At 44.4% G+C, this 69,548-nt stretch overlaps 2 protein-coding genes and 3 long non-coding RNA genes across 6 annotated transcripts; 4 read left to right on the top strand and 1 right to left on the bottom strand.

Annotated features, from left to right (window-relative positions):
• Positions 1-1,880: 1,880 nt before the first annotated feature.
• Positions 1,881-17,135, top strand: RPP30 (ribonuclease P/MRP subunit p30). The gene is made up of 11 exons (XM_026051600.1): positions 1,881-1,962; positions 2,219-2,274; positions 2,602-2,658; positions 3,346-3,420; positions 3,936-4,007; positions 7,449-7,538; positions 9,547-9,663; positions 12,871-12,900; positions 13,227-13,264; positions 14,441-14,520; positions 15,608-17,135. The coding sequence occupies exons 1-11, from the start codon at positions 1,881-1,883 to the stop codon at positions 15,715-15,717; spliced, it is 807 nt and encodes a 268-aa protein (XP_025907385.1). The 3' UTR covers positions 15,718-17,135.
• Positions 17,136-18,574: 1,439 nt separating this feature from the next.
• ANKRD1 (ankyrin repeat domain 1) lies at positions 18,575-24,963 on the bottom strand. The gene is made up of 9 exons (XM_026051361.1): positions 24,937-24,963; positions 23,439-23,612; positions 22,544-22,681; positions 22,331-22,438; positions 21,559-21,657; positions 20,394-20,492; positions 20,181-20,279; positions 19,982-20,080; positions 18,575-18,738 (listed from the first exon to the last, which is right to left on the bottom strand). The coding sequence occupies exons 1-9, from the start codon at positions 24,961-24,963 to the stop codon at positions 18,628-18,630; spliced, it is 954 nt and encodes a 317-aa protein (XP_025907146.1). The 3' UTR covers positions 18,575-18,627.
• LOC112957651 lies at positions 20,258-25,068 on the top strand. Its single transcript, XR_003251248.1, has 3 exons — positions 20,258-20,517; positions 22,304-22,415; positions 24,894-25,068. It is a non-coding gene; the product is annotated as an uncharacterized LOC112957651 (long non-coding RNA).
• Positions 25,069-28,719: 3,651 nt separating this feature from the next.
• LOC112957956 lies at positions 28,720-29,444 on the top strand. Its single transcript, XR_003251304.1, has 2 exons — positions 28,720-29,150; positions 29,258-29,444. It is a non-coding gene; the product is annotated as an uncharacterized LOC112957956 (long non-coding RNA).
• Positions 29,445-40,429: 10,985 nt separating this feature from the next.
• Positions 40,430-59,215, top strand: LOC112957743. 2 transcript variants are annotated; one of them, XR_003251268.1, is made up of 2 exons: positions 40,430-40,469; positions 59,000-59,215. It is a non-coding gene; the product is annotated as an uncharacterized LOC112957743 (long non-coding RNA). The 2 variants fall into 2 exon arrangements; XR_003251267.1 differs by lacking the exon at positions 40,430-40,469 and adding an exon at positions 53,133-53,225.
• Positions 59,216-69,548: the final 10,333 nt, after the last annotated feature.

The raw sequence follows: 69,548 nt of genomic DNA on the forward strand, positions 1-69,548 counted from the left end.
GTTTAGCAAATAACACCCTTTTTCAACTTCTAGCAAAGCTGTTGCAGCTGCAGTTTTTCTTTACTGCCTTTTCTTATCTTTGTGGAAATAAATCATCACCACTCCACGGCAGTAAAAGAGAGAGGTAACCATTCACATCTTTTGTGTTTATTTTCATTGTCAAAATAAATACTCACATCTGTGCAACTTAAATAAATGTGAAATGATGTCTTCCCTTTTTGGAATCAGCAAATACTGACTGCAACAAGCTGTCATCTGAAAATTAAGCAAACCAACAGGGTGAAGTGTATGCAAAAAAAAAAAAAAAAAATCTGTTATCATTCAAGGAAAGTGTTCCCATCCCTGAAAATTCAGCGTGCACCTTTACGAAGGAACAGCTGAGATCGTGATTAGAGTGTCTGTCACATTCATGGCACTGAGCTGCTGGGACAGGTAGTATCTTAGCCCCCTAAAAGAGCTGAATGCAGAACTAAAGCAAAACAATCTGCTAGTTGCCACTGCAGGGTCCCTTTGGAAAGCATTTTGGAAGAATTTGGAAGAATCAGATGGATTCAGGAGCCTTTTTGTCTGCACAAAAGTCACAGAAAACACTCCCCTGGGATCCAAATGCACCAAGAAAGAACATCTAGATGAGGGAAATTTTGGTCGGCTAGGAGGGCCCCAAACACAAACGAATGAACCATATTAGAGGCTTCTCACTTGACGGAAGAAGGACCACAAGCTGTTTTAAATAGATCGCTGCAGCTGGTGTAAACCGAAGTAGTAAGACCTGAGTAATACAGAAAATAAGGCTGGCTGAGAAACAGTGCTGGCTGGTTTAGTAGGCGAGCACCTCGTGGACGTAGATGAACCAAAGCAGAGCTCCTTCACCGCAGTGTCTTGCCACCAAGCAGAGCTCCTTCACTGCAATATCTTGCTACCAAAGCAGAGCTCCTTCGCCGCACTGTCTTGCCACCAAAGCAGAGCTCCTTCACCGCAGTGTCCTGCCGGCTAAGGTGTCCCCAGGGCGCTGCAGGAGCAGCCTGTCCCTCAGGTGGCCTCTCTCCTGCCTTTCTCAGGGAGGTGTCGGGCGCTGCTCCCACCCCAGCCATGCTCCTGCTCAAGGGGCAGCCTGTCCGTAGCTTTTCCCTTGCCGTCACTCCAGACTGATCACCGATCCGGCTGCAAGGCTGGAACCGCGTGGCTGGGCACGGCTGGTGTTGCTGGTCCCCTGCAAACTGTGGGCCTCTTTGGGAGAGATGAACACGGATCTTAGAGCTTGTGTGGCGGAGGCTGCACCGGCGGGGAGGTGAAGCAGGCAGGGACCTACTGCGGTCCTAGGGGCATCACCCTTGTGCCCTTGGTGGCAGCACCGTTTCCCAGCTCTCCGTGGAGTCCGACACCCTGCGGCTTTTAGCCTGAAGCGCGAGACCTGAAGGCTGCCCCAGCCCTCGCAGAGGCTGGAAAACTCCCTGTACCTCCTAAGAGACCCAGATTTGCTGTCTGTGGCTGCGCTAAGTCCCCAAAAGAACAGAAGTGGTGAGAATTGCTGCCCGTGTGTGAACTATGCCCTGCTGTATCCGTAGGCGATGGCGTTGGTGGGCATCAGCGTGTGGCTTGCGGGGTTTGCAGTGGTGCCGTGCACTTAACGTGGACAGGATGCACAGATTCACAGTCCCCCGGCTCCTGCTCCCTAGGGAGCGCCCTCCCCGCGCCCGCTTTGCTTCCCACCCTGCGGCCCCTCCCGGGAAAGCCGGGCGCGGGAGGCGGCGCGCGGGGAGCAGCGCGCTCCCTCCGCCGCGCCGCGCCGCGGCCGGGCGCCCCCTGGCGGCGCCGGGCGGCCCGCGCGCCGGCCGCACTACAAGGCCCAGGCTGCCGCGCTCCGCCCCGCCCCGCCCAGCATGGCCGCCTTCGCCGACCTCAACCTGCCGCCTGCCGCCGACAAGAGGAGCCTGCAGGGCCTGCTGGAGGCCGCGGCGCAGCGTGAGTGCGGCGGGACGGGACCGGGACCGGTTCCCCCGGTCGCCGTTGGGGAGCGGCCGCGGCGTGTCCGGCTTTGACGCGCTCTGCTGTGGGTTAATCCGCAGCACGCGGCAAGGCGGGAGGCCGCTGTGCGCAGCAGCGTCGACTGCGGGGTGTCGGTGCGCCGGGCTTGTCCGCCGGGATTTGTTGTTCCGGGGGTGGTTCGCGCAGTGTGGGTTCGCGCGTCGAGCCCCTCACGTTGCGCTCTCTCTTCCAGTGGGATACTCGGCGGTGGCGCTTAATCACGTCGTCGATTGTAAGGAAAAGAAACAGGTAAGTTTTGACGGGCCGGGATTTGCCCTTAATACGTTTTGTTTCCTGAGCCAGCCTAACTTAATACGTGCTCCCAGGTACTTTCTGTGCAGAGCTTGTGCAGGCGCGCGCACAACAGCCTCCGTGCACGACAAAGCTGCAGTTCTGTATTCTGTATTTCTGCCTTGCAGTGGGCGTTTAATACAGTCCCTAAACTGTCCTGGGAAAATGGTTTTGTTTTCTTCTAGAAAATTTCTTTTTAGAATTGGAAACAAGGATTTATTTACACTCTAAACGCATCCTGCTCCATTTTGAATATATTTTTTTTTTGTTCGGCCTTCTTCTAAGGAAATTGTCAAGCCAGTGCCTCCTTCGGAGTTGTTTCCATCTTTGCCTATTGTACAAGTAAGTGAATTTACCATTCCTCTACATCTTATTATTCTGAAAGGTATCTTTTTACCTTTGCATGTTGTTGCATGCAATTATTGTGCATCACATTAATTTTTTTTCCCTATTGCTTAATTATTAAAACCCCCAATACTGGAAGAATTATACACTCACTTCAGATGATGCTCCAATCTTTAATTGTAGAAATATTTTTTAAAAAAAATGCTTTGTGTGAATTTTGAAGCTTTTGGAGTTGAATAATTGCAGTGTGGTGCTTGAAATTAAAGTACTCGAGTCTTGGAAATAACTTCTTGGATTTGTTGGAACAAGGTTTTCACATAATGGACCAAGGCTATATTTCAAATTACTGATGTGTTGATTCAGAAATTACTCTTGCTCATACTTGGGGACCACTGGGGAGCCATAACAGTATTAGCAAAACAAAATGGTTTTTTTTCTTTCTTTTTGTTCATTTTTAGTGTTTTTAGTCCACTTCTTTTTTCCACAAAAATGCTCTAAATAATTCCTTCTGAAGGGCAGATGTGATACTGTGAACAGATCAACCTGAAACAGACTTGTAGGAAATCAGTATAGGCAAGGGTATGAGCGAAGTACCACTTTCCTTTTGGAGCAGACAGGAGGAATCTCGCTGTAAATTTTTGCTTTGCAGCTTTTAAGGTCTTTTCTGTTGTTTCTTCCTTGTAGGGGACATCTAAACAAATTAAAGTCCTAAACCGGCTAACACTTGTCGTTTCTGATCCTTCCCACTGTAATCTCTTGGTAAGTATATTTCATATATTTCATGTATTAATTTTCCAGATTTTGTTTCCTCTTCTCAGTGGAATAATGAAATCTTGTAAGGTAGAAGTTCATGAATTTAACAGGTCACTCAGCATTGGTTTTCTCAAATTGCATCTTTAGAAAGTAAAGTGATCTTGAAGAGATACAGACTTGAATCTAGAATGCACAAATCTAGAATTCTTGATAAGGACACCATGAGCAAGCCTCTATTTTTTATTCATTAATTTTTTAAGTATTTTAGTGCTGCTTTACTAAGGGAAAAACTGGAAGTGCTTAACTAGGCGGATGCGACAAGTCTCAAAACGACCACAGAGAGTTGTTCACAGCAGAGACAGGCTGTGTAAAATTGTTAGTCCCGCTGGATGATTATTGGCTTTGGTTTAATACTAGAAAATGGAGAAGGAGGTTTCTTCTCATTATTTTGGTAGTAATCATAGTGCTTATCTTTGGCATCTGCTAGAAGTCAAATTACTAACGGTTTCTTCCTCTTGTAGCGATCAACATCTACAAACTTAAGGTTATATGACATCATAGCAGTATTTCCTAAGACCGAGAAACTGTTCCATGTAAGTAAAACTACTGGCATTACTGGTAATTACTGGTAATGCCAGTGCTATAATAATGTTAAGTGCTTTGGGTTAGTCCATGTACATATTTTGTTTTGATTTAATTTCCCATTTTATACAGGCCTGCATGTTGGGCAGTTAATGGAATAATGTTCGCTCCCTGGGCGCTTCACGAACTGAAAAAGCTGAGAGGATTGCAGTAGGGTGCAAGGCCTTGAAGAGACTTGCTAAAATATGAAACATCTACCTGGTCATTGGAGTTGTGTGTGCTTCCTCTGTGGTGTTTTTTATGTCTTGTCCTGTAACTGATAACAAGCATAAAAGATCAATTTGCCTGATTTTTGTCAGCATTTGGAAAACTACTGTCAGCATGAAAGCTAAAGCAGGTCTGTGTGCTGCTCTCAGCTCTGCTGGTGAGGCTCGTGACTCGGCTGCACGGCAGTTTGGTTTGAGGAACTGCCTTTCAGCTGAACAGTAACCATAGTCTGGCAGGTTTCACATAGGTCTTCACTCCCTTTCTGACTTGGCATCCACAGTTGTCTTGGCATGAAGAAGAGGGTGGCCGTGGTCTGGTGCAGATAGTTGCTGTTTAAGCTGACGTTCTCACAGGGGAGAGACCTGTCAGGAAGGAAGTGCGCTGTCCACAGAAGCATCTTCCTTTTTCCTGTGCTGGTGACACTTTGATTTGGGAAGGAGGCTCAAGCATGTTTCTTGCAAACTGCACAAGGTGAAAGACTTTGTTGTATTCTCAGCTTTTGAACGGGTTTGGGTCTTTGTGTCTCTAGTTTAAAGCTTCTGTGTTGTCTAAGCCTCTGTGGAGAACTTTGGTGAGTTTTTAGAGGTATCCCTAGGAAGAACCTCAATGGCATAGGTGGTGTCACACATCTGAATCTCAGCATATACCTTTTACCTTGTAATTCATGGATCTTTTGATGTTAAGAATAAAGCCCTTGGGTGCAAATCTTGCATCATGTGTTAACTGTGTTTTACAATTTTCTGTTAGTAACTCAAGCTTGCCTAAAGATCATCTTCTTTCTCATTGAAAACTAAGTGCTTGGGTTAGTCTTCATTTGTGAAAGAAATACTTGGCCAGTGGGGATGTGCTAGAGCACATGTAACTTTAGCATGGTCTAAATAATTCTGGGCTCCCTGTCATGAGCCGGGGAAGCTTTCCAGGGACTGATAGGCTTCTGCTTGAAGCCTTAATGTGCTTGAATTCTCCATGTCGTTTACCTGCTCGGGACGCTTTGGTTGCAAGGTGCTTGTAGAACCTGTTTCTACCTAAGTCTCCCGAGAGGGCTGTGGTTTGAGCTGGAATGGCGCTGCATACCTGGTGGGAAGACCAGGGCCTGTGACTTTTTTGAAAATTTTACTCTTGAAGGTTTCTAACTTCTGAGATCACTTCGGGTACTTACACCTGCTGGTCATAGACCACAATCTACAGATCACCACGATCTACAAATCTAACTCTGAGGATGCACTGCAAAGCCAGATGTCCATGTCTGCATATGAGTAGTTTGCCAAAGTAAACTTCAGCTTTAGGCTAAAGGCTTTAGCTAATTTGTTTGTCTGCAGCTCCCACCAGATGGGGCTCTTGCCCGCAGTGAAGCCAGAGCTGAGCACTGCTGTTTGGCTGCCGCGGCTGTGTATCCATCTCCCCAGGCCGTTGTTGTCCATCAGATGCTTTCAGCAGGGTGAGCAACCCCCCTTTCATTCATGAGGCCTGTCCAGGAGCCACAGCTCAAAGTGGGGCTTCTCCACACTTTACTTGCAGTTCAGGAACTCTTCCATATGGGAAGGAGTGACTCTTAGTTTTGTTTTTCTTTAGTGGTGTTTTTCAAGTGTTTGTATCACTGGAGTCCTGCAGAAACATTGCTGTTTGGTTCACTTCCTTCCCGTCATGGTTAACTTGCAACATGGAAAGCAATTTTCTAGCATTTCTGGACATGCTTAGGAAGGTTCACTGTGGCCTGTATACTCCTAGATTGTGTTCTTCGTATCTTCATTCTTCATTCCTTTCCTCATTTTGGGGCTTTTCCCTCTTTCTGTGTGTCCAGTGGCCTCACCAACACCATTTCTAGGATGTGACTCAGAGCTGTCTGCTTTGTATGGTTCTGTGAATCGCCTGTCCAGGTGGTAGGTTGTGTGCTAGATTGTACAGCATATAAGGAATTACAGCTGCCTACAGTTGGGCCAAGCTTGCATCAGGTTAGACTTGCATTTAGAATAGTTCAAAATTGTGCCCTAACAGACAGAGTTGGTAAAGGTAAGGCATGAAGATAAGGGGTTAATTAGAATGGCCTAGTAGGCTTGGTTAAACACAATAGTCTTGTGGTTTTCTGTGTCTGAATTTACCACGTCTGGGCTGTGGGTCTCTTCTCTAGGAGGGAATGCTGTGAACAGCTCAGAAAGATTCCCAAAGCTGGGCATCTGCTGCCCTCTGCATCTGAATTTCCTGTGAACAAACTGGTAAAAGACTGGTTTGCAAAGCCAGAAAGACTAGTTTGCAGGGCCATTCCTTAGGGTAACCAGTCACAGTCCCTCCTGCCTGCCCGCCAGGCCTTGCATTGCCCTGCAGCCCATCTGCTTTGGTGCTGGTGCAGGAAGGGCTGAGTGGTTGCCTGGCAGGTTTCTCAATGCAGAGCTCCCCTACGAATAGAAAATCCCGTTTGGACATCTTCAGCCCCACTTTATCTTCTTTCTTACTGTGCTGCTTATAGAAATTAATCTGGTCCTGTGTAATCATCTTTACAGGGTAGGGATATATAATTCCTACAAGTCTTGTGTGCCTGAGATTATATGTAAATCAGGAGCTCCCTTTTGTGTACACTTCATTTTCTCTATGTGTCAGTGTGGTGATTCTCCACCCTTTATTCATTCCTCCTTTCTTCTAACAAAGGTGTAACTTGCAGGGGAATTCAAAGCTCAGCTTTCAGACCATGACCTCGGGTGCACAGCTTGGGGCTCTGTTGGAGGCCTGGCCTTCAGGCCCCTGGGATTAGAGAACAGCAAGGGAAGGGATCATTTCTGGTCTCTTCCTTTTGGGACCAGGGCTTGTCCTTCATTGCTCACCAGTTAGTTTCCCTAAAGCTGCTTTTGCCTGTCCTCTGGCGAGTAAGAACAAAACAGTAAGCTTTGCCTTTATGTTGGTGATTGTTTTATTGGAAAAGTAGTTCTGTAAATGAGGGAAGGTTTAGATCTTAAATGCTGCATATGCTCAAGCTGTGCAGCTGTATCTCTGCTCTTTGGTTGCGTACCTGCAAGATGTGTAGTACCTCTTTGTTTTAAAACTGTACTCACTCCTGGAGAGGCATTCTCTGTATTAGGAAACTAAGGATATTAGTACCCTGAAAGGCTAAAGGTGCTGGTGCTTTCCTTTTTTTGCATATCTAATAATCTACTCTGTGTTTTTGTTTTCTTTCTTTTTTTTTTCTTCTGCAGATTGCTTGCACAACTCTGGATGTGGATCTGGTGTGCATAAATGTGACAGAAAAGCTACCATTCTACTTCCGAAGGCCTCCTGTGAATGTGGTAAATTTACATCTAAATTGTTTTCTTGCTATTAAATTCAGTATTTAATGTCAGTCTAAGCTGAATTCCCTGCAATTTCCCTCCCACTATTCCTATCCAACTGGTTCTTGTATTGTCTTGAATAACATCTAGTATTGTTTTAGATGTCCTTCACTTCAAGGCTTCCACTTAAGCGTTTAATAGGCAATGATGTATGCTCTTCCTTTCTCCTTCTTGTCCCCTTCTTATGGAGGCAAAAGTGGCATTCCCAGGAAATGGAATGGAGCCCGCAGCCATGTGCTGAGCCAAGCAGTGAGACTTGCTGTGGTTGCTGACCAGGCTGCCCCCAAACAGAGGCGACGAAGCCCTCAGAATGGATAAATAGCCCTGCTGCTGGAAAGACAGGAGAACGTCAATGACCATGTTAATTTGGGAAAAGGGTGTTGTGCGAGTTATTTGGAAAACAACTGTATTGAGTCCTTACTTACACAAAAAAATGCCTTGGGAAATTAACTGGATGTGGGATCACTAAGTATTTGCTATGGCACACAAGTTCTTTTTAAAACAGTACATCAATTATAGATCAAATATTTTAATACAACTCTGCCTGATGCTGGTGGTTTGTCAGAAGACTTAAGTTGAGCTTTCTCTTAGGTTAAATATCTTTCCTCCAAGGCATTTGTGGCTGGTACAGTCCTTGAAGCATAAAAATTGAAAGTTAGAGTTGCCTAGAATCTTATTTCCCCTTCTAGAGAAAATTTAACACAGATTAAAAAAAAAAAATAGAATTGTCCCAAAACAACAGAAGTAAGTTTTTGGAGTTTACAAGAGACTGAGAATTCCAATACTATTATTTAGAATAATAAAACAAAAAAAGGCGTGAAATGTCCTTTGAAACTACCCCAGATGCCTAGCTCCAGCAGCGGGCCCAGGTGAGGAGCAGGATGGTCAGGGGGCTCCCCAGGAGCTGTAGTTAGAGGTATTTCCCTCACAAATGTGTGCCAGGCGGGCAGATCGGCAGGCACTGGAGCACTGGGGGTGAAAACCAGCTTACCCTGAAGCTGGTTGAAGTCGTTGTGCTGTCACTGCCCGCTCTGCTGCTGATAAATTCAGGCTTTTCCCCGTGTTGGAAGATGTGGCACCAGCTCTGTGTAAAACATCTGATGTGTTTGTAACCTCTGCTCCCCCTGCACGCGGATTTTGTGCATGAGTGGTAGCTGCATTAATTACATCTGTGTTCAATTACTGGACTCTCTCACAGTATTAATGCTACCTCATTTTTCTTTTAATAACATGAGTGTAAACCACAGAGCAATATTTCAGACAAATTTAATAGAGGCAGGAGCCAATTTTAATGCAAGTTTATCCAAATATAATGGAACCGGGAGCTCCTAGCTTTGAACTGTGTCTCTGTTACTAACCACTGCATATCCAATGGCAAGTTGCTTATTTCTGTATGTTAGCAAAAGCAGCAGTACTAGGATTTTGTGACACGTTTTGACGGGTAGCAAACGATTTTAAAGCAAATGAAAATTTATTAACTATTACAGTTTGGAAGCTCTCTGATGGCTTACTGTTCTTCAAAACTTGTCGCAAATAACACTATTTTGTGGGGCAGAAGAGAGGAGGGACCTCCCTGTTGCTTTTCTGCAAGGGCAAATTCTTTATTTGCAAGACATGGATACTGGGGAAAGTTGGGGCTGGAGAAGGGTATCCTCAAAATATCAGATTTGTTTTGGCTAAAGGTGATTATCCTTCTCCTCATCACTGTGATTAAGTAGATGCCATTTCTTTGTTAGGCATCATTTACTCAACAGCTGAAGATTCAAGTGTGCATATCTGGTGTACAGTGAAAATCTCCAACTTTCCTGCTATGCCATTTTCCTGTTAGAACAATTCTGTTTTAATTATTTCATATATAGTGCATGTAAACTGAGAATAAGCTGCATCAATAGTAGACAGCAGTTGCTAGATTGTTATGTTTCTCTCCTTGTGATTTTTTTTTCTTATCACATTCTTTCATGTGAAGGCAATAGATCGAGGCATTTACTTTGAACTTCTTTACGCACCTGCCATCAAAGACTCCACAATGAGAAGATACACAATTTCAAATGCCATCAGCCTGATGCAGATCTGCAAAGGAAAGGTAAGCTCTCGCAGGGGAAACCAGGTCGTTAATTCAAATGCTTCTGGAGTTGTACAGACTGAGCCATTTTAAATGAGTTTGATGCTGAGGTTTCTGTACCTGTGACTGAACTTTTGCCTACTCCTACAAGCAAGCAGTAATTCCAACAGCAGGTATTTCCAGCCATGCACCACTGCACACTTTCTCCTTAAGTTGTCAAATCATTATCCTTATTCACAGTACCAAAAACAAAAGAGGAAAGAAATGTCACAGAGATAGGAGGAATTAAAATTTATGCATCTGTTTAAAAGACTGCATTTCAATTTTCTATTTGTTCAAAAGCTGTTTTGTTGAGAGAGAGTATATACTTTGAGTAAGGGAAAAAATACCAAGAAAAGAGATAGAAGTTTTGTTTTATTAAAGTGTTAGTAAATTCCCAGAACACAAACCAGATCCCCCAGCTAGCTGGCTGTAAGCCAGAACTTTGCTGCAATCAGATCAAGTGCATCCTTCCCTGCTACTGAAACTGAGGAAAGCAGTGATACTTGCAGTTAGGAGGCCTATACCCCACTGCTTTTGTACCTTACCTCTCCCTAGGCTAAGCTGCCTGTCCTGTGGATCCTCTCAGGTCACGAGTTTTTAACAGAAGAATATTGTAACTCATAACTGAGCCAAAGGGGATCGGAGCTCCCGCTGTCGGTTTTGAAAAGGTCTTTGCTGTGCTTAGCTAGTCCAGAGATGCTGAAACTTATGCTGCCCAGCAGGTCTAGTCTAAAGAGGGATACAGAGTTTGGAAGTAAAGGGAGATACTGCAGGAACAGGCCTGTTTTGTGGGATAGAGAAGAGTTTTGGAGAGGTGAATTCCCGTGGTGCAACAGAGTAAAAAGTGTAATTGTTTGCATGGCCTTTGCTAAGAAGCCTGGGTCTGGCTCTTAGTCACACAGACTGCTGACTTGGAGGCGAGGCACATAAAAGCCCTTCCCTTGGGGTTCCTTTGTGCCCTGCTCCTCATCCCTCTGTGCAATTACAGGTCTGTTCCACGTGCGGTTGTTGACTTGAGTAGCAAAAGTTGCAGTAACCTCACAAACACAGCAAGTGATATTGGGGCTCTGCAGAGTGCTCTTTCTTTCTGTGAGTGTTGAGCTGGCACTTCATTTATGCCTCGAAGGTAAATTGCCTGGAGCTGAGCAAAACAATTTGTTGTTAGGCAGTAGAAAAGTTGGACTGCCAGCTTATCTTGGAGTCTTTTATCTCTTTTGTTGTAGCAGGGCAGGGAAACTTCCAGGAACTTGCTGGTATGTCAGAGCTTAACTTGTTTTGGGGAGCTGGTTTGAGGTAAAGTGTGCATGGGGTGAGGGAGACTCGTTTGTCTCCCCAGACAGACAGGTATATGCACAGTCCTGCCGCCTCGCAGGGACTGGTAACTGAGCATGGATACTGTGTCTGGAGAGTGTTCTGAGCAGCTGCTTTCCTCTTTACCTGAGGAAATTGCATTTTGCCTTTAAGTTCTGATCCCAGTGAATTTGCCTTTGCCTGTTTCTCCTTCATTCTCTAGCAGAACTTTTCTTGTCCGCTCCTGTCTCCTTCTCACCCGTGCCCTGCCTGGAAGGCGGCTGCTCTGCAGTCAGCAGGGCCCATCTCGGGCACCCCAGCAGTGAGGAGCTGTCCCATGCTGGCTCTGGAGCATGGCCCAGGCCAGAAGATGGGTAGTGGCTGCTGCAGCTCAGAGCAGGAGGCTTAAATCTTCCCAACGAGCTCTTGCAGTCAGCACTGCTGAAGCCCAAAAGCCCCCCTGGGTTCCATAAGGCAGTTGTTTTAAAGGTGAACTACATGGAGGGGAGTGTTCTATCTCCATCATGTTGTGTGCTATTAAGTTACTTTGCATATATTAGTTTATGCTTTTCCTTATGTGAGGCGGAGTTGTCTAGTCCTGTCCTTTCCTCCTCACAATGCAAGAAAACCTTGGACAGAGTGTGAGCAGTGTAGGTGTTTCTGTGCAAATAGCTCCTTTGGTTCCAGCTCCAGCTGTGCATGTAGCATCTTCTTCCAGTGGCTGCTTTGCTCTTTGTGCTGGGGAGGTGGAAGGACAAGCGGAGCAGGGCAGGAATGAGAGCCCCTGCCTTGCAAGGGGGGATGGTGGATGTGTTAGTACGGACGCCAGAGATATCTTGCCTCAATATTGGTTCCCATTTCCATCCACTCGAGTGGGAATTCCCAAAGTCTTTTATTCAATAGAAGAAAAGATGCGGTTTTGTTTTTGCCACAGAAGGAGATTTCTGTCTGTGTGAAACGGCCTCCCCTGGGTGAGCATCCTTGGAGGGTTCCCAGGACCAGTGCTGGCAGCTGAGCTGCCGTGTCCAAGCCCCTGAGTGGTCACGCAGCTCTTCTGTAGAAGCCCTGTGGGAGAGGGCGAGGGAGCAGGACCCTGCTCTGCCCGCTGGCTCTCCGGAGGCTGCTAGGGCTGAGGAGTGAGTGTGTGGCACGACCTGGCTGCCCTTGCTTAACTGCAGACTGGTTTCCTCACCTGGTGTTGAGGAGGTCCTACGCGGATGCTGAGGTTAGGGTTGGGGTTTGCTGAATTGCAGAGAGTAGGCTAAAAATTCAGGAGCTCCAAGCTATCTAGACGGTCTTTAGGCCTCTTTGAGGGATTCAGGCTGCACTCCTGAATCCATCTCTGTTACAGCTTAGGTCGCGTTGTGTCATTTGTGTGTCTTGCCACACAAGCAGGTGTCATGTGGCCTGTGGCTCTTCAGGGCCAATAAGGGCCCGTAGCTCTTTGTCTCTTCTAGATAGTGTAAATAAATTAGGATGTGTCCTAATACCGTGTGTGTGACTATGTTTCTTTCCTGTTTATGTAAAGCCCCTTTTAAAGTCCAATGTAAAAGGCAGAGGTTCATGAGTGCTTAGTAGCAGCACTCGGAGGTGCAGGTGACCCCGGCGGCCGCCCGAGGCGCGTTGCTCGCTCAGCCCGTGTCCATCGCAGGGACATCCTAACCCCGGCGTGCCGGTCCCTGTGCTGCAGGGAGAAGGCAGGTAGGGCAGGTTGCTTGTGTGGGGAAGCCAAGCTCTGCCAGAGCCCCCTCACGTGGGCACAGCAGCAGCTGCCCGCTGCCAGCTGGGCTGTGAGCTTGCGCTGCAGGCAGGGCTCACAGAGCCCTCGCTGCCTGCGGCTTTTCCACTGCTCAGTGCTGTTTGACAGATGCATGTTTATTCTCTTTTGTCTTCCAGAACATTGTTATTTCAAGTGCAGCTGAAAGGGTAAGTCCCAGATTCTTGTTAGTATTGGAAGAAAATGGAGGATTTATTTTTACATGAAAATACCACTTTAATTATATTAAACATATGAATATTTTAACTTTAGATACAAGATGGAAGTTATATTTCTTTTGTTTTTAATGAGGCTGTCTTAACAAATAATTACTTTTTTTGTTGTTGTCCTTGTATATTCCATGGCAGTTTTCTCCCAGATGGGGATTTTTTTGTTTGTTTGTTCCTGGTGCATTTTCTTTTTGTCTTGTTTTCTGCACTGTGCCAGCCTTTGGGCAAGTGCGCGTGTGCATCCAACCTTCTTTGTTCTGTTTCAGCCTCTAGAGCTACGAGGTCCTTACGACGTGGCTAATCTGTATCCTTTATCCAAGCTGAAGGCAGCAATTAATAGTAACATGTAGAATCTCAGATGGGTTTTGAAATACTTGCATCCTTGATGCCCCTTGTACACAGTGATGCTGGTTGCTGACTCATAGCTAGAACCAGGGCTCTGAGTGGGCACGGGAGCAGCAGCAGCTCTTGGCCATGCAGTAGCATCAGCAGGCACCGTAAATAGCAGCGTCTGAGTACAGGTACACGTCTTGACACTGGTGGGGGTGTAAGTGCAGGAATGAGTAACAGTCATAATCACAGGTCTTTAAATAGGATAAAAATACAGACACACTGGACCAAACTATGACTCATTAATCATGATCTCCAAGGTGTCATGTCTTTTGTCGCAAGAAAGGTATCTGTCTATATCTGTATGTATATACATACGTGTGTATATGTAAAAAAGCATGTCTATATTAAGAAAGAGAAGTTCTTATTTGCTTAATGCTAGTTCCTTCTGTTCTTAATTCTCAGTCCTCAGCTGTGTGACGCTGTTCAGTCAGGGCATGTGTTCTAGAAACTCAGAAGAGTGTCCTTGCTTCCCCCTTGAAGAGTTTTTACGTGCCCTTCTCCTCGGCCTTGCCGCGAGCCTGAGCAAGCCCTGCGGGGCTGTCCCCAGGGGCAGGATCACACTTTGCTTCGTGAGAACTGTGTGGGAGGGAGCGTGGCCGGAAGAACAATGCACAAAGTTTCCTCCCCTCTTGAAAACAGCAGTCAGGCTCAGCCCAAATTAACCTACCTGCTTTTGATGTCATCCCTATACGAGGCGGTTGGGATTTTTTCTGCAGTGTTTCTGTGTCTGCAAGCACTCTTTCCTACAAAACTGAAATTTTCAGTGGGATCATTTTTTACTTGATACATGTAAGAAATGTACTTATGTCAACAGTCTTTTATTTTCAAAATGACAGTTACCTGTCTGAATAAAAAAGCAGCATTCATGAGAGCCTTCTGGGGTGTGCTAGGAAACTTCTAGAACTTCTAGAGGAGAATTGGGTACTTCAGTTCTCAATCTCTGGGTAACCTTACGCAAAATGTCGCTCTGATCTGCAGCTTTGCTAATTTGCAGTTATGTCTTGAATAAGCAAACTTGTCCTACAGACAGACTGCCTTAGTCTGCTTGCTCCTTTCTGCACGTTTTGATCCTGACCGAAGGTGACAGAGCTTTGCTCTTTGGCATGTCAGAAAGAGATGCCAAGGCGGCCGTGTCTACCAACTGCAGAGCCACCCTGCTGCATGGAGGTAAGTGAAAAGCACGTGTGAACTCCTCTCTCTAAGCAGTAATTGCATTTTTTTTTTCAGCTAAGTCTGTATTGATGCATATTTTTTAGAAAGTTTGAGACCTTATAGAGTAATTCAGCTTTGGATTTTTGTCCAAGTCATGAAGAGGAGCTTGTACAGAAACACACCTTGTGTGTGGTTTTTTTTTTGTTTGTTTGTTTTTTGCTTTGTTGCTATGTTAGCAAATCAGTGTCTGAACCAATCCTGCTGCCTGTGCTGGAATACTCACTAACGATATTAAACCCTCATAAACCATTGGCCAAAACCCAGGTCTGCCTGTTACACTGCGTAGTGAAAACATCACCAGCTTCAAGAAGTGTGAAGGCCCAGTCCTTTCTTGCTTCCCAACCCCCTGCATCCATACCAACCATCCCTCTTCTTACTGATCCCTGCTGCAGTTGCTCCATCTTACCCATACATGCAGCAGTGAAAGGGTAGGGATGAAAGGCAGAAATTAGTTTTAAGGATTATTTACACTTTGTGCTGCAACAGTATTTCTGGTTAGTGTGAAACAACACGTGCTGTGTTTTTTTGCCTGCAAGACTAAAGTAGTAATTGGAGACCCATCTGACTGATTTTAGACTTTAATCAGTAGTCTAGTGTAAAGCATTAGTGGCTTCAGAAGTTCTATGTGCATATGCTAGATATGAAAAATCATGGTAGTTTTTTGGTTTTCAGGGTGGTGGTTATTTGTGTTTTAACTTGTAGTTCCTGAAATAACTGATACTCCCTATTGCCAATACAATAAAGCCTGACTTTGCTGGAGTACCTGCTGACAATGGCTGCTGTGAGCCCCTTGCTGACAGTTGAGACTGGAAAGGTAAAAAGCAGGATCCTTTAGCAGGGTGTTTAGCAAAGGCACTTCAACCAAAAACGCTCACCACTAAACAGGCTACCAGTTTGATTTAGCATGTTTAAGTCAGATCAACTGTATTGCACTGGTGTGGGCTGTGAAATAAAGCAGTATCGGGAGGGCCCGTCCATGGGCTGGGTGATTGAGCATTGAATGCGTGAGCGTGATCCTATCCGAGGTGCTTGTATATTCCAGAAACGCGGAAGAGTGCCTGTGGGGTGGTGTACACTGTGAAGAAGCCTCGCAAAGTTGAGGAGGAAGAAACAACAGTGCCAGCCTGCAAAAAAGCCAAGACTCAAGCTTGAGGAACCAAATCTGCTGTTAGCAGGGATGTCCGTACCATCTTTGCCCAGTGCTGTGTCTTCCTTCTGCCCTCCAGCCAGCTCAGTTCCTCACTTGCTGCTTGATGTGCTCCAGGGGAGAATTGTTCTTGTGGTCAAGCGAGAGAGCTGTGGGGATGACAGGGCGGCTGAATAGTTGTCACACCTGAAGGGTGATCCTGTGCTTCTGGCCAGGGCCAGGGTAGCTGCTCTCCGCCCTGCCCCAGCTCTTCTGGAGTTAGTGCAAACTCCACACAGCATTTCGAATGTGTGGGAATTTTCAGTTGTACAGGTGCAGTCTTTTTTTAATTAAAAGTATTCGCAAGAACATATCCATTTAAGGTCTAGTTCTTATGGCCTCTCAAGTTTTAGAACACATCTCTGTACTAAGCCTTACAACTGCAAGTGACTAGGTCAAGTTCTCTTCAGTGGTCTGTGAGGAATAAATGTGTAGGGAAAAAAACATGCTCCCCGTTGTGTTTGTGATCAGGGGCTGTAAAGAAGAGCCCAGCATCCGTCACTTGTTAGGAGACACCTTGGGTTTGTGTTACAGAAGCACTGACTGACCTGGCCTGCGAGACCTGCTGCACACGGAGGCCTGAGGCTCTTCACACTGTGATGTGGGGCAGTTGCGGCAGGTGGAAGGGAAGAGCCCGAGGCTGCCCCAATCCTGTGCTCGGCTCTAAGCTGCAGCTGAGCCTAACAGCTGTCTCAGCTGGGCCTGAGCAGTCACCACGTCACGATTCTTGCCACATCATTTCCTTCTGCTGTCCCGCTCAGGCAGCGGTGCCTGCAAGAGTGTCTCCCTGGCCACCCCAGCCCTTCCTTTCCCCTCTCCTATCTCCTTTCCTCTCTTTCCTTCTTCCTTCCTGTTACTGCCTCAGTAAATCTAATCTGGCTGCCAAAAAAAGCAATTGTAACAGATCTATAATCAGCAGAGCATTTTTAGAGCTCTTCCAAATGGTGACTGAAGCTTCTATTTTTTTTCTTTTGATAAACCAATATATAAAACAAATATGTATGATACTGTAATAGGTCCCTGAGCCAGCTTTGATGTGAATACTCTAGTCCTTCATCTGCATCTGACACCAAACTGCTATTGTATGTAAAATACTGCAAAAATCTTGCAGTGTCATCTCTGAACTTTTTCTAGTGACTGGACAAAGGAAAATGAAAGGAGTTCTCGGTAAACTAACACTTCTATGACAATCTGGATATAAGTTGCAACAGCTTTTGCTTTAACCAAAAAATAATGAAATATTTGCCCTTCATGTTGCTCTTTTACTTGTTGACTTCATGATTTGAATCATGTTTTATCACCAGGAGTAGAGTATAAAATGTATATGGTAATTTCGCTTATGGACTTGCCTCCCAAATGAGGTTTTAGCAAAATAGAGCAGAAGCTGAAATGTGTCCGGTGCAGTTATGTGAATAACGTGTTATCTTGCCTTGGCCAGAGAATAGCCTACCTTGAGCAAAAGAGAAATTGTTTAACAACTATAGAGTTTTGAAATCCAGACATCCTACTTGTTGCTTGTTTGACCTTGGTTTTAAAATTTACAGTCTATGTATTTGCCCTGTAAGCAGATAAACCGCATCAGGAACCGGGTGAAATGTCTCTTTTGCCCCGGTTCCCTGAAGCATTTTGCTGTTGCAGCCCCTCTGGTGCCTGAGCAAGTGAACGGGCTCTGTGGGGACTAAGCGAGGTCGCCGAGGCCGTGTCCGTGTCCCGCAAGGTGCCTTCCTGGTGTCCGAGGAACTGCAGAAACAAGTGGTGAGGTGGGAACGAGCAGAGGGGTCCCTTGCTGGGGTAGCTGAAGCTCTCTGCGTGTGTGCCTCACTGTAAGTACTAATTTGCTGAGAAACCAAGGCTTTAAATCAAGCTCAGTATTACAACTGCAACTTTTCATTTTACTAGCTACTCAAGTACTGGCTTTCTGCTTTTCTTCATGTGTTTCTATTTAATACAAAGTAAGAAGAGGCGTTTACCTAACAGTGTCAGGGAAGCAGCTCAAGTGCTGGCAGCTCTAAGCAGATGGTGCTGTGTGTCTTGGAGGTCAAGATGTGCACCGTAAGGAGAGGCAGAGCTTCCCTGCGTGTGCTCCGCGCCACATAGCACACTCCAAGTGGTACAAAGAACCACTCTTTATTTAAACTGAGGAGATCAGTACAAAATGTACAGAAAAAGCAGTACAAATTTACAAATATACATCATCTGTTTCTGCATTATTCAGTTTTCAGGCTTCATGACAGGCCAGCTTTAGGAGCTTCACATCCTGATCCTATCTTCTCTCACGTTCATAACGTCGCATTTGAATCTGACAGTCCAAAATTCATGTAAGGACCTCTGTCCTTGAGCCCTTTATCACAAGACTGGTAAACTATCTGCAAACCTCCTTGCTCAACTGCTTCTTTAAATCCACTTGGCATCTTAGTGGACCTTCCTCCCTTGCTATCTGATCTCATCCACATATTGCCAGTCATTTAACATTTTAATAGTGAGAATTCATCAGAGACAAGGCAGCAGTTACAGGTATTGGCTATTTAGAGCTATTAGAAGACCAGAGGGAAACTGCTAAAGTAGTTCAAAATATTGCCATCTAAGACAAAAAGGATATAATTTGCTGACAAATATTAGTTAGAACAGTAAAAAAACATTAAAAATTAATTTTTAAATAAATAAATAATAAATAGGAATAAATAAAGCCATTTTAAATGGAATTTTAACACTCAACCTGCATTTTTAAATAATTTCTCTGCATCTTTGTTTTGCTGTTTTTTCAATGAAAGTATCTTATTGTCTGGTGCCATAAATATCTTCAATAAAAAAAAAAAAAAAAAGTCGTCATGGCTGGTAAGGAGCATTTAAAAGCAACAGAAAGCCATCTTCTATCCTCAGAACTTGTTCAGCTGTGTGCTTTTGTAGGAATTGTCTTTCAGGCTGTTGAATATCTCTTTGGTGCCATTCTGCCACTGAAGCACGAGGTCCATGGGGGTTTTCCCTTCCTGGTTGAAGGGCCAGAGGAAGCAAGATTTAGTTTCAGCCAGTGAACCGGGCTTTACTCATTCTTAAATCTTTGCACTGCACACTTGTCCCCTATGGGACCACTGCATGTGCCCACGGTCACAGTGCCCCTGTGTGAGCCCAGGCTCCTCCTCCTGCTCAGGGCAGCAATGAAATTGCCTTGCATCTCAGTGGGTTTAAGCCACGTTGCTAGCAGGTACCCTGAATAGCAGAGGCTGTGTGTGTTTATCCCAATCCAATCTGAACAGGCTCGACGTACATTTAGATGAAATCTCAATAAACCACTTGTTTGTGCAATTGAGAATTCAGATAAGACTTTGTACTGGTCTAAATAAGTAGCTTATGAATGACATATAAATTAAGCAGGAGCAACTTTCATGTCGCAGGAGCCTGCGAGCAGCTCCTAGGTCTTTGGGGCTGTGGCTTTTATTCCACATCCATGTCCCAAATACCCCACAAGCTACTGCTGGGAGCACCCTCACATTAGGGGCTTGGGCAGTGAGTAGGGAGAGCATAAAGTGTCATAGCCACTAGTTTCTTCCTTGCCTGCATTGTTTTTTATGCTAGTCAGTGTTTCTTGTGAATGAGTAAATGTCACCATCTGTCCCACAAATGTTTTGATTGGATTTGGGGTGATGGGGACAGAGATGTGTCTTATTTTTGCAGGCGGTGGCTGAGCTCTGGCAGCTGCTGTGGGTGAAATGGTCGTGAGCAATGTCAGGTGCTGAGCTTCGTGCATGGAAACCCTGCTGATGCAGGTGGTTTATTGCCCAGCAATCAGACTAATGGTTAACCAGGCATCTAGCCTGCAGAGCTTGGGCTTAGCATCAGCTGTGGGCTTGTTGGGCTGGCAGAGGGGAGTTTTCTGGGGCAAGTGAAGATCTTTGTTGTCTCAGAAGTAACTGAAGCCCAGTGATTGCTCAAGGAGCAAGTGTCTGTGTTTACAGCTTTTCAATATCTTATGTGTGCAATTAAATTAGTACAATGTGATGCTGTTTTAAATCACAGCCAGTTTAGGGTTTAGGACAGGTACCATTTTGCTGCCTCTGGCTGCCCTCCCTGGGCTGTGCTTTCTCTCTCTGTCATTTCCACTTTAATTTAGTTAGAAGCAGTCTCAGGGAGCTGCTTTGCAATAATCTCTCCTAGTCTTCAAGCCTACAATACTGCTCTGAAGGGTGACTTTCCCGAGCACTTTGCTTTCCAGTATACTGTGCTATTGCTTACGTGATTCTTTATGGTTAGGTCCGCTCCGTAAAGGATCAGGAGTCTGACCATTTTGTAGCGGTTCAGCCTCACGGCGTCGTGCATCGGAGTGTCCCCTTCCTGCACGGGGGAGACGGGAGCGTGGTCAGCGCGGCCCGGCTGTGGGGGCATCTCTCGGCTTGGGGTCCCCGTGGGGCTGCCAGGCCCTGCTGCTGCTTACCCTGTCCCTGGCGTTGAGGTCGGCCTCGCAGGCGATGAGGTGCTCCCCACACTCGTACTGGCCCGTTCGCACAGCCACGTGCAGAGGGGTGCTGAGCAGCTGCGGAACGGGGGCAAGGGAGCACTCAGTGGCACAGCACAGGCAAACCAAAACCCAGCCCCTTCAGGAGCTTCTTGTCTCCAGCTTAAGCTACCGAGTCCCAAAGGGGCCTACCTTGTCTCTGGCGTTTCTGTTTATTCCCTTGTCCAGCAGGAATTTCAGAACGTCCAGGTTGCCGCCCCGGCATGCCCAGTGCAGGGCTGTGGATTCCAGCTGCACCAGGAAGAACAAATGGAAGGTAATTTAATTCACCTTTATAAAAATGAACAAAGCTAGCAATGCTGATTGTGTCTCTAAATGAATGCAAAATCATTTTTGTGTCGTTTAACCTGAAGTAGAAGTACTTTACTGTGATCATTGGGTTGTTTCTAGTAACAGCTTTTCTTTTTTGCCCTAATTCCTTTAGTACTGCTAGTTTCTCACTTATCACAGTCAGTCACTGCATATTGCTCTTAAAGACAGAGTCCTAGATGTGAGAAAGGGTGAATTCTGTGTGAAATCTGTGACTAAGAAGTCGTTTTTGGACAGCCAGATATGATTTTTATGGTGGATACATGCTATTTTATATCTGTTATTTTCATTTGATGCCTTTTGGATTCCAAAGCACAAAGAAGATGACAACAAAGGACAAGAATAGTTCTCCTCAAACTCTGAGGCTCCCAGTGCTTGATTTCTCTCCCCTGAGCTCTGCTGCAAAGGGTGGAACTCCCCTTGCAGATCCTGCCCTGCTCATCATCCCTCATGTTCTCACGCTGCAGGGTTAAGCAGGTGGGAATGAGGCCGGCTGCTTCCAAGTGGGCAGCAAAGGGACGACATGCTGGGAGTAGGGAAGCACGGGAAGAGCTGCGAAAGCTGTTGGCGTTTAGCACTGCCACAGCCAGCATTTCTGTAGGGAAGGGGTCTCTCCTGAGCTGAGTGCTGAAATCCCAAGGCACCCCAGGAACAGCACTGAGCTCCTGAGGGAGGTGTGGGACAGCGCCGGCTGCTGCGGGCGTCAGCGCCAGCCTGGCCTCAGCGCTCCTGTCCTTCCTGGGCCATCGTGGCCGTGCCCGGGCCGATCTGCTCCTCCGCTTCCTCGATGATCCCACAGCCACTTCGGGAAAGTGAGGTAGACCTCCCCCGCCCCGAAACCTCTTCTCTACAGGATTATTTTAAGGCTAAACTTAGTAGACATTTTAGTTAGCAGCAGCCTTTTGATGTTCTTCCCTGTTACATGCACTTTTTGGCAGAGGTGGGAAACAAACGGATTTTTGAAAGAAATGCAAGTGGATATACATACCATATCTTGCAGTTCGAGTTGGGCTCCAGCTTCCACCAACTTTTTCACCACCTCTAGGTGTCCTTCGGAGCATGCCCTGTGCAGCGCTGTGCGCTTGTACTGTCAATTAGAATAGTGCAAAGCCAGGTATTCAGTGTGGCACCAAAAAGCTCTCTTTAAATCTACCTAGGGTGATGGCAAACACGCATATATTATGCTGATTCATTTTCCAGAGCTAATACTTTGGAGACCTGAAATCTGCTAAATTTTAATAGCACCCTAATAGTAGAATGCTGCCTACCCAGCATTTTAAATGACATGAGGAATAGCTGCAGTATGACATCGAAATTTAAAATCATGCCTGTTGTGCATGTCCTCCATCTAACAACGCGTGCTGCCTTTTGCCAGTGCAGCCTGTGCACTGTGTGGCACGAAGCAGGCAGCTTTGCTCCTTTGGAGTTCTGCACAAAAAATAATCCTTATCTCTCCCATCTGTAGCACTGGAAGACCACTGTTATGGGAAGCAGGGTCTCCCAGTCCCCAGCCTCTTTCTTTTAAATATGAAGGATCTTTAGTGATAACATTACTCAGAAGGAACCCAGTGGCCCCTTTATTACTGGAAAAAGCAGTACATCAAACTCCTGAGTTTACTTTCTTACACCGAACTCCCCTCCTGCCCCCTTTTCTTTGCCTCAAAAATGTGGAAACTACAAAACCTTGTGGTAGAAGTTATTTTTGCCCTCCAATAATCTCTCTTCTACATCAGGCTTTGAAGTAAGAAGAAATATCGCACCTCATCGCAGACGTCCGGATCCCCTTTGTCTGACAAGTATTTCTCGATGACTGGCAGCTTGTTCTCCAGCGCAGCCCTGAAGAAGGTAGGTATATCCACTGGTCCTGTCTGCTGGAGAGAAATATGCAGGACATAAACGCATGTGGCAGCCCCACAGCAGTGCAAAACCCATTGGCCCTATTGCTGAGGAGATCACTTCATAAAAGCACTTACAATAACTTCTGGTTCGCGTTCCTTTAAAACAGGCACTTTCACTTTCTTGCACTTTTTCTTCTTCCTCAGCTGAATAATTTTTTCAAGATCTTCCAAGTTCTCAAGTTTTGGCCTCTCCTGTAATTTTTTCTTCTTGAGCTGAAACAGAGCAGGAGAGGCAGCAAGTTGAGCAGCAGGTAAACACGTAAGACAGTAGGACAGGGCATGCTATTCTTCAGCTAAATTCCACTGGGCTAAGACTGGATGAACTTTGAATTAAGATGCCTATTTTTAACAGCGGGGGCTCATTAAGCATTATAGTATTTTACCAAGGGAGTAAGAAAAGCTATACCATCTTTAGTTTTTTGTATACTGTCGTCCACTCTCTCTCTCTCCAGATGTATGTTATTGGATGGATAACCTATTTTTTTCTGGTCGTGTCATGAGCTGGAGCAGCACCACAGTCCCTTCTGGATCAACAATTTAAGAAATCTTATGATCAACTCATGAGGATAGTTTTAATGGTTTCTATCAAGCTTCCACTTTTAGGTTTTAGTCTGCCTGATTAATCCTCTTTAATGAAAAAAAAATAGTTAAGTGAATTGTAAAGTTTATCCTGATTTTTAGCATTTTGTTGGGAAGATGTTACATTTTGGGATTGTCTCCAATGTCCTTGGGAGGGCAGTTTGGTAAATGTTCAAGACTTCTTCAAGCCTGTTTGAAAAAACCCTCACTGCATGGAGTCAGTATGGGTTGCTGCTAACATCAGGTTGCTGACATCTGTGTTGTCTCATTTCCCCTCCTAGTTAAACCTTTTCATTCTCGTATTGCTTTGAGTTCTGAGGCCAGCTGGTTCTTAATTCACTAAGGATGTAAAATGTTACACGTGTTAGGAGCGCCAGCCCTGGGAGCTTACCTCTGCCTCTAGCTTTTTCTCCTGCTCATAGGCCAGTTCTCCTCGGGTCAGCTCAGAGACTGTCTTTAGATCCTCCTGCTTCTCTAACCTTACAGCAGCTTCGTACTCTCCATTTCTGAAGTCCTCAGGGAGGAAACTGCCAGTCTCTTTATCATCAGTTTTCTTCCCCGTCACCTGCAGAAGCAAATGGGGTTTATATAAAATACGCAGTTCCGTGACTGAAGTGGCCACCTCCGGGGCCACCGGTTACCAGCAGCTGATTGCGCGTCCTTGCTGCAAGTGTCCCGCTCGTGTGGTAGGCAGAGTGCAGGGCCTGGGCCTGGCTTAACGGCACCTGAGCAGATAGAACAGTTTCAGTGGCAGGGAGCCCCTCTACCCCCACAGAGCAACCCCCTCATTGGCATCCTGGGGTTTGGATAGAGACCCCGCGAGGGACTAGCCACCCTGAGCAAGCAGAGGGGAGAGGCCACCCCCTTGGGACCTTGCACATACAGGGGCACACGGAGCAAACTACATCAGCTTGCTGAGCAATTTCAAGGCTGATCTCACTCTAGCTGTCAATACCAAGGTCCCCATTTATAGCAGTTAGCAAGTTGGTAGCATGAAGTGGTTCCGGTGCACAGGCTGTAGGGGGCTTGGTTGGTTTGTTGAAGGTTTTGAGCAAGTTTTGGAAATATGCTTAAATCTGATCAAAAAGACCACATGTTAAGCTTAGTGGAGGCTGTGGCATGTTTTGAGAGTGATTCAGTGAATTTTTATGATCTAAACCGACTTTTCATTCAATCACCGTTGTTAAAATTTCTCAAAGCTTAACACTAGAGAAACTGGCAGGGCCTTGCCGAAGGATTTAAGACAGTGTTAAATAGTTAGGTTTTATGGCAGTTTCATTTTAATTTATTCATCTGGAAGCACAATGAGTTTCCTTATAACATATCAGTGTTGTAGTGGCTTGCCCCTTTCTGCTGGCCAAATCAAGAATACTTTGTCTGAAACCTACAACAGGGTGCCCCGTCCCTGATTCCATGTAGATGTTGTTTTTCGAAGGTCTGTTATACTGTGAAAAACAGAATGCAGGACCTGTTAGTAATGCATGATGCTGGTTTATAAGTGGAAAGAAAAAAGGTTGTTTTCCCTGTATTGATACTTCTTCTTAATCCCTTACTGGGCTGGAATTACTTTGTGTGAATAGCTTTAAGAAAAGAAAACTCTAAATCAAACTCAAAAGAAAATGCACGGCTGCATTTGGGTTAGTCTGTTCCTCCTGGTGATGCAAAACCCTCACAGCTCTGCAGTGGTATCAGTGGCGAGTCCCCTTTGCAGGGAAGGTTAAAACAAGAACATTTTAGCATAGCATATAACACATACAGCTTTGTACCTAGAGCACAGCACTGATGGTCACCCCCTGAATCCCCTCAACGATCTCCAAAGGTTGTCTCTCTCTGACTGATAATACAGAAGGAAAAGTAATGATGCATGAAGGAGAGAAGATGGGACCTACCAGCTCTTCGACCTTCATCACCATCATGTCTGCCAGCAGCCGAGGCCGTGCTCCTGCGAGGCCGAAGCTCCCAAGGGCTCGGGTGAGCTCTGCAGGGGCCGCCACGCCAGCTTCGCTTATATATCTTCGGGAGAACTTGCCTTGAATGAGATAATCTTCCAAGCTGGGAATGCGAGTATGCCGGCGGGCTCTGCCAGCCGGGAGGTAGGTCCGCGCTCATTCCAGACGTGTTAACCAGCCAGATCTGGTGTCGCGGGGGGGACGGACCGGCCTCCCCATCTCCCCGCCCCGTGTGTGAGAATCGCAGCGAAATGTGAGCTCAGGGCTCCTTGGGCAGTGAGCGCACGGCTCAGCCACGCCGGCCCCGCTGCCCACTAGGACAGCTGCCTGGGGATACAGTGCCTGAGAACTGCCTTTTTTTTTTTTTTTTTTTTTCTTTTTTTTAGTGACTTTCAGCTGACTGGAATACCCAGGAAAGGGGGTTTGCTTATGGACAATACCCTTAGTGTTTAAATTTCCTGATAAGCGGATGATGACCCTTTATGTTTTTTTTGGGAAGCCATTCTTCTCATTGCTGTTTATTCTCGGATGGTAAACAGTTTGAGGGGAAAGGGTTTTTCTCATCGTGATGGCACTCTCCTATATTCGTTGGAAGGAATTCTCCAAAGGGATTACTGAGGCAGAATGATGTCTCCGGTGCTAAAAGGGCCTATGACATGCTAAGTTACAATCAGTGAAAGATCTTAAAACAGCGAGCTCTGCATTTTTCTGGGATGTTGTCAGTAATTATAAGCAGAATAATAAATTAAGCCTCTTATGCTTTTTTTTTTTTATAAGAAAATATTGACTAACAAAACAATGTTTTTTTGTGTGTTTTCTTAGGCAATGTTTCCCTTCGGAACATGGGAGAATAGAAGCACAAATATGATCTGTTAGTTTCTGATGGTGAGACCGAACAGAGGCAGATATGTACAAATGTTCGCTTAGTCTTGAGCAATAAGGAGCTTTTAAGTCCTAGGATTAGAGGGGCAAGCTTTCCTTGAGCCACAAATCAAAATAGCCTGGGAGCAGGCTAATGAACAACAGCAAAATACAATTTTATAAGCGGAAGACCCACTAATCCCTGTATTCAAGAGGGTGGATAAATGCCAGGAAAATCAGTTGTCTCATTCTCCAGTGCTTAATGCCTCTGAGTGGTGAAGCTCAAGGCCTCAGGCGTTTGGATCACCTGGTTGAAATCAATGCAACAACTCAGGTGCTTGAGGCACAGTACAACATGCAGTTACTACTTCACCAAGTCAAGTCCTGGATATCTGGGGAGATTGTTTATATCATTAGCATCATTAATGATATGCCGTGTTCCTGATAGTGACCTTTCAAGGTGTCTCTACTCTTCTGATCTACCAGTAATTTGAGTACATCCAAACTTGTCTTCTAGACCTCATCATACCTATGCCCTCCCTTTCCCTGAAATGAAGCTGGACATCAGGTGGTTCCTTTACTACTCAGAATATGTATGACATTACAGGGTGAGTCCTAGAGCTAAAATAGAGTATGTGGCAGCAAGAGAACCTTTCAGAACATTTTTTTCTAAACCAAAGTACAGCCAGCATATCAGTGCCCCCACAGTGGTATGTCCTCAATCACACTGCAGGGTTTTTTTCCACAGAAGTTTTGACCCCTGCTGTATGTGGCTGTGATAACAGGCTCTGTTTGGCTTTTCCTTGTTTACAAGCGTGCAGTAACAGGTGATTTCAGACTGTTTCACTCTGTGGCTCCTTTCTTATCTAGGAGGTTGTCTTGACACCCCCTGTACTAATAGTAAAGCTGCAAAGACCACTTCTCATTTCGGGGAAACTGGTTACCGCAGAGAACTGATGTGGGAAGGGAAGTGCAGGGCTGGCTATCAGGTTGCTTTAGAAACAAAAACTGTTGAAGAAGCTGCCAACAATCTCGGGCCCCATTATGCTTTAGCCTTACTTTAACTCTACTTGTCCCTTTTTATGCCTTTTTTTTCTTTTTTTTTTCTTTTTTTTTTTTTTTTTTTGAGAGAGAGAGAGAGAGAGCTTTCTCTGCAAATGGTTCATAAACTGAGCCCAGACCAGCTTTGCAGTGGGTAAGTGCTTTTGATTTAAATACCATTTAAGCCAAGGCAACCTTACCAACATCAGTTAAAATATACACATTCATATTAGCTAAGATTCTAACTCAAGTCATTATTGCTATTGCTAAGGCCAAAGTAGTATAGTGAGCTTGTGCTGGACTGTAGCAACTTGATCACCTTTCAACAAGTGACTCCTCATATCTCCGTTAAGTCAGTAAGAGCAGACAGTCAGGGGGAGATGTGTAATGGGAATCGGAAGGAGAGCGGCCAGTCTGCTAAAGGGTAAGGGCAGAGCCAAGGGCTGGGTATTGTCACCGGAAAGCTTGCACACAGGAGCAGGAGCCCCGCAGGCTCAGCCCGGCTGAGGAGAAACTGCAGGGCACATCACGTTCCCTCCTGCCCGAGCAGAAGTTGTTTAAATTGTGCAGAGTCTCTTAATTTTATAAGAAGCTGATGGTAGAATGGAGGTGTTATGTTTGCTACAAGTAGGATTGCTGCCTCCTGTGAAGTGCATAACCAGCATATTTTCAGTGCTGTCATTGCCATACTTGGCTATCTTACATTTTCCAGAACGCTGCCCTTGGCTCTGTCCTTGCCCTCCAAGACGGTGCCCTTTGCGGTGCCTTTGTGCCTGGCTGTCTCTGTCCATCTCCTGCTGCTAAATAAGTAAAGGTGTGAAAAAATCTGTTGCTGAGAAGTGATGATGCACTTGAGAGGGTATTAATCCAGCAAACTATGTTCCAGGCATGTGCAGCCCGGGTAGTACCTTCCTAAGGTACATTGAAGAAGTCATAACCCAAAGCTTATTCCCCCTGGATTTGGGAGCTCTCTTGTTTATCCCTTTGTACATCCGAGCATCCAGTGAACCTTCAGTACAGGCACACACAACAGCAGGCAATCAGTGCATAGCAGGAGCTGTATTTTTTTTGTCTACTACTTTACCCTTTTTTTTTTTTCCTCCCTCCCCTGAAAGGCAGGAAGCATTTTTATTTGCCTGACAAATAAACCCTTGATATTTATTGTTGCAAAGCAGCTGTATTAGCTAAATATGACACAAATTATGTCACTCATGCCTTAACTTGATCAACACATTGATATCTATCTGTGTGTAGTTCTTTTTCTAAAACGAACAGGGAAGTATTATGAGAGTTCCTTAAAACATCCCAGAGACTTCAGTGGGCTGGGATTTTTTCTTTTTTTCTTTTCTTTCTTTTTTTTTTTTTTTTTTTTGATAAAAGTTGCTAAACACGTTGTCTCTTTGAGGGGGAGAAAAAAAAGAATTTCACTTAAGAATGTCAAGTCAGTGTTAACTGCAAAATTAGAATATAAGAAATTATTAACAGCAGGATGTGGCTATAGATTCCATTGGTTCAAATCACCTATTATAAAAGATGTAAAGTCTCATAGTCTGGCAGGTTTCTGGACAGAAGAGTCCTCCCATGTCAAATCCCAAAATAGCAATGAGTTGATAGTTGCATCACTCACTATAGGGCTTAAAAATACCCGCCCTGAATGACATCAGGGCATTAGGATTTTCACGTAATAGAAAAAAATCTGTGATTTATATTCAAAAACAAAGGATTTAAATGCAGCACAGGCCTTGAGTTTTTCCCTGATGGCATTCATGTGATGCACACGAATCTGAGTGCCTCTCCCTACGTGTTCTCGGTAGGAAGCAAGTGCAGTCAAACACACTCCTATGTGTTACCCGGTCCTGGATTTATCCACCGGGTGCTTGGCCTTCATAGCCAGCAGCCTAATTCAAGGGCCAGCTTGCCCAGCTCTCCTCTGATAATCTTCTCTTCATGTGAACAGAATATTCCCTCAGCTGTTGCAAAAGGACTTGCTGGCACTGCTGGGGTGTTGTGTGAAAGGTTTCTGCCATTCAAGCTTATCAACTACCTCAAGCCAGTTGGAAATCTAAAGGTCTTAAAATGAGAGAACCACAGGACAAGTTATTAACCCTACACTGAGAGCAAACCTGCAAATCCCGGTCCTTTGACCCATAGTCTAACCTAATGCAACACCCACCTACTGTGGCTGGATGCTGGCAGTAAGGCGTATTTGGTGTGTTTAACTGGCAGCAAGGATGAGTCCAGCTACACTGCAGGTAAGATGTGACAATTTTTAACATTCCCTCACTGTTTCATTTCAAATTTCATGTTGTCTAACCTAACACTTCCTGTTACTGGATCTTGCTCTATCCTCACCTGAAAGTTGGAAGGACTGCTCACTCCCAGTAGTACCGTGCCCTCTTGCTACATACATGTGAGGTGTGGTACAAATAGCTGTCTGAAATGCTGCCTCGCATGGACTGGACTGTTCTTTGTTGGAGCAGAAAAAAATTGAAGTCCTGCCTGCCCTCCTGTCTACTGGCTGATGGAGCCAGGCTGGTAGCTGAGGAGATGCAGGACAGCTCCCTGTGCCAGTGGAGCCGGAGCCCACGGGCTGCTTGTGAGGAGGCCGTGGTCACTCGTGACTGCCCGCTCCCATTCCACCCCGCAACAAGGGCCCATTTCCATGCAGTGCTGCTGAGTGGCCAAATAACATCTCTGGAGAACATCACAGCCAAAGACTTCAGCCTTGATATCACTTTTGCAGTGCTCTCTGAATTCTCTCCTGGGTTCCTATTGTCGTTCAAGTCCGGACGTGGTATCTGGAATGTTGGCTTCTCCCAGAATAGGCTCGGCAGTGGCATCCAGCCACTGCTTTTCCCTGTGGCATTGTCCTACTGCACATGTTGAAGCAGTTATCTGACTGGATCCCCAAGACTTTCCCCAGGCATGATCAACCAAATTACAGTCATAACATGTCATAAAAGGAAGGACCTTGAGAGGTCAGTTCATCCAAACATTTGTTCAAAACAGGGGCAAAATAGAGTTCAGAAAAGCTCGTTTGTGGCTTTGTCCTGTCTGATGCTAAAAACCTCCAAGGGTGAAGATTTTGCCTCCCATCTGGCCATCCTGATCCTTTGCCTGGCTATCACATAATAAATTCTTTTTATATATCTCTATATCTCTGCTTCAATTTCTGACCATCATAGCTCCCTCTCGTGCCATACACCCGTGTAAAGAGCCTGGCTCTGTCCTCGTGGCAGCCTCCCCCCAGCTCCTGGCCGGCTCCTGCTCGCTGCCCTGTACTCAAGCACATGTTCACTCACTCTCCCTCTCTCGACTGAACAAGCCCACATCCCTCAGCCTCTTCTCACACGGCAAGTGCTCCCACCCCAACCATCTTGGGATTGATTTTACATCATTGTTTGGACACGTGATGAAAATACTAAACGATGTTGGGCCAGGAACTGATCCTTGTGGGAATCTGCTAGAAATAGTTCCTCTTGTTACTCTCTGCACTCTGAGATTGACATTGTGCGATCTGTCAGTGAGCCAGTTTTCAGTTCTTCTGAAGTGCATCCTTTTAATTCCATATAAAGCATACTTTTTAAACATGCCGTCATATGTTGTGACATGAAATGCTTTGGCAAGACCCAAGTAAACTGCAGTAGTGTGAATATTGGCCTCAACCAGACACGTCAACCTGTAGAAAGAGACTTATTTAACAAGGTCTGTTTTGCGTCAAACCACACGAAGGGGCTTTCATTGCATTTAGAGAGTCTTATTCTTTCTTGATAAAGCTTCAGTTAACCCTCTCCCCTTTGTCCCAGGCAGGCTTGCCTGTGGTCGCCTTTCATCCTTTTCACTGTGGGAAATAAATTGGGTTCTCAGGAAGAACAAAAAGTTGCTTCTCTGCTTTGTGGGCACCAGACTCTGGCTGGCGAGGTCTGCAGATGCAAATCAGTCGCGCTACCTCAGTGAGGCGCCTGTATCTCGTGTGTAAAAGGGAGCTCAGGGAATCAAGACGTGAAAGAATTGGGTGGATTTTGCTTAAAAATATGAGGATATTTTGATAGAAAATGGATTTTGTTGTCTCTTTGCGAAACTATACTATGTCACACCACTGGCATCATACAGGCACTGAGGCTCAGAAGCCTCTCTCGCATGTATTGAAACCTCTGTAAGGTTAGAAATACAAGTGGAAGAGCTTCTAAAAATCACCACTACCTGGAAAAAAACAACTTTTTTTTTTTTAATGTTTTGCAATTAAAATGTACAAGCATAAATCTGCTTCAGATTAAATTTGTTGAAAAGCTTTTCTCCCTCCTTTCATCAGATAAGGTTTCATTGGCACTAAGATACTTCTGATTTAGTATTCAGGCTATTTTTATCAAATATTTCCCATGATTGCCATAATTCCAATGAGGGTGGAAGAGGATTGATGCAACTTTGGAATTGCATTACATCGAATTATGTTGGACATCCTATTGGGGATAGAAGATAAATACTTCCGTGCCTGCAAACACAGAGGGAAAATTCTCTTTTGATAAATTGATAGATTGGTACATGTAGAATGCATATGATAAAAATGCTAAAAGATGGAAAGAAAAAAAAACCTTACAGTCTTATAATCAAAGGCAAATATATACTAGATGAATTAAGACAAAAAAAAAAAATTGCAGACTTCATTGAAGAGAAGGAAAGAGGAATTGGAATCTAAATTGGTTTCTTTGGGCCTGTGTTGAGTTACTACTTGGCAAGATAAAACACCCAAACCCTTCTCCATAGCTATTATATCTCAGCATAGGCACCCTTGCACCAGAGACAATTGGAAGGGAGACTGTGCTGCAGTCTTCACAACATGTACTCAGTCACATTAAGGAATGAGAAAAGTCACTAGCCAGTGAGTAGCCAGTTCTTGCTGAGGCTGTGCTAAGCCAGTTCTTTACCCTTATATCTAGCTCAAGTACTGTGCAAGATTTTTTCTATAAGCTTTGTTGTTTGCGTCTTTTCAGTCCATCTGAGAATGGCCAAAAGCCAAGTGTGTCGCTCTCTCCACAGAGTGGCAGGAACAACAGAGAACTTTCCTATTCCTCCCTACAGGGTGCTGAGGAGGAAGATACAAGACAGCCTTAATCCAAATGTAACACTGAAGTTCATGGTGAAGAAATGTGGATATATACTTCCTTTCTTGTTCCAGAGGAAAGCAAGAGAAAATTGAGAAAGTGGAGAAACAGTCTCACTTGCCTGTGCCCATCTTCTTGGGTGACTATAAACTGTCTGCGAGGGGATGAAGGCATCATCTCATGGGAGAGGATTGTGTGGTAAGAGTTGCTCTCCAGGCTTTGCACTGGAGCACACACCCCAAGGTGGACAATCCAGGGAATTCGTTACAGGCAAAATGGCAGAATTGCCAGTGCCAGCTGATGGAGAAAGGAAAGGCAAGTACCACATGCACCTTGCAGCCACGGATGGCTCTCTCCTTATGAGCTGCACAACCAGGAATGAGTGGGAGAAAATGGCAGATTTAGCCATTAGATGGAAAATGTGTGGATGAAGTAGTTCTGGAATATGAAAACATGAGGCTGTAATGATACAATGCAAGAGTTGGCTTTTACTGTCTGAACCAATTTTTCAAAATGGTGAAGTAGTCCTGTGAAGGGCTTTTTTTTTTCCCAAAGACATTTTTTTTAGATAACTACTACATCAAAGTGCTCATATTTGGGAAAATTCTGTCCTTTGTGCTCCGAAGGTAGCATCAGGCATCAGCAAATAGCTTGGCAGTCCCAGGGTTCAGACGCTGAAAGGGGACAGTCAGAATGCACCTTCCCACGCTGGCTGCAAGTTAACAAAAAATCCAGCCTTCACATCTCAGATAAGATGATGGAAAGAAATTCTCATTTGTCAGAACTTATGACTTTATTTAAGGCTTTATTTTCCACTGACCTTTCCAAGAACTACTTTTTTTACTAGGTTGTAAAAAGAAGTCATGTGCATGTATGCATTACCTTTGAGGGCAATAAAAGGTTATAGGAAATAGATGAAAGCACATTCAATTTTGCTTTTCTGCTCTTTATTAGAAGTGTGTAGATACTTAGCTAGTAACTCGGGTAGCTCCAGTTGTTTTGCTGCGGCATCCCACACAATCTTGCTAAAATTGATCAACCCCCTCGTCCCCCTCCAGACCCATGCCCCATAGTGGAACTATTAGCACATGTATAAAAATAATGGTTGTGTGTTTGTTTGGTGCCTGAGTGTAACAGAATGAAGACAGTGAAAAAAGCCGTGTCTATTCCTGAGTGCTAAAAGTCTTTCATAAATAATTCACTAGAAATAATACCTTGGTTAAGGGGTTAAAATGTGATGTCTTTCCTAATTGCAGCATATGAGAATGGCACTTGTTAATCTCTTATCAAAGCATTCTATTTTTCTTTGATCTATCTGTAATGTATTGAGAGCAGTTGCCGCAGGCGTCTGTGATCCTGCTGTTGAATTCAGCACACATTCCACCTTGTTCCACGCTGGCCGTTCTCTGCTCGGCATAGCCGATGTTCCCCGCTTTGTTTGTACGTGCATCTCACATTTGTCTCCACTGGAGGGGCAAGCCTCACATGCACACCAATAATCTCTCCAAATGTATGGTTTTTTTCCATTTATTTCACATACTCATTAACTAATATGTTATTTTTCTACATAGCGACACCTCAGCTGTGTCTGTTAATGGAGAGCCCTCATATCATGGGCAGAAGACAAACGTTTTCTTTGTTTACTGTGGTCTAATAGCATTGGCAGGGATACACCTTACAGCTTGCGCATAGTGATAGTGTTTCTTTGACATGTGTATGAGCTATATATATATATATTAAAAAAAAAAAAGAAATTTTGAGCCTCAGTAGAGCCTCTGCCACCTGTAAGCACCAAGGTAAATGTGCTTGGCAATTCTGAAGCAATTTCTTACTTGCAGGGAAGTGCCTGTCTTCCTTGCACATACTCTGTTCCTAGGCTAAGGAGCGGGCACAGAAGTCCCCAGTGAAGTGCAATGTATCTAATACATTCAGCGACTAGTTCACCCATTTCTTACTGAAAATAAAGCCAAACATGCTGGACTTAGCAATTAATTGAGCTATCAGAAATAGCAAAGGACTTAGGTGTCAGCCTGGAAACAGAATCCCTCTGTGTGGACACCTCTGTGTGCAGTTACAGCGGCTGGAAACACACTATGTGGTGCTTAGAGGTTTTTCTTTAGAGCATGAGTATGTGAACAAATAAGAACAAACAGATGAAAGTTCCAGCAATCATATGACTAAGATAAATTACTGCTGCATTTTAATATAATCAGGATGGCATAATTATCCCTAGGACATCAGTATTAGGCAGACCAATGTCTTGTTTGGAATTGAGATGTCTCCCTTCTTCTTCCTTCACTGCTGTGAAATCATCATGGAGAGATTTGCACGTTGCCTTAGGTTAAAGCTTGGCCGTACAGATTTTTTTTCTTATTTCTCTCTTACCATGGTATACTTTTCAGAGATAAACAGATAGAAATTTGATAAAGTATATGCCATGCATTTTGAAATCTAGTGAAGTCCCTTTGCTCTCCCAGTGATAGATTGGCATTTACCTTTAAAGAGTTATTTAAACCTGCTATCACACTATTGCAGGTGAATCGATAAAAAAAAAAAATCAAAAGATTGGCAGTGGTGTCCAGGTATTGTAAGTAAAGTAGCACTGAGATTTCTGCATCCTCTTCGGCATTTTTATCTCACATGACTGTTGCTGTTGCTTATATGTGTAAGATAGCATAGGCTTAGTTAAAACCAGAATATGCGACAGCACATGACTTATCTTTTTCACCTCTTTCACATAGGTGGCTTCTCCATGGAAGGCAATGGCATGTGGCTTTAGATTGCTTTAGAGATTTTTTTTTTTATTTATTTATTCTCTCTTAGTTTAAAAGAAAAAGATCTTGTAGAAAGATCGCTTCACATTTGCTTTGTGCCAGAGACTGACTTTCTGGGTTTTAAGGCCTAGTGCCACCCCACATGTTCTGGTTTACCAACCTCATTCTGTTTTTGCAACATAGGCATTTTTCTGAGAAATAAATGCCCAACACCAAGTGATCCCCAGTTCTTTCAAGTCATTCAGTGAGCCCCATCAATTGACTTCCCAGACAAATCAAAAGGGCAACATGGGGGGATGCCTGACAAGAAAACATATAGCAGACTTCTAGCTAAGGTAATGAGTGTAAGATCCAAGCTCAGCAGAAATAAACTTTCATCAGAAAAAAAAATAACAATGAATAGGTTAATGATCTCTTAGGCATGTATTTTCTTTCAGACAGCTACTTCAGCTATCACTTGAGACAAAACTAGGGACTAACACAAGCATATGCTGTGTTCTGTTGCCTTGTGAACTAAAAGCACTCACTGCTCCTCATTAAATGGTTATGTATTTCATTCCAGGCCGAGCCCAAATTTGAACTCCCGCAGAGGTGACACAGACCCTGTCCCCTGCTGGGGTGGAATCCAGGCCCTCAGCGGTCGCTGCTCTGTCCTTGCATGCTACAGGCTTCAGACATGCGACCTCCTCCTGGTAGCAACAGGATTTGCTGTAACAAATTACGCCACAGTCTGCCTGTGTGCTGCACTGGTTGGTAATGTAGCTGTACCCACAGAGGCCGTACAACTAAGGGCAGGATATACATGCTTCCCAGAAGATGACAGATAAGGAAGGCCCCGCTTTGCACATAGGAAGTGTTTTGTTTCTGTGCTTATCATGAGTTTTCTGTTGCAAGTCATAAGTTGTGTCCTTGTCCAAGAGCTGGTAAGGGAGTCAGACTAGGTCCTGTATGAGCTCAAGTTTTAGATCAGCTGCTGACAGACATTTAAAATATAGAACACTAATCACAGCATAAGGATCTGCCAACTTTGTCTTGACACAAATACCTGCAAGAACAAATTATGTAAATTCAATCTATATAGATTTTATAAAATGTAAGTGAATCTCTGGAATATGGGTTAATGAAGCTCAATGAGATGGAATGAAAAATTCACCACAGATAGAAGTGTTATCCCATCTATAAACTGCATTTTATTTGGTATTACTGTGTTATAAATACTAAATGTCTATTTCTTGTAGACTTGTTGTAAGGTTCCATAATTTAGTACTTAAAACAGACCACTGAAATGTTCCTTCAAAACCAGAATTTAGAAACAAACATGTTTGAGCAGACATTTCAACTCATTTTTAACTGTCCTATTTGAAATATTTCACTTGAGCTAATAATCCTGTTTCTGTAATGAGTCAGTAGTTTTACTTGTGGATTAGCTGTATCTCAGATATTCTGTTTCTCAAGGCAGGTGGTAAGCTCTTTAGCTCATAATGTATATGAATTGAAGGCTATGACCTGAATAGCTGTCAGCTTCTTGAGATACCATAAATGAGTTCAAGCCTTCCCCCATAATCAACCCTTATCTTCAACTGGCTAAAAATCATCTTGCTGAAGCTAGTATGCTCTAAACAGAGATGGCGCTAGCAGGAGAAGCCCTTGAGCTACTCAGGTGCAACATAAGAGCACCATGCTCTCAGTACACAGTGCTTTTTGACAGCCCAATAATCACAAATAGGTACTACCTTCAGCATCTATGATTTTATGATCTTTGCAGAAGAGTGTGCCATAATTATGCTGGACTTCACTCTTCTTGCCCCCGTTCACTTAAGATGATAAGCAACCATTTTAACATCTCTTTCAGCAGCTCACAACTAATTTAGCTCATTGATGTCCTGCTGGCCATAAGTTCATGAGGAACCACCACATCAGCCATTGCTTCAGGGCACAATAGAGTCAATATGATGACCACAAATTCCATCCTGCTCAACTGCAGAACTTGTCTTTTTATCAAGACTTTTCACTAAACACAAAAATTCAACCACAAGACTTCCTTGCTGATAGGAACAAGCTCTTGATACCAGCAAAATTGAAACAGCTTCTCTGAAAAATTTATCAAATGCTTCTTGGACTAACAATGGATGATTTTCTTGAGTCATCTCTTCCTAGCTAGCAAGGTTATAGCTAGGCTGAACCAGTGTAATGAACTCTCAGATCTTCACATAATTTCCATCTCATTGCATTGGTTTGAGCAAGGGAATAAATACTAATAGTATCTTTTTAGAAAATGACACGAGATATTTGTTAGTTATAACAGTCCCAAGTGAAAAAGAAGTCATTATTAGGAGCATCCATCAAAAGTGGACAAATTCAGCTACTCTGAGTAGCTGAACAGAGCTGAGAAGACACTTCCCTATCACAGCAAGTACAAATCCATTTCTGTGGCCTTTGCAGCTGTATGTTCATGGAGCCACTAAGTCCAGGCAAAATATTTGAGGTCAGAAGCTTGCAGACTTTTAGCTGAAGACTAATAACCTAAGCAGCTGCTGACTCTCCCTTCTAGCCTCTATATAAAGGGAATGCAAGCACTTCACACTTGAAATTAATCCCAGCTGCAGCTGCTGGGTATTCATAATAAATGTCTAATTGCTAAAATTGTGTGCTGTGGACAGTGTCAGCTTTCATGTCACATGGGGACAATTGTGTATTCTCCACTGTGGCTGGGATCCTTAGTTGTCATCCTAACATCATCCCAAGCCACACTTAGGCCAGGGACAGCCAATATGGAGCTCTGCGCTCTGAACTCTGCTTCTTTTTTTTTTTTTTTTTTTTCCCCTTTGTGGAATTAAGTAACTATATTCCAGTATTATAGATATCCCAGAAACGGGTCCCTACAGCTGATATCTCACTGCAGTGCAGCAAGTGTGACTGTAAGAGCCCTGTCTATGACTTCTGTTTCAAACAAGCTTGTTTACAGTTGAGAAAGGGAGCATGCAAGTCCAGAGCCCTTGTAAGCAGCATGCCTTTCGGTATTTGATATTTGATATCAGCTGGAGAAATTCGTAGGAGAATTTGAATATCCCTGCACTACTGACCTGTGCAGGGGTGCAAGTACAGGTCCGTGATGAGAAAGAGCAGCGTCCTGCACGCTGTTGCAGGCAGACGCTTCCCTGGCACATGCACATACCCACGCTGAGTCCCCCTGCTTTCAGCACCCCTCAGTCCCAACACAGACGGATGGCGCTGCTGATCCAAACATGTATATCCTGCATGTACTGGACTTACTGGAGGCGTTTGGAACAGCTCTGTTGTGTGCATGGCAGCAATTTGGCTGTTTTGTCTTGGTCTTCAGCAGTCAAGCAGCAGTTAGATTGCCTCCCAATGTGATAAGTTACGTGTTTTCACTCTTAAGTCAATATCACTGGTACATCTGATAGTTGGCTATGATTCTGTCCTCTGCTTCTCCAGCTCTGAATTGAGATTTGATCAGCAGAGCTCTGGACTCAGGGAAAGAAGCTCATACAGAAGAGAATGAAATGTCACTTTCTGTGCTTTGTAACAGAAAAAAAAAATGCTATTACCCGATTCTGCTCCCAGGAAAGGGTAGATACTCAGCATCACACAGTGTCAACCTATAAAAGCTTCTGCGATTATTTTTAAAATGAAGGGAAGAGCCACATGATTTCTTTCTTGTTTACAGGACAAATGTTCTCACAAAATAAACCCAGGAACAAAGGGGCGGGGTGGGGGAGCTGAATAGCATTTGTACTCGGTTTCACTGGCAGTCTAGCCGGATTAAAATACCCTTCCTATATCTGTATGTCAGGGTGTGTTGCTGTTCAAGTGAAGCCAAGTTGCATAATGCTGAGCCGGGAGAGCACCAGTTTGATGTGTTGGTGATGAGATTGACCAGCGTATTTATATGTATGGAATCAGCATAAAGAGGCTCTACGATGTTTGCTATCCAGTAGGGAAATGATCTCATGCTGAAATGTGCTGCGATCTCTTGCCTGATGCCGAGCGATTAGCCTCTCGTGTGAGTGAACCAGAGATCCTGCTATTTCGGGGTGCATCCCAGGCTCAGCATGTGCCAGGAGCTGTTTCTCAGACTCGCCAGGGCCTCCCTCTTCACTGCAGCTTAGCTCTGGCATTTGGCACCAGCGTAGATATTTTGTGTTCCCCTATAGCCATTCATATATATTTGGGTGCAATTTCTAATGATTGATGAGAGGTGAAAGTCCTTGAGGAATCTGGCGGAATCTGAATGACTCTGCTATCATGCAAAGCAGAGTAATACTGTGTCTCAAGGGAAACTTAGAAGTTTTTGCAACTTTGAGCCAGTAACTCTCCTCAACTTTTTGATGCCCTTCTTAAATGTACAGTTTCTTTTTATTTATTGGTTTAATCTTGCATTTGATAGTGAAGTAAACCTTGCCAAGGGTGAGGTTTCTTAAGGCTTGCAAGAATTTTATACTGAGTTTTACTTGGGTTTTGGTTTGGGGTTCTGTTGTTGAACAAATTTTTTTAGGAAATTAATGAATAAAGTAATTTATAACTTGACTGATCTAGATTTCTGAACTCACACCTTTTACGGAAGAATATCAAATGCTTTTAAGGAGTGTTTTACCTCAAACTGGCTCTGACATGTATGCCAAGAAGCATGCAGTATACATGAAAAAATGCAACTAGAAAAGTAGTAATAAAGATTAGTAATTCAGCCATTTGTTCACAGATTAACTTTTAATAGAGCTGAGGTTTTGGCTCTCAAACATGAAAAGGATCTCAGTCCCTTTAATGGTGACATTGTATCGGCATTTATGGACGTCCTAAATAGGTCGTGCTAAATGGGAATGAAATACATTCACAATTACAGCTCTTAAACTGACACTCACAGCATGATTCATCAGGAATACTATTATACTAAAAATAAAAGGAATGGTGATTAGTTACAATAAATACAAACGTGTACACATTGCCCTTAGCTATTCCTCTGCTGTTTCTTCTACAATCTTTCCAACAAGGCAGTGAAAGTGCGTCTCTAATCCATAACCTCTAATCTGTGGTACCAAATTCTAGCATGGAAGATACTAAGACATTCCTGAAATAAAACCTTTTAGCTTCTTATGTCATTTGTATTCTCCACTTCCCATCCACATATTTGGAAGCATTAGAGGCATAGTATATGTATTTATACCATGACATATATCCACAGAGCTGCAGAATTGTGTGGTATTATTTTACATACAGTAGGTACTTATAAATCAAAAGAAAATTCTATATGACAGCACTATTTAATGTAATTTATTCACATTTCATACCACATATTCTTAAAGCAATTGGAGACACCACTGCTTGCATATCACTCTATTTTTACAAAATGTGGTAACAGTTTATCAGGATGCTATTGATCAGATCTGAATGCAGCAACTGTTAACCCACAACAGTAACATAAAAATGCCTATTCGAGCTCAGAGGTGTTTGGCAAGGCACAAAGGGCCTCAACTAGCTCTGCAATGCAAACTTTAGAAAGTATCCCATGAAGTTTATGCTTTTGTTTTAGGTGTGCCCTCCTCCTGGCTGCACTTAGCCAACAACCCATGCTGGGCACACAGCTGATTTGAGTCAATGCTTGCTGATAAGAGGGAGACAGAGGAGTGGGGGAAGCTGGAAGCACTGCTGATCATGTTTGTATGGGGACTGGACTGATGTAAGTGTTGTCTTTATTTTGCACTATGGTTGTGGGAGACCTTCATGTTAATGTGCTACAGATGGGTTAATGTGTTTCTGTTCAGTTTGGTTTCTGATGGGTTTACAGAAGGGTTGTATTTTGTGGCTATTCCTTGTGAAGTTGAAGGTGTTGGTGGATGTTCAGGTATTTGGAGTCATGGGTGTTCTGCTTTTCCTCAAGGCTGATGATAAGGTCTCTTCAGTTTAAAATCTTTGTTAATCTCCCTGAATTAACTGTAGTTCTAAGCTACTACTCATCCTCTAACAGCTCTCTGGTGCCTGGGGCAGAAGGTTAGTGGTGGGAGAGCATGGGCATGGCACCTCTTCTCCTTGTAGTAGCACTGAGCATGGGCATGAGATGTGACTAGACACCCACAGTTTGCGATGGGCCACTTGATCTCCAGCCAGGGCAACCCCTTACATGGAGGGGAGAAAAAAAAAAAAAAAAAAAAAAAAACCTTTTTGGTAACTAGGCCTGTCTCTATCGGAGTCTTCTGTCTTCTTATATAAACAAAAGAAAACTAGATATTGAAATGTCTGGCCTGTATCTCTAGGAGCACAAAGACTGCTTAAAACAGCTGCTAAATGTGATGAGGCAGAGGTGCTTGCTCTTGTAGGCCTGTTTGCTCCTGGGGTTGCTGCTGTTGGGACAGGACTTGGGCTGCTGGGCTGGGAGGGTCCTGATAGCACGGCCCCCTTAAAGGCCTGGGCTTGTCACCCTGATTTATAGGTGGCCGCAGGTCTGTGGGTAACATGTTCACTGCCTTGTAGCCCCATCAGCACCTCCTGAATTTCTTTCATTCCCCTAAAGTGTTTAAAATAGCCAGAAATGGCGCTGTGTGCTTCTAGATCTTTCCTCCCATGCTGCCCAGAGCAGATGAGGTGGGATCCTGAGAGCCCTTGCGTGGCCTCGAGCCTCCTTACTGAGGGCCTGTGAGCTCTTGGGGCTGCACCCGCCTTGCAGCGCCTTGCTGCAGGCCTAGGCCCGGGCTGCCATGGCTGTGGGGACAGCGCCGAGGTGCGCGGCCTCGCGGCCACCTTTGCACTCCCTCACAGCGGGACCTGCCCTGCGCGCTGGCAGAAGGAGGAAGGATTTCCATAGCAACCACGGGATCTGCAGGACAGCCCAACACCGCCTCAGGGAGTGGAAAGCCTAAGAAGAAACTGGCTACGCAGGCTTCAAAAAAATAACACTTGGAGCTGGCTGTGTGGAGTCATGGAGGTGTTATGTAATGCTTTCTGGGGGGAAAAGAGATCACTTTCATGCTCTGTTTCAGGCAACACCACTTTTTTCTAAAGATCTCACCCCCCAGGTATCGGGCATTGGGGCTTCACCTGTGCTGCCTAAGGTGGTGCTGAGTGCCGGCAGTACCAGAAGCTCCTGCAGCCCAGCGAGCTCCTGCCCTTGGTGAGCACCCCCAGGGGAGCCACCTGAAGCAAGTGCAGAGCAAAACAACAGCTCAGTTGATGAGCTTTAAATAGGAGGTTTGATGGTAATTACTGTGGTGTGGGGGGATGTTTCCCTGCCGAAGGGACAGGGAGGCATTTGGGGACACAAAGAGGCAAGGCAGAAGTTGTGCATTAAGGAATGAAAAACAGCTCTGACTACATGCATGTGTGTCTTCTCCTTGTTGCTCTGTGTCATCCTGCTTCTCCTCCTGTTTTCTCCTGCCTTGCACAGCTCCCTGCAGGCCCATGGCAAGCAGGTCTTTGGCCCTTTAACTGGGGGTTGATGGGGACAGGCAGGCTCTCTGCAGGCACAAGTGCCTTGGAAGGGCTGGTCCTTCCTGGCACTTCTGTGGGATGCAGCTCCCAAGGTGTGGGAATCCAGCAGCCTTCAGTGGTTACCTGGAAACATGCAGCCTCTGAGCGTCAGGAGAGTGGGAGGAATCGCTTCAGCTTATTATAGGTGGCACGAATAGAAGTAACAATGCTGATCTTGCCCCTTCCTTGGCAAGGTGGTACCTAGCCAGCTCTGTGCTGCACTGCAGCACAAGCAGCATGAGAAAACAAGCAGCTGTAGAGGAGCGGGGGGAATCTCTTGAGGTTTCAGGTGTTTAATCTGATCTGTGAAACTTAACATTGAGGACAGCTAAAACTGATGGAAATGGTCAATTCAGCGTTTGAACTGGATGCTACAGAAGAGATATGTGCTATGAGGTTCTTGTACCTTTCACCTGAAAAAGGGGTGAGGGGGGAAATCAGAATGAATTTTCACAGCCTATCTTCTAGATCCTGGTGTGTGGGGTTTTTTTGTTTGTTTGTTTTTCTGTTTTTTTTTTCTTCTCTCCCCTCTACTTTGGCTTAAATAGATGCATCCTGGCTCAATAGGAGTTCTGCTCTGTACCTGCTTTGATCAGATTATTCATAATTACTGCATGTGCACACAGTTAGCAGTGACAGAGGAGTTTTGGGAACCTCCATGGAGTAAAATAAAATGGATGTGTCCTAAAGCTTGTTGTCTGTTTGGTGCTGTGATAGTGCAGGGGACTGCATGGGGCTAGTGACAAGTGGCTCTTGGCTCTGTGCAGACAAGGTGCTTTGGGCTGTGAACCTGGCTGGCTGAGAGCTGCAGCAATGGGTTAACCCACGCAGCCGCTGCTCTGGGCTCTGGATCCTGGGAACAGGGACAGCTTTTTTACTTTTAATGACTATCATGTACTCTGAGCTTTGCTTTAATAGGTTTAAACAGACTCAGCAAGGCCTTTGCAGTGTTGCACATACACCAGCTTAGGAGAGTCCTGTTTCCTGCTCTGCCCTGGGCATCCTCATCTCACACACCAGCAGGCAAGGTGCCAGCTGCCCTCCAAGCCTGGCAGTGCCCAGCACGTGGGGTCCAGCCCCATCAGTAATGCCCTGTTGCCTTAATCTAGGGCCAGTGCTGCAATCATGTTTGCTGGGTGACTTTAAAAAGCAAAAATGAGCTTGAGGACCGCTTTAATTCGGTGTGCTAAGGTCCCCACAGCTGCAGCTGCCCTGCTCATAAGGCAGCTTTCTGGGTAGCTTTGAGGCATGGGAGTTGTGCCCTGGTGTTTCGAGGGAGTGAGGAAGAGTGGGTGCAGGTTGTTGGATAGAGCTTGTCTCTTGCCAGCTACCCCAACATCAATGCAGCAGAAATGTGTTCCCCTCAAATCAATGATTTTTAGAAGGTAGATGCTGGAAACTGTTTTGCTTTATGCTGCACATCTTCTTTCTTCTTGAAAATACAATATCCCCGTGTCAAGGCTACAAAATACCTCTTCTTCTCCCAAACCCCTCCCCAGAAGGAATATATTAATGCTGAATCTGTAATATTTCAGTTGACATTGCCAGTATATATGCTGAACTGAATAAAAAGGTGGCTGCAGATTGTAATAAAATTCCTCTTATTGCTTCCGTAAGAGTCACATGATCTTTCACCTACCCTTTAAGATAGTAATAAGAGACTCAGCTTGATGGTACTGGTAACAAATGGTAGATAGTTTAAAGGGCAAGTATGCATTAAATATTGCACTAATCAGATACTGGCTTCTGAAATAACACCATGAGAAGGAGGGTCTGCCTTTCCTCTGCTACTCCAAAATGATTTCATTATTTTGTATTATCTAAAAAAGGCATTTCTGGTAGAGGTTTCATAAGAGATGCTCAGTGGTCAGTGCTGTGGGTAGCTGCTCACTAGCAGCCACCTGGACAGTCTCATTTCACAACCATGTGGGGTGACTGTTCCGTTTTTATTATTTATTTTTTCCTCACTACCAGAAAGTGAAGTTGCACTGCAGAAACAGTCCCTGGAGCTCCAATTGAACCGTGGCAGGAGATGCCTCAGAGGGCAGCTGGGAAGAACAACTGAGCCGGTGTCCTGTGGTGCTGCTGTGCAGGGTAGAGGGATGGCACAAACAGCGTTGAGGGGAGCCTACAAGCTCAGTCTTGCTCACTTTGCTTTGGCAAATGAAAACAATGCTATTAGCTCAGTGTGAGGATAAGATGCTGCAAACTGAGAAGCTGAAGAGGAAAGGATTTTAGTGGTAGTGCCCTGACTGCTGCACAGAGCTCGCCCGTCTGCCATGCTGCACGGCGATGGGGTCTCTGCCTTGGGCTCGGTTACCCTTTTCTCCCCTTCCTCTGTGCCAATGTCCTTGTGGGCTGGCAGTCAAGCATCTGTCCCCCCTAGTCAGTAAGTGCCCTTTCAGGGGTGTGCTTGTAGAGGAGATGAATCTTTTTCTGGGACCAACTCCAAGACAGTGAAACACCACCTACAAATGGGAGATCCCTGTGGATTCAGCAACATCAGTTTTAACGTGTCCTCCAAACGCTAGCACCAACATATAGCAATATGCATCTTGCAAGGGGAAGTCTCAGGACAGGACGTGCAGGTACCCGGGGAGAAGATGCAGACAAGCAGTGTGAGACAGCAGTGTGTTGCGTGCTGGGCTGCAGGGTGCTCAGCTGATGAGCTGGATGTGGGAACCTCAGTAGAGCTGGAGAGACTTGTGTGGATTCGTGTGCTCTGGTTACCAAGGTATTAAGCAGTCTGCTGCAGTCGTTTTGGATTTTCAATTAAAAGGGAAAATAATAGCTGATCCTGCTCTAAAAGTGTTCCTGGAAGCTCAGTGAGGTTTCCAGGGGGTGACTCAAGCTTCCTGTGCAGACACGGATGGTCTGTGAGGTGGCGCTGGGGCTGAGTGCGGCGCCCAGGCCGCTCACTCCCCACAGCGAGTGGGGCTGCCCTCCCGCGCCGGCTGCGGAGCTGGATGGGGATGCTGGAGCAGGAGGCAGCTTCACCTGGGGAGCCTGTGGCTGTCAGCAGAGCCAGTCTGATACTCCCTGTGCAAAGTCTTGTTTGTTTGTTTTTGTTTTTTCCACCCTCCCACCCACCTTCTGAAAACCCAGTGATTCATCTTTTTACTTATTTAACAAGTGAGTCATTTGAAGCAGTGAACAACTTTAGAACATTTATCTAAGAGACTCAACCTGTGAGGAACTGCCCCGTTTCTTTATTTGGGACAGCCGATGGTCTTGTGCCTTCCCGTCTCTGTGCAATGTTCAGGACACTCACTAACCTAGTGCAGAGCATGTGATGGGTAGAAGAAAGGGGGGAATGGCACAGATGTGCTGTCTGGTGTGGTAAAAAAATACTTATAAGAAAGCATTGGACTTGTGCAAACTGGCTCCCAGAGTTGGGGAAGAAATGGTAGTTATGAGATACCCTTAGAGTCTGAAATTAGCAATTGCGTGAGCTGGAACTTTTCATGCTCATTTCAGTCTAGAGACAAATGTTCCTGGGAAGCTTGTCTCATTTGCAGGAGAAGACCTTAGGAGCCCAGGGGATCAGGGCTTGGCAATGTGAAGAGCATGGTCATGCTGGTAACTTCTGGGGGAAGATGCTTTGAAAAGATCCATCTCTGAGTGCCCCCTAAGCAAGTCAAGTTGTCTTATTTGTATTGGCCATGTAATGAATGCAGGAAGGGAGATGTGTATGTAGCATCCTGATGGAAAATGCAGTTTTGGAACACAGCTCTGTGCAGCTCTTCTCTTGGCTCTACTTTGGGTTGGAAGCTGGTAACATTTAGCCTGTGTTTCTGTGGGGTTAAATTTGTGAAAGACTTCAAAGCAATAATAAAACAGCTTTTGGCCATTTGGCCTTCTTGTTGGCCACTGAATAAAAGTGATTATCAAGGAGGCTGAATGAAGTGGGGGGGCCTTAGTTCTAAAGTAAGAGAGAGAAAGTGGTTGCACCAGGTCAGAAGGTCTTCACAGAAAATGCTCTTTCTTGCTGTTTCTACAGGCTCACGCTTGGACTATGTCTAATTCAGTAAAGCAGGATGGCTCATCCCATTTGGAAAAAAGCTTGACAAATTAGTGTCAGGAAAAACCCATCAGGGTGCAAAAAGTCACGGGGCTGCAGATCACTGGAGGCTGGACAGTATGCTGGGAAAGTATCATTATGTGCTGTTGTGTTTCTGCAGCCTGCCTTAGGCATCTGCTCCTGGCCCTTATTAGAGACAGTCAGAGTTAGGGTGACCTATGGTCTAACTCAGGGCATCTGCTCTTATTCTGTTTTGATAACGTTTTTTACTCCCTTAAAGCTTTATTGTTAATGTAAACACTTACATGTAACTCTTTACTTGTCTTTTCCTACTCTTTTTCTTGATTATTTCATTAATTAAAAAAAAAAAAGCAGAAGAAAGTGCTCCAATTTCCCTTCTTTCTATTCCCAATAACTTCACTTCCTTCTCTCTTGTTTTAAAAACCTGAGGCTAAGCCTCTCTTCCCTGAAGGCTCTTTTCCAATTTCCAATAACTCCAAATTCGCCCAACATGAGCTTGTTTTCCTCCTTGAGCATCTATTGCCCATGCTCCAGGCCCCCTGCCATCCACATTTTTTCCCTGACCTTTTTCCATGCTGTTTTCCTGACTGTATTTTCCTCATGCCTTCCCCATTGCCCCTGCCGCAGTCCCCAGATGGGAACCTGAGCCCTGTCACTGCTGTCTTGCCAGGGGCTCTTCTCACAGGGAGGACACCCAGGCATCAGAGCATCCCTTTATGGCATCCCCAACAGAGCACCATGGATTGTCTCAGTGGCACAGGGATGCTCTGTGGGATTTTCAACTCTTCCCCCTGGGAGAATGGCTTGCCCTTGTACATCCATGTGATCAACAGGAAAGTATTTTACTTCTACCGCTACCTTGGCAATCCCTGGAAATTCATCTTTCTCTTGTTTCTGTTAGCAGCATATTCTCTTCTTTCTCTGTCTCTGGTTGTGTCAAGGCAGAAGCACAGACTAGGTGGAAATATGAAGGATTTTTTTTATATACAGTGGCTTGCCATAAGAAAACACTGATTCATTAAAACAAGTTCCTATGCAAAGCTGAGATGAGTTGCATTAAGTTCTTGATACTACCTGAATACAAAAGAACAGCAAATAGCTGCTGATTTAGGACACTACCCCAAACAGGAGTGAAACAGGTTCAGAGCTCCTGTCAAATCATGAGGATTTGAACCTGGGGCTGCCATGACCCAGGTGAGTACTGAAGGCCCTGGATTATTCCAGGGAAGAAACTTTGTGGGCATTTATTAAGCCAAAGTTGTCCTCTTTTCTTAGTCTTCAGGGATTTCTGTAACAAAACAGAAGGTACTTTTTTTAAATTGTGAAAATGTATTAACCTTAATCTAGGGTTCCATTTTTGAATTGTGTATTTGGTTTGTCTGGTGTGCAGGCTTGCTCTGGGAGCTCTTGGTTGGCACCTGTTAAATCTGCTTACAGATTACTAAATCCTATTCCATGAGGGCATACTCACACGGCCAGGGGCCATGTGGATACCTAGATAAATGCTCATGTGGATAAATTGCTTCTAATAGTTTTGTCTTTATGCAAACAACAGTCATCTCCCTTCCAAGGAAAAGTATTGCAATAAACATAAAATGTGGAAATATCAACCATTATTGTACCTCTATCAACTGAAAATGTTTCTACAGAGAATAAAAAATAGAGAAGAAATGCAAAGCATTCGGTCAGCTGCATAGGACCCTTGGCATTGGTTCCTTGTCGAAGTGTTGGAGGGGGATTAGAGCAAGGGCAGATGAACCAAGCAGGGCAGCTCATTGCACTGGTGCAGACCTGGCCGTGTGCTGCGGTAGAGCATTCCCAAAGCAGCCCCTTCCAGGGAAGGAACCAAGCTCTTCTCAGCTTTGCTATTCCTCCCACAAACATTTTCAGGCCTAAAACTGAAAAGACAATTTGAGATGCTGTTTTGAGCCCTGCTTTCTAGATATGCCCATCAGAACCAGGAACAAATAAGCAAAAAGATGATGAGCGATAAGCAGATGTTTAACTTGGGAGTCTGCATGTAGTGCAGGGGAGAGCAGAGGAGAACTAAGATGATGATAGTGGTGAAACCAGGAAAATGGTGAAGCCCTAAAAGGAACTGGGCACCTTAAAAATGAGGAGCTAGACAGAGTCCTTAAAAATGGATTTTTTAAAATCCTTTTTCCTGCCACAATTGTACCTGTACATATATCTCAGTATTATATGTGCTACTGGGAAAGCAGCATAATTTAAGAAGCAACCTAAAATACATGTTTATTCAAAGTAGTTAATTTAATCTCCTTAGCTTGTTTCTGTCATGCCCCTGGGCTCTGCTCTTTGCTTCCAGTAACCTCCTTGTCTGGGTGTCTCAACCTTCCTGTACCCATCAGTAACCCCAATTAACCAAGTCCCACCCTGTTGAATTAACCCTCACTTGAACACAGCATAACTAGTATGGGCTTTCTGTTTCATTTTGTGTTTTCACCCAAGACTTCCCCCACATCTGTCAGGACAGGTGTACAAACTTCTTAATGAGTGATTTGTTTGAAACAATAAATAAAACAGACCTCAAATTGATAAACAAGTTTGCAGGGTGGCTAACAGAAAATAGCTGTCAGGGTGGGACTGCACAGGTGGAGAACAGGAGCTGAAGCCACAGCAGCCTTCCCTGGATAAAGCATCTCCTGCTGACCAGCTGGGGGCTTCCCTTCACACCCAGCAGGGTCTCCCCAAAATCCCATGGCCATTAACTCATCCTGGTGCCTTGCAGTGCTGCAGGCTGGTGTTAGCACCCCATGAAACCAAGGGTAAGGGAAGATGCACAAGGTGCCTCTGCAGTCCCTCACCTCCCTTCTAAAACTCACTGTTTCTGAGATTCCTGTGCCTAAATCATATTTGTTTTTCTGCAGCTAGCCTAGCTTTTCTGCTTATTAGCAGGAGCATTCACAGAAATGGTGAGCAATATTTTCAAGTAAATATTTCAGAATCTTGGTAGAAAACAAATACTAAATCTGTAATCATGAGCAGTTTCATTGGTAAAGATGATGCTAAGTGTTACTTGTTTGTGACAGCTGGGAATTCATCTGTTGGCAGTCTAATCTAATATTTAATATAAAATAGTCTATGTGGTCATGAAGATAATACAAATAAGTTGAATATATATTTCTGTCTGGGGCAAAAAGAAAGGCATAGAAAAGAGGAATATTTAGGGTAATGTCTTAAATCAACATACAGTGAATTATAAGAGTACGCTGGGCAGCCCAGGGTTGCAGAGGGGAAGGGAATGCAGCCCAACTGTGCTGAATTCAGCAAAAATTGGGAGGTTTCCTCTCTCAGAAAGCAAGTTTGCTCTCCCAAGCTCCAGCTGATAGAGTTGAGGATAGGGGATAAGGGAAAGGGGCTACAGGGCATGTTCAGCTTGGGGCAGGAGGTGAAAGGGGGTCATTGAAACAGTAAAATTCAGTAATGGATTTTTCTTCTCCTTTTGGGTCTGATATTTGCAATCATTTCCTCCTTTCTTGCACAAATCCTTTTTTTTTTTTTTTTTTCAACTGCTTATAAATTATTATTCAAGCACTTATAAGCCTCCTTTCAGCTGTACAGATGGAAGCAGGGACAGACCTGTCAGTCATTAGAAGAAATACCTGGTCTTCTGAAGGCACATGCAGCTGAAATTAGTTTCTCTGAGAATAATTCAAATTTACATTCTTATTGCACATTGAAAAGGTTTTTTTCCCCTCTAATTGATAGAGGTTCCCTGATAAATGTGCCTGTGAATCTTACTTATCAGAGCATCAACACAAACCTCCTCAGAGCAAGCCAAGGGAGTGGGCTGCAATTAGAGCTGTGTAAATAAACAGGAGCTTTTGGATCGGTGGCTTAATTGAAATATCAAAGAAAAATGCCGGACTGACTCAAAATGAAATTCTCTTTGGTTTGTTTTCTTAGTAAAATAAGGAAGAGATCATTTTACCTGAAACTGCCTCACTTGACTCAGAAGCAGAAGGCTGGCTTTGTTTTGGCATTCCTCTGGCAGCTTTACAAACAAAGATCAGCTGAATGTCAAAATATTTTTGCTTTTTTTTATTGGTCACTATTAGACACTAAATCTGAACTGAACTTCTGAAATTTTTCTCTTCTCCCTCCACCTAATTCCTCTTCCCAAGAGAGGGTTTTTCACCAAAATACTTACTGGGGTGCGTTTATAGGAGCAGTGTTGGTGGCAGAGCTCCAGGCTGGTGGCCTCTTGGTGGTTGAGCACGAAATCTTTGCCTGAAGGATAACTAGTAGATGGAGAGCCCCATTGCTCCTCGCTCCCCCATGACTTTAGTCCAAACTGATGAGCCCTATTTGACTGAAGGCTTGGGTAGCTCTTGTTCTTTGAGAGGAGGCTGGTGCCAGGGGCTGTGACTGCCCTGGGCCAGGCTGGTGGGACAACTTCCCAGACTGCTGTTCCCAGTGGAGATATTGTCAGCAGGGACAGCAGGGAAATGAAAGTCCTTGGGAAATAACTTTGATGTGTATGTGTGTGGCACAGGTGCCAGTGGCCTCTTGCAGTTGACTTTGAGTTGCATGGGGCTTTGGAGGGCAGGAGAAGCTGGGAGCTCCAGCTGTCATCTTCCTGCTGGGGACCCTGCTGGGGTGGCTGCCTGGAGCACCTTACCCAATCCCTTGGTGCTACCAGCATCCATTCACTGGACGTAGCGATGCAGCAATCGAGTACTTCGAGTCCCCTCTTGGATTTTCGTTCCCTCTGTATTTGGAGAGGAGATCAAGATGCCGGACTGGGGCCTGGCATTGGTCCTCTGAGGTTTCAGTAGGAAATCCAAGGTTCTGGTGCAGGAACTTCCCCCAGCTCTTACACTGGGCACAGCAGGGTGAGTGCCTCACGGAGGCTGCACAGCCTCCATCCCTGGCTTGCACATCTCTCCGTCTGTTATCTCAGTCTCAGCTCACTTGCTAGGCGTTTTCTGAAAGCAAAGTTAGGATAACAAAGGAGAGGCATGTTTGTGCTATGTCTTTATTTTTTTATTTTTTTTTGTAGCAGTGGTAGCAAAAGGAATTGCTTGCTGCAGTCAGAGCTAATTTTTATGTAACAGTGAGGCTTTCTGCATTCATTGATACAGCTGCCAAATGTGTAAACCAAATAATTCTTCTTGTATTCTGATAATGACTGTGGAACAAGATAATGTGAGCAAACTACAGACTTCCTTCAGTGTTTAATTGTAGATGTGGAATATTCCACTTCATGGATTCAATACTTAAGTATTTAATTTCTAGTCTTGTTCATTGAAAAGGGAATTTAAAATTACAGCTTGATTTCACACGGAATTTTAGTCAGGAATGCTATGAATTACATCATCACATCAGAGTGTTTTAATACTTCTAAAGATATTGACAAAGCAGATGAAGGAAACTTTCAAAAACCTTTTTTTTCGTCTTCTTTTCTCTCTGTGGAGCCCTGATGTAAAAGTTTTGTATGATGGCTTCTTGCTTGTGTAAACTTGTCTTTTGAATGCTTAAAATACTCTGTTTTACAAAAGCCCCCTCAGCAGATGATTTAAGGGGGAATGAATGCTGGGCTCCCATATTGAACTGCCGTAAATTCAGTGGATTGAGTCAAAGCAAATACAACTCTGAACTTCATTTTAATTCCCTTTTCTGGTTGCTTAAAATCTGATGAGGTCGTCAGCTCCTCTCTGAGGTTGTCTGTTCACAGGGGTGGCCTGGTCATGCACTGAGCTGTCATCTTGCTCAACTTGCTCTGGTTCCCTGAGGATCCATCTTGCCCTGGGGTGTTCCCAGTCCACCTAATCCGAAATCCAACTTCTTCCTTCAACTTTGGCCCATCTGCTTTGTTCCACTAGAGCTCCAGGACCTGCAACACAGGTTCACCCGAGCGCTCTGGACAAGCCACGTGCCACTGTTAGAACCTGGGCTGATGAGGGAGAGGCTCGAATCTTGTGGGTCTGAGCAGCAAATCCACAGTACAGACTATGATTTTAGATTAAGGTGCCTCTAGCTTCTCAACTGTGGGTTAAAGAAATGGATTAGTTCCCATGTTTTTTAATGGTTTGTTTGATTTAATGGTGATAAAAAGTATCACAGGGTATCTAGACCATCCTTCTGCTTTAAGGTGGGAGAAACTGTAAATCCTGTTGCAATAAGCTCTCTTGTGCTCTCATCTTGAAAACCACAGGTGGTGGCTATTTCAGGATGACATTGTCTTTAATTTAGGGTAAAGCCTTAAATGCAGGGCTTTACCAAAAGGATGACTTGCCCTTGGGCTGTGTGTTAGCAGTGGGGCATTTTGAGACCCCGCCCTAAACACCCTGCTTGTACCTTAAAGTGATTCCTGTTGAGTCAATGAGAGGCTTCCCTCTGATTTTAACTATATAGCTATAAAATTTGACCCAACTGCTGAGTTTTCTGGCTGTTCAGTGTGGTGAAGCTGCCAGAAAGGTAGAGCTCACACACTGAGTGTGCAGTGATCACATAAATGTAAATCACATGGAGGATTACTATTCAATCATGCAACTCCATTGACATTTTGCCTTCTGGGAATGAAGTAAAGGAGTCCTAGGTATGCCAACAGTAACTAATGATGCATTAGGTGATGACTAGAGCAAGGCTGAAGCAGCTCTGGGCCAGCTCTAATACGGCTACAGTGCTCGGAGGCAATTGGTTTATGTCAGTCTGTTAGCCAGGGATTTAATCCTCTGTGCTTGCCTTACATTGTATTGGAAGAGCCCTTCCAAATGAAAATGGGCTCCTCTCATGAGGGAGAGAAAAGACTCATAAGCTGACTTGATTTTTCTAGCCATGACCGTGAATGAAGTTGCCACCTCAGCCAGTGCTGTGGTACACTGCTCTGGTGCTTGCCTACGCCTCAACCTGGCAGAAAGAGATGCGAGAAAGGAATGAGGAATATTAAAGATGAATCACTGAACAGTAAGTGCAAAGCAGCTCTTTGGATACCCTGTCTGCTATGGAGGGAAAACTTCCTCCTGTTGATTTCCTTGGTGTATGGCCTAGTTAAGCAGGCTGTGCTGGGGGTTGTGATTTGAGCCTGTGTTGGCAACTCCAGAAATCAAAGACTAAGCTCTTCAACTCATTTGCAAGTACTGTATAATGAGCTTGGAGAATTCCTCTTTAGTCTGAGCTTGTGCTCATAAGGAGCTCTGTAGTCCATGTATATTAGGGCAGTGTAAATGACAGATGAATCAAAGCGTTTTTCAGTCTGTCTTCTTTTGAACCTGCAGAAGAATAGTTTGACTTGACTCTGCGCTCCTGAAATTAATTAAGGGTTTGCTTTCACTACTTCAAATCTGTTGAAAGTTTGAGCTTCCTGCTTATTGGAGTAACAGTAAAATCTTCTTGAGCAACATTGATCAACAAAGGGTTCCAAAATAACATTCAAAGCAGGGGGAAACCTGTTGTTTATTTTTCTTTTCCTCTCCGTTTTGAAACTTTTAGGAAGGTAACTAAAAACCTTAAAGCTGGCAGAAAGTTCAGTGAAAGCTCAGACGCAATCTTGCAGTGTTAAGAGGGAACACACACAGTAAGCTGGAGGCTACAGAAGTGAGCCAGAGAGTAAGTGAATTGAGCTCCAAGGCTCTCTGCGTGAGCCTTCAGACTGTGTGGACTAGATGTTGAAATGCTTTTGTCCTTAACTGCCGGAGTTTGAAGCCTTTTTTTAATTTGAAAATGTGTCTCGGACACTGGAGTTCTGGAAAGCATCCTACATTGGCCTGACTTTGCTGCCACAGAAGCAGGAGTTTCAAGTCATGAAGTGAGGAGACATAAACCAAACCCACCAGAGTGATGGTCTGTGATGGGAAAGGAGATATCTTCGCCCTCAAGGGCCCTAAGGCACCATCCTCAGGGATGATGCTGAAGGGATCCCTTATCCAGAGAGGTCTGCTGCCTGCCAGGGGCTCGAATAAGGGATGTTGCAGAGAGGCTGTCAAGGCTCCTCCAGGCATCTGACTGTTATTCCCTGTTTCATGTGGGCACTAATGATGCCACGGAGAGAGTAAGAAACATCAAATGAGATTTCAGAGCCCTAGGGATGGTCTGGGAGCCCAGGCTGGGTTCTCCTCTATCCTGCCAATGAGGGCAGTGGATATGAGGAGAAGGCAGATATTACAGGTTAACAAGTGGCTGTGTCGCTGGTCTTGGCAACAGGATTTTGGAGACCTGTGTCCAGTTGAGGGCTCCCCAGCACAAGAGGGATGTGGAGCTGCTGGGGAGAGTTCATTGCAGGGCTACGAGGATGATCAGGGGCCTGGAACATCTGCCCTGTGAGCAAAGGCTGAGGGAGCTGGGCCTGTTCAGCCTGGAGAAGAGAAGGCTGAGGGGGGAACAGATCAGTGTCATTAAATACCTCAAGAGAGGCAGTGAGGAGGATGGGGCCAGCCTCTTTTCTGCAGTGACCACTGATAGAACTAGAGGAAACAGCCGCAAACTGAAGTGCCAGAAGTTCCATGGGAACTTAAGGAAAAAATTCTTAACAGTGAAGGTGACAGAGCCCTGGAACAGGCTGCCCAGAGAGGCTGTGGAATCTCCTCCTCTGGACATCTTCCAAACCCGCTTGGATGCAGCCCCGTGTCCCGTGCTCTGGGTGACCCTGCATGTGCAGGGCGGTTGGACTAGATGATCTCCAAAGGTTCCTTCCAGCCTTAAGGATTCCATGATTCTATTTGAGATACAATCACACACACATAAAAGGAGGAGTTGGGGATGTAACAAGTCTCTATAGTATATTCTCCTCTAAGCAAGAAATCAAGATGAGTCCTGAGCAGAGATATTTAATAGCTAATACTTGGAGGAAATAAGGGGGCAAAGATCAATGACTGCTCACATGAATCCCCAAAGCTGCAGGTAACAAAGAACTTCGCTCTATTTAGATCTCATCAAAATCTCTTCGCTTCTCACCAGGAAAAATATGATTCCCATCAGCAGCAGCCTCAATTAAATTCTGTTTTTGTACTATCATATTTGTCATTTTATGAGCTGGTGCTTGGTGCAAAAATAGAAATATTAATGCATGCTGATGCTTGTATTGGATCTAGCATACCAAGGAGCAGTTCAAGAGACAGAGGCATCTGGCAGACTCTCATTTAGAGATGAGAGAATAATAATTCAAATGTGATAGGTAAGTTGCAAATACTCTGGAGATGAGAACAATAAAATTCTTGTCTTTATTAATACCCTGGTATTTCTGGGCTACTCCAGGTCCAGTGTGCATATTTTGAAAAATGTACATGTTAAAAACAAACTTATGTTCAGATTAAGCCGTAACATATTTGCCACAAGTAGATCAAGGCCCTTAGACGTGAAAGGAAAGAGTGAAATAATGTTACCTGTTCTGCTTACGTTTTGGAAAAAAATTAGTACTTCTAGGGTTCCATGTAACTGATATGACGATCCACATCACAGAAAATGGACAGAATGATGATAAGGAAAGAAAATAAGGTATTTTGGGTTTCAGATAGTGTCCAAGTGAACATTGGTTTTTGCTCTCAGCAGTTATAGTGGTCACTGCCCCTTGCTGGGGGTTTTGTATCCCCGGGAGAGGAGGCATCAGAAAAACAAACCTGTGGCGGGGAGCACGGCTCATCTGCTAGAGCCACAAAGCGTCACTGTTGCAAGCTGGGACAAATGCTACCTTTATAACGAGCTCCCACTTACGTTACTCCTGAAATTAGGCACTTCAGTAACACTTCACTGGATGCAAATTTCAGAGCTGACTGCTTCCACATACCTGGGCAGCTGGAGAGAAAAATTGTCACATTACCCTCAGAAAAATAAAGCTCCACAGACATTTATAGGAGGAGTGCGGTATTGTTAGTAAGTTAAAGGATGCTCTGTGAGATACAGTCAATTTTTTTTGTGTGATTTCTCTATTTCACCTATATGCTGCAAGGTGTAAACTTTGAGAGTATTAAAATTTAATGCTAACAGTGCAGCTAATTCGGAAGCAAGGAAAGGAGAGGAATGAAGAACATAATGTGCCTCTTTCAGATGGTATTCCAGATCGCTTAACCTTTGGTTTTATAGTTTCATCTCCCAGTATCAAATTTAATCTACCTACCAAGTTGAGTACTGAGAAGTGCAGCACCTCGTGTTTCTTACGCTGCAGCAGCGCTTAGCAGAGCTGCCGTCAGCACAGTCGCATCCAGGTGAAGGACGTTGTGCAGCACAGGCGGCCGCGTGGGCAGTACAGGAAAAAATGCTGTAAAAGCTGCCAGCGACCAGTTCAGCAGCTGAAGTCTTGTTTATCTTGCACATCGCACACCAAAGCTTGCTCCAGCGGAGACCACAGTGAGTTTTCTCCTGTTTATGCAGAGGTCTGCATGAAAGCCCCGAGTGTCACGTCCTTTGTAGATATGCAGTAGCAGGGATGGTGCTGAATGCAGTGCACAGTGCTGCTGTCTCTGTGTGTGGAAGACAGTGCATCTTTATCTTGACATCTCGCCTCTTTCCACCAGTGTCTAAGCTGCTATTCCACTGTGATAACTGGTAAGGAGGAGAGAAAAGGGTAAATAAAATTCTACGAGAACTACAGGTATGAGGATGCAAGGTAGGATACAGGTAGGATCTTGTCTGCCTTAGACAAGATTACTAAGTTGGATCCTTGGAAAGTCCTATATGTTGGAGTATGTGTCCAGTCCTTGTGTACTCTATGCTGTCTGTAGTATCTGAAGGGAAAAATGTAGACACCTGACCTGACCTGACCTAAACTGCAAATCTGCTGTTCCTCTGCCTTCACCTAGAGGTGGAATAGTCGCATGGATTTTCTTGTATCACCTCAGCCCAACCTAGATCTAAAAATTGTATGTATCACGTTCCATCTTGCTTAGTGCTTAATTTGTGCATGTCCAGATCTGAGCTTCTGCACACCAAAGAGTTGTTCTCTGAATGTTGGTTTTGGTCCTGATCTTGATGAAAAACACAGAGGAAAGAGAACTGTATGGCTTAGCAGACACAAAATACCATTAAGAGGCTGAATCATCATTTCGTTACTTAACTTTCTTGTGCCAAACTTATTTCCAAGATTGAGATAAAACTAACATGGACCTCTACTGATATCTTTCTACCTCTACAATAAGAAATGTCATTCAGTAGATAATATTCTTTTAATATGTCTTTTATAGATACTATAATGATAAAGCATGTGCTTCAGAAGTCAGCTTTAGTGTGTGAGAAGGACAAATTATTGCTTGTCTTGTGCTGAGATTTTTTTTGAAGATGTTTCTAATCTGTGACCAAAATTTGTCTCAAGACTCTACTTCTGTATAGATTTGTTTGCTGTTGATAGGAGTGGGAGGTGTTTTTCTTGGCCATTGTTAGCATATTCTTTATATCATGCTTTTCTTTCTCTATAATTTCCTTTTTTTGTGGGTTTGGAACTTTTTTTGGTCTGGTTTTCTAAGGAAACAAGGCTTATGCGACTGTTTGTGGACATTGTCTTGCCTCTGTCCTGCTGTGGCAGCTTTCTAACACACTAGCCAAGTTTAAACACATTTTAGAGTGGTAACAGTGGTCTGTAAGCCATTAAAATCCCCCCAAATCATAAAAATCAAAAGCCAGACAGAGGGGAGGGGGGAGGGAGAGAGAGACTGGGTATCCCTATCAATGGGGAGTCCCTCCGATGAGGTTTCAACCTTATATAAGTCACAAGTTCCTGTGTATCAGGAGCTATGGTAGGAGTATACTGACTGCAGGAAGAGCTTCACTTAAAATCCACACCCTGTTTGCTACCAATAAACTCAACTTCAGATAAGGTCCATGGCAGACCAGGTTTCCTAAGGAGCTCTGCTCGCAGAGCTGTTTGTTTGGAATGTGTGACCTTGGCCAAGGGGAAGCTCCTTCCCAGGGCTGCGTATGCAGTACTGCAGAACAGCCTGTGTGTTCAGAAAGATCTGGATTAGAAGAAATAATCATAAAAATGCTGCATTCTATGATTCATTAAGCTTTCAGTTGACACTCTGTGACATAACAAATAGAAGTGCACAAAAAGCAATTCTAAGGCACTCTACTAATTGCTGTGTTTCTGGGAAATCTGCTTGGAAAGTAGCCTGTTAGTGCTTCCTTCTCTCCTCCCTTGCCATGGCATGCAGTTTTTTCACCTTTAATGAAGTTTAATCAACGAAAAAAGTCATAGGCCTGCCAGGTCACAGCCACTGTGGTTACTCAAACACTTTTAAGTGTCTTTGACAGACCTTGCTGTACTTTGTTCATCCAAGAACAAGGGAGGGTTTGCAAGGGCGCACTCCTTGCTGTCCACTGTGTGCTGCTTTAGTGCTGCTGGGGGGAAATAGTACCTTTATTTTTGCATAAATGAACCTGGGGGTGAAATCGTCCCTTTTGGTACTTCATCCCTGGCTGAATTCTCATTCAGCTGAACAGCACTTTAATACTTCTGGAGAAAATTAACTAGCAACACACTAGTTATTTTATGTTGAGCTATGGGGTTTTATTTTCCTGAGATGATGATTTTATTTTCATGGCATAAATAAATTCAAAATGACTTTGAGTATTATAGAGCAGAGATTTTACATCCTTGTTATGGAAGAGTCTTAAAAGAAGAAAAAAATGCAAAGCTATTCATTTTATATTTGCAATATTTTATACCTACAATAAACTTCTTGTTCCCATGTAGTGGGATAAGGAAGCTCGCAGACAGAAAGTATTTCCCTTCCGTGTTGCTCTTCTTACAGTTACAGTGAGTGGAGACGACAGAAGCAATGGGAGGTGAGGACGCTCGGCCAGCAGCCGCGTGGCTTCTTTTGCTCTCCTTCAGCACGCCGTGACTCCTTGAAGCTCTCTCCATCACCTGGCTCCCATTCTGATTATGTTCCCGAGCCTGGATGGAGACTGAGCTGAAAGTGCTTCTTGCTCCTGGTGAAATGCCCTCCGGCACGCCAAGGCCAGGAGAGGGGAGCGACCTGCCCGAGGTGCTGCCAGGACACCGCAGGTAGGCAGGTGAAGTCACCTTTTCTGTTAGTTTTGCAAACAGCTGCAGGTGACATTCAACACCCAGACACAAGCTCCCGTTTGGAGGCTTCTTGACTGTGTTGCAGTGGAATAACTTTGTCACTGTTGTATTATTTTCATGAGGATGGCTTCCTAATTCTCTGCTGTTGGGGAAAACCTGCTGCCTGGAAAGTTGTCTGTATTAAGATGACATATTGAATGCTGTTGGGAAATAGAGTTTTTGCATCTGATTAGCTTATTTTTAGGAGATTAGAGACTAATATATACAAAAGCAGTTCTTCAAATGTCATTTCTTGTGTTTAATGTGCAACTTGAAAAAGAAGACTGCTAAGAGCTCTCTTCAAAGCGTCTTTAAAACTTTCATAGGAATTGAATGCAGGCAGGGGAATGATGCCTGACCCCGACACGCTCTTATGAAACTAAATAGTCTGGGTGGAAAGGACTTTTTTGGCATCTGCAGCTCTTTACCTTCTTCTGTATGGTTTACGAGAAGTCTTCCTGGCAGGCTCAGGAGAGGCAGCCCCCAGTGGGAATGGGGGAGAGGGCAACCGTAAAAACCTGGCACTGGTCCCGTAGCCCCAGAGATGCTTTTAACGAAGGGGGAGAGGCCTGAGGCAGTGTCTACTGGGCAAGCAGCCACACGGCCACAGGCACGAAATCCTTGAAGGCATCTGAAGCAAAGGGATTGCAGCAGGTTTGCAGTGCCATCTTCAGCCCCAGGGAGAAAGGGAGCTCTTCCCTGCGGCGCACGGAGCTCGTGGCCAGGTGAAGTTGCCTGCCGGGGACCACATAGGCTGCTCCTGCTGCTCTTCCATGCTCCTGGTCCTGTGCTCCTGGTCCTCTCCTCGCTGTGCCAAAGCTTTCGCTGGTCGTGCGGGAAGAGATGGAAAGATTTGCCCCAAAGAGCCGTTATGGAGACTGTGGAAAGGAAATGCAGGAGGAGAGTAACTGAGGGAAACACAGGACCAGCACTGAGAAGAAAGAAATGTGGGGGAAAAATGGTGCAACTTAGTCCTACAAGGGAACGTGAAAAAGGAGCAGAGGGAGATTCTGGAAAGACGCTGGGAAATCTGGGACAAGATATCTCCAAATCTGTATTTGAATTTTGAAATCTTGTTTTGTTGTCTTACACATGATGTTTTGTCTAATACAAAACACTTTTCCTTCATGCAGAAGCACAGCCCTGCTAGTGGTCAGAAGATAACTCAGTTTGATAATTAAGAGCTTAAATGGATTTTATGATTTTAGGAATACATACTTGCTAGAGAAAAATATTATTATTGATTTAAATTGCTGGTATGTTGCATCTCTTAAAATCTGCTATTGACTTTCTAGAGGAATTTGGTGCAGCAACTTCTCTACTGAGGTTAGTGGGATATTTGCATCATTAACAAGTCTTGTTGCAGCATCTGCAGTGAACTTCTTCCTTACTTCACAAAGGATCTTTCAACGGAATTCTGAAAGTGACTTAAAATACAACAATGCTGCTCAACACAAAGCCACACATCTCTGAAAATCTAACTGCAGAATGAACCATTGCATTCTGTAAAGCTGAATAGCTTTAAATACAAAATGCTGAATTTCCACAAGCTTCTGTCAGTTGCCTTTTGTTTTATGGACTATTAAACTAGTGTGCAACAGGCTGTCACTGCACATTTGCTCCACGTTTTGCTGAATGAAGAATTGGCTACTAGGCAGCAAAGGTACCTTTCCTGCCAAGAGTAAGAATGAAAAAATCTGGAGCTGCTGCAGAGCTGGAAAGGAGAGGCTGGGGCTACAGGCAGCGGGTGCTGCAGTGATGCTTGGGCAGGGATCACGGGAGAAGGAATAGAGGTGCTGGTGCTTGATGAAAGCGGCCACAGCTGTTGTACAAGGTAGCAAGCATCTCTAAGCTATTACCTATGTGGGCTATTATGCTAATAACATTTAAAAATCCCCAATTGGGGGTCTCTTGCAGCTGTGAAAAGAGTTGGGTACTGGATTGATGTTCTCAGCAGACAGGTGTCACCCTCAATGGCTACCAGGACTGACTACGAGCCTCCAGGGCCTGGCTAAGGGAAAGCTTGTGCACTTGAACTTATGCTTAGCTGATGCCCTTTCTCTTTTCTGTTTCAAAATGCCTCTTTGAACTGCAGCATCACATAAGGGGTACAAATCTGTAAACGAGGAAATCATTGAAAGCGAATAGACTTGATCAGCTTCTCACTGTGCAGTTCACCAAGCGGTTTGTGTGTCCATGTACCTATTTACCCTTCTTCAAATGTCTATATCTAAGTCTGAAGGCTTCACTTTTCCTTGGGCTCATCTATGTGCTTCTCTATAATGCACAATTCTGCCTGATTGTAATTAGTTTGCTTAAAATTAGTGACTTCTATTGGTAGCTGAGGATGAGCTGTGCTGGCCTGAATGTAGCTGAGAAGGTGCAAACTGAACATGAGGAAGGGAGAAGGAAATTGCAGTAATTACAGCATCATCCCGCCCGGGGAGCCATTTAGCAATATTGGCAGATTTCATCCACATGGTCTTGTGGGTACCCAGATGGAAAAAGCGGCATTGATTTTCTTGACTTCCCCCTACAGAGCTTGTGAATGAAATCTCCTGGCAGAGCTGCAAAGGCTGCCAGCGCCGCTCTACCTGCAGCCAGCTCGGCAGTGCGCGGGGTGCTTGCCAGGGTAGCTGAGAACTTATATTATCCAGACAGCTGACACTCGTGCTCCTTATTTTCTGCGGCTTTTTTTTCCCCCAATATTTTTCTTGCACTCTCTTGCTTTCTTGTTTTCCCTCCAACTATGAGTCTGTGTGCATTGAACATGCTCTGCCACAGCAGAAAAATAACACCTTAAATTCAAAATTCAGATTACTGCATAGCAGCAATACACTGCACATATGGACCTCGAATTTGGCAGGAATTTAGATGGGATCTTCAATTTTCCATGGCATACATTTTGGAGGTGTAAAATTTTGCATTTCCATCAAGTCATTGTGTAGAGTCTTCTTATTTACATCTCTATGTGAAAATAGACTCAAAATCTGTTGAGTCTTTAAGTTTGGATGTCCACCTACTTCCATTCATTTGTTTGGATGTTTGAAAAATTGGTTCCTTACTACTCTTTTGTATTGAAATCTGAGGTTTTGCAAAAACACCATGTTTATCATAAGGCTACTAAAAATGTAATTTGAGCATTTATTTCAGCAAAGTTTAGGTTAGTATTAAGAGCACTTCTGAAGGCTAGATCTAACTGGGGTTGAGAAGGAAATAAGACCTATGTTCACACAGTCTGTCCAACTGCCTGTTTCCTTTCCCTAAAGATGTTTGGACTTATTGCCTAGCTCACCTAAATTTGATAGAGTTGGAGACTTTTGAGAACATGGATTTCCCAAATGGTTTGTGTAAAACAGCGGAGAATGGCCTAGGTGAAAGTCGCCCCCTCCAAATGGAAGGCAGCGAGTCCTGTAGTCCCCAGAGAGGTGAGGGGTTTTAGGAGCCCAGGAGGGCGCTGAAAGACACTTTGTGTGTGGTTGGGAGGGAAAGAAGCAGCCAGGTGCCCTGGGGAAAGGTAGAGTGTTGGTCTGTAGGACAAAAGTACTCAGGGAAACAGCTGCTGTAGTTTTGCTGCTCAGCAAACAATTTCTTGGCTTACAAAGAAAGTCGTCCTTCATATTTAAAACCAGCAGGAAGGGGGTATATGCTGAGTGGGAAGAGAGTTACTTCGGTGTGGCCTCCTCTCCTTCCTCTCCTCTTCACAGTTACTCATTTAATTATCCAGAGGCGAGGGGTGGTTGTCTCAGGCATGGTTCCCTGGCAAGAAACTCCTTTTGATTAATCCGATGGGCAGAGTGTTCCTGTGGTCTCTCTCTGACTTGGTGGCAGACAGCTGCATGTAGCAATGTGAGGACTCCTCGGCAGCTGTGCTTATTCCGGCTTGTCACGTGTAAAGCTTAAGGTTCATTGAAAGGATGGTTTTTTCTATGAAATACTCAGAATAGCAACATAAGGTGTTGACAGGCCTGTCTTGAACAAATAAAAGGCACCTGTGATTGTGCTCTTTGCCTACTACAAAGCTCTATCCCAACTACCAAGACAGAAACCCTGAGCAGACCTGAGGAGAAATAAAAACTGGGCAGTTTGCTATAAGCTCATCTGTAAATAGCAAAGCTTGATATTAAAGAAACCAGGCATCTCATTAAACCTAAAACAAATAATGCTGAATATACCTTTAGGGAACTCTACCTAGGTTTGAATATGACAAGTCAAATTAGGAGCAAACTGTATTTTGTCTGCATTGACTTTTCAGCTGTATACTCCTTGTGTTTTAATGAGTGGAAATCTTGGCAGAGTGGGGCAATTTGTGTGCATTTCATAAACCAAAGCATCCCAGTAACCATTTTGATTAGACTATAAAGAGCAGTCTGTCAAATTCTACTTTTGTATTTCTTGCATAAAAGTCTTTTCAGTTTGCCAAGCGAACATACTAGCACTACCTCCTGAGAAGCAAATCTTTCAGTAACTCATTTAAAATATATATATTGCTTAGTAATGATCTCAGCTCTCAAAAGTAACTGTTTGGACTACTCAAAAATATTTTCATAATGGTCTTAAAAATCCTCCAGGATTAACAACTACTGGATTCCTGCTGTCTGAGACAGACTTTATAGGGATTTTTACTGTGCTCCAAATTATAGTGCCATCAGGTAAATCCATAGAGGGCATATTTGCATAAAATATGTTCACTTTTTGTGCATTTTAGCTTATGTGCTATGAAACAGCTTTTATTCTACACGACTGGTTGTGCTGTATGATCCTAAGTATTTGCTAGGAAACACATTGATCCTTAATGATGAGAAAATGTCCATTTTCTTACAGGAACTTTGAATCCAGTTGTACTCTGTCCTGGGGGAAGCTTTCTTAGCAGCTACTTCTTATATAAGATATTCAAGGAAGATCTATTTGTTGGTTGGAATTGCCACCCCATTTTTTTTCCTTTCCCATTTGTAATGTTTTATCCCATCATTAAGGAAATGTGTAGTATCTAGAGCTCTTCCTAGACACATGGAGACCTCAGCTGCTCCATCCCAAATACATAGACCCCTTAGAATTCAATCACTTTCAACAATGTCCACAGGGTAGACTGAAAATAAATATTGCTTGAGCAGGGCTGTATTGCCTTTCCTTGGGTAATCAGTAGTAGTGCTCATGACCGTGGTCTGTCTACAGTTTCTAGACCTGTTCAGTGTGTTCTTGCCCTGTCGTGGCTTTGGAGACTCCCTGGATGGAGCCCATAGGATCCACAAGGTAGCCTTGTAAAGCAGTGCAACTGATAGCAAGCTATCCTTTGAGAGATGTGAAGTGGCAGCTGACAAAGCAGTTGTAGAGTTATATCCTGTTCTCCTAGAAGTTCAGATGTAATCAACCTTTCACGCCACCACCTCTGCTGACTTTGAATAGAAACCCAAGCAAAAAAGCATTTGTTACAGAAGAGGCCCATTTGGTTAATGAGAAATCTTTCCCAGAGAAATACTCACACCTCAGTTGCTATTTTTGTCCTGGCTGACCTAAGACCCCTAGAAATTTTACTGGTGGGCTTTGATTTGTCCGGCCTCGTTTAGGTGTTGTTTGGGGTAACTGAGCACTCTGAGGCTCTGGGCTCCTGGGCTCGCACAGATCCTCTCCCAGGATCTGTTTCCAGACTCTGTGAACAGAAGGGAAAATAAGATCCAAAAATCCTCACACATTCTTTGGAATTATGAAGCTGTAAGAAACATTTTATCCAGTTGGAATAAAGAAATGATGTGATAGCTTACTTTGCTTTATGTGAGCTATAAGTGTTAAACTTTTGTGTGACTACTGAGCTTGAAGGGTTAAAAGTGACTTGTCTTAGTTGCCTAAAAAGGATGGGAATTTTGCAGGACAGAATAATAGGATGTATATTTCCCCCCGCCTCATTGCCCCTTCCCACCTGTAAAACATACAGAAACAATAACAACAATTCTTGAGCTTGCTTTTAAATCTTGTCAAACTGTGGTCTGTGTTGGAAGGGAACACACCATTCCTGCAAAATCCCTCAGAACTATTTTTTTTCTCTTTATCTTTTAAAAATCTTTATTTATACATTTTTGTTGACATAAAAATAGGACTGGAACATCAGAAGAAGAGTCCTAGGTGCATGAAACCTTGTTCTTCAGATAACATAAAAACGTCTATACGCTGCGGTAGCCACACCATCCACACACAGGTGTCTAATCCAGGTGCCGTGAACCGGCTGATCCTCCAGAGCTGCTGCTGCTGCTTCTCGCAGCTGACGGGTGAGCTGTTTTGCCAGCACAGGCTGTGTGAGGGGAGGATGTGAGGAGGATGGGGTCAAACTCTTCTTGGTTGTGGCCAGTGACAGGACAAGGAATAAGGGCTACAAATTCAAGAAAGGAAGTTTCACGTGTAAAGGAAGAGAAGCGTGTGGGGAGCTGCCCGTGCCATGGGGCAGAGCGGGAGTGAGGCCCGGCTTGTGTGGGCCCTGAGCGGCCAGAGGCCGGGCTCCACGCACGCTAGGCCCGGCCTCTGGCCACGAGCAGCGTCCAGACTGGTGTTTCCGTGCCGAAGTCCTGCCGACCCACTCAAAGACAACTTTAATAGTGCAGCTTATTAAAACCTACCCTAGCAATTTGCTACGAGCAGAGCTCCCCAGTGCTACACGATACAGCTTATTATTAGAGACAACCTGTCTATCCTCAGCTCTGTTTCGGAGGGAGATTGCCCACAGTCATTCACAGGCAATTTTTTTTCCTTCCTACAAAATGACATGTTGTAATAGTCTCTTATATAAGGTAATTATACTTCCACTCACACTGCATAAGATGATGAAATTTGAATTACTGCTGGGAAACACCTTTCTCTGACATTGAAACTAAAATGCTTCATGATAATACCAAGCTATTGAAGGTCATGCTGTGGTGCTTTTTTAAGAAGGAAGCAGAGAGAGTTCAGGGAAAGTCAGGGGGCCCATGGAGTGCCTGGCCCTCGTGTGCTGCAGCAGTGCTTAGGGTCTGCTCCAGTACCGAGGGGTGTTTGTTGCTTGTCTGCCATGCCTGATGCTGGCTGGCACCTAAAAGATGCTTGCCACTTATTTACACATTTCTCAGCACAATGATAATTAATATTAAGCCTGGTAGTTATGCACTTTCTTATGCACTGTTTTGCCCTAAGGAGAAAGTAAACTGTGCATGGTGTGCAACTTTGTACTTGGAAGGCTATTCCAACCAACAGAAAATTGTACTTGGGAGGCTATTCCAACCAACAGAAAATAGAGAGATTATCCAGCCACTTCTCTGGTTGGAGTTGAAGCTGGGGCCGAGCAGGTGATCGGGCTTTTACACCCCTTATTTTTCTGCTGCAGCTGAGTGAAACTCTTTCAGTCTAGTCCAAAACCAAGAGAGCACTTGTTTTCTGCAGTGCAATTCATGAGTTTCATTTATATCCTTTTTATGGCTATTTATAAAATAAAAAAAATAAAACAAAGTTTAAGTTAAAAATATACACCAAAAGCAGAATTTGTAATTAGTCTCAGTGCTGCTGTGAGATGCTGTATACAAAGGGGACATGCAAGTTGTGCTTAGAAAAACTAACCCCCAAAGGTGCTTTTTAGCTTTCAGTGAAAGACTTCATAAACTTGCTTGGAGCTCCTAGTGCACGTGATAGACACATAAATAGTAACTTGAACAATCAAGAACAATTTCAGTGAAAAGCAAAAGCATAATGTAGATTTAAAATAGCATAATGGCTCTAAATGGGGAGTCAGGGGTGGTGATCTTGTTTTGAATAAAGCTAGACACAGAGTGTCCTCACACTCTGCTAAACAAGATAGCTTAATAGTCACATTTGGGATGAAAGGGAGAGAGTGGCTCAGCGTTCACTCTGGCAAGAAGACCTAGCTCATAAGAAAGCTGTGTAATTAATGCTAGATATTTTAAAGCTATGAATAGCAATTTCTATGTAAGCTTTGAAAATGGAAAAAATGTACCCTGGCAATATTCCTGAGGTGGCAGGGAGGGCATATAGTGATATTTATGTACATAAAGTCTGGAACTGACAGCCAGCGATCAGAAAGGTTAACGTACACCAAAAGGTTAGGGCTTGTTTTTCAGTGGAAATTACATAGGTTTCTGAGAGGCACAATCCACTGATGACTGGTATGGTAACATCCAACACCAAAAGTAGCAACTGGTGAGAACCAAGATAAAATTTTTCATTTAATTTATCTTTGGAGAACTGGAAAGAACGTGGTTTCCAACTGTAAAATTCGTGGTTGGGAAATAATTTTAAAACACTATAGTATCAAAAGAGGTGGTGCAGATGTGACTTGCTCTAATCACAATTAGCTGACAACCTATAAAAGCCATCATGATGAGGAAACACCTACACATTAGAAAGCCTGGGATCAAGAAAAGAGCCCTGGGAAGCACCTTAAAGGCTCCTCACTCTACTAGAAATAAAATCAGCAGAGGAAGTGAAAGAAATAGCACTAGAAAACTGAATCTTGAACCAGCCAAACTATTTTCTGATGTATGCAAAGTTTACTGTGAAACTGCAAAACCCCATTACACTAAAAATTCAATATCTTCTAAAATATAACATAAAATTGGAATCTATAGCTGAGGTTTTCAAAGCAGCTTAATGGATTTAGACCCTTACGTCTTGCATTGCAATGGAAGAAGCAGTGCCAACTCTTGCTATTTAATTATTAGTCCCTTGCTAATTGGTGTATCCTGGTGCCAAGTAAACATGAGAGAAGATTGGCTTTTATCTGAATATATTATTAGATATTATATTTAAATATTTATTTTTAAATCTGTGGACCTTGACTGAAGAAAACCTTGGAAGGGGAAACCCACATCTACCCTTTAAACTGGCAGAAACACTTTGAAGAGGTAACCGAGGTCTCAGTGCTGAACTGTGTTTTGTATCAAGTTTAGTTGATCCTCCCCTGCTGTCTCATGAGCATGAAGGAATTTGTCCTCTTTCTGACTTTTTTTCTTGCTAATAATGAGCTCTGTGAGATTCTGTAACTTTTTACTTTTTCATGTTCCACATTCCTTCTCTTCTGCAAATGAAACCTTCTAGTCAGAAGTCTTATTTACAAAACAAACGCACAACTTTTCCCAAACAATCCTTTGAGGATAGGAATCAAGTAACACAACTCAAAGATACCTCAGTTTCCTGGGAGCCTGATGCCCAGCCTAAAGTATGAACAGTCCAGTTTGTTTTCAGCAAAGTTTCTTTCAATTCCTGAAACTACTCTGCATTACTCAGCATTGAGCTGCTCTCGAGTATGAACTCGAGAGAGACAAAGGCCATGCTCTGACATGACCCACCTGGCTGATCATCACAAACCCAAGCTGGTATCACGGATAAATTAAAGTGAACCCTTCAAGTCTGATCTTCTGCAGGTCTTCCCTTAAAGAGCTAAAAGCTGGATTTTCCCTGGCTTGCAAAAGATACCCTGGAAGGTGCAATAGCTCCCAGGTGAATGCTTTGCTCTCCATTATCCCCCCCAGTGCTGGCAGGCAGGTTTGTGGTCCCTCGCTTTGCAGGGACGTGGCTCTGGCAAGGACAATTCCCCCAGACTTCAGGAACAAAGCCACATAAAGCAGGATTCCTGGAATATCGGTTCTGCTACCAGCATGAGGAAGCCAAGCGGTTCACTCTTTGGAAAAGTTGATTGAGAAGCTTGCTCATTTGCAAATGAGTCAGGGGAATTCCTGTGGCGCAGGCTGAGCGCAGCGCGGGGATTCCTGCGGCAAAGCGCTCTCACGGCGCCGGTTCTGATACTGCAGTTATTGCCACTGCTGGCTGTGGGATGGGAGTAAAAGGAACAGTGAGGGGCTGCTTAATTAGAGCTAATGAATACATGAGCAATGCTATATAATTGTGTTATGAGCTCATTAACTCCTCGGTTAAAAATGTTTCTTCCATTGGAAACTACCAAGGAGAAGATGAGTCACAACCGAGACAGCGAAAGTGAAGAACCAAGAAGACAGTAACTCGCGCTGCACGGGGCTGTTGGCGGCCCAGCCGGGAGGAACGCGCTGTTTTGTTTAGGCACAGGAGCTGTCGGCTCCCTGGCTGACCGTAGGAGCTGCTGGAGACTAAACCCCCGTGCCGCAGGGAACGCAAACGCGGCGCTTTGCGGGGCGCTTTCCCCGCGCTGGCCCGGGCGGCCGCCGCGCCGCTCCCGCCCTGCGCCGCCGCGCATGCGCCGCCCGCTCCGCTCCGCTCCGGCC

The sequence above is a fragment of the Nothoprocta perdicaria genome, unplaced genomic scaffold, assembly GCF_003342845.1.
Source record: "Nothoprocta perdicaria isolate Ctin4 unplaced genomic scaffold, notPer1 scaffold_111, whole genome shotgun sequence".
In the NCBI taxonomy this organism is placed as follows: Eukaryota; Metazoa; Chordata; class Aves; order Tinamiformes; family Tinamidae; genus Nothoprocta; species Nothoprocta perdicaria.

Coding starts and splice junctions, on each gene's coding strand:
- RPP30 (XM_026051600.1), top strand. CDS start 1,881: ATGGCCGCCTTCGCCGACCTCAACCTGCCGCCTGCCGCCGACAAGAGG. Junction 2,275..2,601: donor ATTGTAAGGAAAAGAAACAG/GTAAGTTTTGAC, acceptor CCTTCTTCTAAG/GAAATTGTCAAGCCAGTGCC. Junction 2,659..3,345: donor CATCTTTGCCTATTGTACAA/GTAAGTGAATTT, acceptor TCTTCCTTGTAG/GGGACATCTAAACAAATTAA.
- ANKRD1 (XM_026051361.1), bottom strand. CDS start 24,963: ATGATGGTGATGAAGGTCGAAGAGCTG. Junction 20,280..20,393: donor ACAGAAACGCCAGAGACAAG/GTAGGCCCCTTT, acceptor CCCGTTCCGCAG/CTGCTCAGCACCCCTCTGCA. Junction 20,081..20,180: donor ACCTCAACGCCAGGGACAGG/GTAAGCAGCAGC, acceptor TCCCCCGTGCAG/GAAGGGGACACTCCGATGCA.